Source organism: Rhinatrema bivittatum, chromosome 1, assembly GCF_901001135.1.
Source record: "Rhinatrema bivittatum chromosome 1, aRhiBiv1.1, whole genome shotgun sequence".
In the NCBI taxonomy this organism is placed as follows: domain Eukaryota; kingdom Metazoa; phylum Chordata; class Amphibia; order Gymnophiona; family Rhinatrematidae; genus Rhinatrema; species Rhinatrema bivittatum.
The window spans coordinates 105092846-105164934 of record NC_042615.1 but is presented as its reverse complement, the minus strand read 5'-3'; positions in this window follow the sequence as shown (position 1 = coordinate 105164934).

Genomic DNA, 72089 nt, shown 5'->3' with positions numbered 1-72089 from the left:
GAGACTGGCTTGATTATAGCAGAAGCACTCAACAAAGAGCAAAAGATGAAGTGATTTGTATAATGCTTCATATTAAAGTACTTCATATTACTGAGACATAATAAGCAAAGAAAAATGTTTTTGTAACCATTCATGGAGCACTCAAACATTAATTAAACAATTTAAAGAACTGCAATTACATTTCTCTGTGACATTTTATATATCAACCTGGATATGTTTCTTTTTGAAGTGAATGAGGTTTGTACAAATTAATTTATGGTACATCATTTTAGAAGAGCTAAAATTATACATACATTTTTAATTCAAAAGCAACTTTTGGACAATTTTTGTGAAACTAAAATATACTATCACACATTTATAGTGGGATATTTTAATTGACCTTTGGTTTTTTCTTTATGTTTTCAGGAATGTGCTATTGACAATAAATGAAGAGGAAACTAGAATTTTTTTTTTTTAAGAAAAAGACATTCTAAGCTCTCCTGTTCATTGGTTACATAGGGGAGATTCTAAGCTCATTGGTAACATAGGGGAGATTCTAAGCTCTCCTGGTCCTAAAACCTTCATTGCTTTTTATATAATAATCATTGGTCCAAAGTTCAAATGTATTTTTTTGGTATTTTTTTGCAAATAAAATGAAGAAGAGCAAGGACTTTCGAGGTAAAAACTTTGTATCAGGGATTATCTTAACTCACACCGATACTGAAATAAAAAGAGTGCATTAGAACTGACTACTAGCTTATAACATGACAAGTAAAGCAGCATACACACCATTCATATAAAGTTTTAACTGCTCCATGGATTCTGTTTCTCACGATCAACCTTTAATTGCCTATTTGAGAGAAAGAAACCTAAAGGATGATTTGGTAAAATCTATGTATTCTGTCCCAAATTATACACCACACTCAAACCTATTGGGATGTGCTCCATGTGGAAATTGATCAATGTGTGTTCTCACAACTTCATTATCCTCAAGGCAAGATCCCTCTTCTGGCTGTACCTTTCAACAGAAATGACAAACTAATTGCACATCAAAAAATGTGGTTTATGCCATTCACTGACCTTGTAACCTTTTATATATTGAACACACCAAACACATAGTTAAAACCCAACTTTCAGAACATAAAAGTTGCTGGTCTACAAAGAAATTATAAGCTGCAATAGTTGCTCACTGTATTGAAAAATCACATTTCTCAGATCTACAATCATGGATTATAGAACAGATAGGACCCTCTGATTGTGCTTTAAATATGGAAATAAAACTTAATTTTTGAGAACAATTCTGGATTTTCTTTATATATTCTGTTGTTCCTTATGTTCTGAATGAGGGGATTGATTGGTACTCTTTGACTTGAGCATTTACGATTGTTTGGATTACATTCTCGCTTTATTTATGGCAACTAATGACATCATGGATCCTTTTTAATCTAGCCAATTGGAAGTTTAATTTAAATAATTGATAAGCTTAAATTCCAGAGTGCTTCCTGGGTTTGGGCTAGAACCCATGAAGCAGTTGAAGCTTTATATGAATGGTAATCAAATTTGCAGATGATACAAAATTGTTCAGAGTAGTTAAATCACAAGCAGATTGTGATAAATTGCAGGAAGACCTTGTGAGACTGGAAAATTGGGCATCAAAATGGTAGATGAAATTTAATGTGGATAAGTACAAGGTGATGCATTTAGGGAAAAATAACCCATGCTATAGTTACACAATGTTAGGTTCCATATTAGGTGCTACCACCCAAGAAAAGATCTAGGTGTCACAGTGGATAACACATTTAAATTGCCAGTTCAGTGTGCTGCGGCAGTCAAAAAAGCAAACAGAATGTTGGGAATTATTAGAAAGGGAATAGTGAATAAAACGGAAAATGTCATAATGCCTCTGTATCGCTCCATGAATACTGTGTACAATTCTGGTTGCCGCATCTCAAAATAGATATAATTGCAATTGAGAAGGTATAGAGAAGGGCAACCAAAATGATAAGTGGAATGGAACAGCGCTCCTATGAGGAAAGATTAAAGAGGTTAGGACTTTTCAGCTTGGAGAAGAGATGGCTGAGGGGGGTTATGATAGAGGTGTTTAAAATCATGAGAGGTCTAGAATGGGTAGATGTGAATTGGTTATTTACTCTTTCAGAAAATAGAAAGACTAAGGGCACTCCATGAAGTTAGCATGTGACACATTTAAAACTAATCAGAGAAAGTTCTTTTTCACTCAACACACAATTAAACTCTGGAATGTGTTGCCAGAGGATGTGGTTAGTACAGTTTGTATAGCTGTGTTTAAAAAAGGATTGGATAAGTTCTTGGAGGAGAAGTCCATTACCTGCTATTAATTAAGTTAACTTAGAAAATAACCACTGCTATTTCTAGCAACGGTATCATGGAATAGTCTTAGTTTTTGGATATTTGCCAGGTTCTTATGGCCTGGATTGGCCACTATTGGAAACAGGATGCTGGGCTTGATGGACCCTTGGTCTGACCCAGTATGGCATGCTCTTATGTATGGGCTAGTATTCAGTTCTAATCCTTTTTTTTTATTTCTGTATTGGTGTGATTTAAGATAATCCCCTGATGCAGAGGTTTTACCTAGAAACATGATGCATTTCGGTATTGCTGGGATTTTCATACCAACAAAAAAAGGGACAAAGTTAAGTGCTTGCTCTTCTTTATTTTATTTGCAAAAGAATCCCTAAAAATACATTTGAGCTTTTGACCAATGATTATATAAAAAGCAATGAAGGTTTCAGGACAAGGAGTGCTTATTATGATGGTCCTTATGTATTTTTCTTAAATAAATAATTCTAGTTTCCTGTAGGGATGTGAATCGTTTTTCTGATGGATGAAAATATTGTACGATATTTTCTCATCCGTCAGGTAACTGGGGTCCCCTAAAGCGATAGGAAAACCCCACAAAAGTTTTGTGTGGTTTTCTTATCATTTTTTTTTTTTTGGGGGGGGGGGGGGGCGGGAAGAAAGGGCACACAGAAAAAAAACCCCAAACCTACCCTGACCCTTTAAATCAAATTATTTAGAATCTCCCACCCTCCCAACCCCCCCAAAAAAATGTTTCTAAAGTACCTGGTGGTCCAGCGGGGGTCCCGGGAGTGATCTCCCACTCTTGGGCCATCGGCTGCCACTAATCAATTGGCGCCGATGGCCCTTTGCCCTTACCATGTGACAGGGGCTATTGGTGCCATTGGCCGGCCCCCCATTTTTTAAGATGGTGCCGGCCATCCATTGCTCCTACCATGTGACAAGGGCTGGCCTATGGCACCGATAGCCCCTGTCACATGGTAAGGGCAATAGGCCATCGGCGCCATTTTGTTTACTGGCAGCCGATGGCCTGAGAATGGGAGATCACTCCCGGGACCCCCGCTGGACCACCAGGTACTTTAGAAAAGTTTTGGGGGGGGGTCGGGAGGGTGGGGGATTCTAAATAAATTTAAAGGGTCGGGTGGTTTTTTTTTTCTTCGGCTCGGGACAGCCAAACAAAAGCGCTCAGAACTGCAGGAATCGAAGGTTTCCTGTGCTGGTTCTAAGAACACGATACTGGAAACGAGTCCGGTACCGATTCACATCTCTAGTTTCCTGGGCATTTTAGCGGTAGGGTTTTTTTTTTTTGTTGGTTGACTTGTTTATTTACTATAAATGAAGAGGTCCCTATTCAGAAGCATTTAGCCAGATAGCTCAGAATTTGTCCTGCTAAATTAATTTTTGGACTCTTATCCAGCTAAATTCTAGCTGGATAACAGTATCCAGTTTAAAATTCAGCCATTTAACTAGGAAGAGCAGTTAACTAGATAAGTTATTCTCCTAACTCTAATATTCAGTTAATTTATCTGTCTAAGGGCTGTATTCATCAAACTAGCATGCAATAGGGGCATGTTTTATGGTAATAGCTTATTTATCACAAAGCATGCTATCTTAGCATAGATATTACCCCAGAGTATGATAACTTTTCATACTTTGTAGTAAATGCCACAATTGTTGTAATTCCTCCTTACCATCACACTGAGAGGGAGGGAGAACCTAGCTATAAGATGCTTACAGTAGTTAGGTATTTATACCTCTAGAGGAGGCCCACCGAGTTAATCGAGGTGAGGTTTAGGTATTAGTGTAGGGGTTAGGGGCCACTTTGACATTCAGAGTGAAATGTATGAACAGAACAGTGCACTCTTGTGAAGATTTGATGTCCTTCAGAGTGAGGAAACTCATCCAAAGATGAGATTTGTACAATATTCTCTCAACCTAGCTTGATGTTATCCAGGTGGAGAGTCCATCAATCTAGGTTGAGAGAACATTGTACAAATCTCATCAAGCTAGGTTGAGAGAATATTGTACAAATCTCATCTTTGGATGAGTTTCCTCACTCTGAAGGACATCAAATATTCACAAGAGTGCACTGTTCGGTCCGAACGTATCACGTTGAATGTCAAAGTGGCCCCTAACCCCTACACTAATACCTAAACCTCACCTCGAGTAACTAGGTGGGCCTCCTATAGAGGTATAAATACCTAACTACTATGAGGCTCTTATAGCTAGTCTCTCTCTCTCTCTCTCTCTCTCTCTCTCTCTCTCTCTCTCTCTCTCTCTCTCTCTCTCTCTCTCTCTCTCTCCCATTCCCATAATGGATCACCCTGAACTTCCATTGAGCCCAGTATCCTGTTTCCAACATTGGCCAATCCAGGTTACAGCTACTTGTCAGGATCCCACACTACATATATCCCATGAAACTAATACCTAGGGATAAATAATGGCTTTTCCAAATCTATCTGGTTAATAACAGCATATGAACTTATCTAAACCTAGCTATGCTAAGTGTCTTACTACATCCTCTAGCAATGAATTGCAGATTTTAGAAGAACATAAGAAAATGCCATACTGGGTCAGACCAAGGGTCCATCAAGCCCAGCATCCTGTTTCCAACAGTGGCAAATCCAGGCCATAAGAACCTGGCAAGTACCCAAAAACTAAATCTATTTCATGTTACCATTGCTAATGGCAGTGGCTATTCTCTAAATGAACTTAATAGCAGGTAATGGACTTCTCCTCCAAGAACTTATCCAATCCTTTTTTAAACACAGCTATACCAACTGCACTAACCACATTCTCTGGCAACAAATTCCAGAGTTTAATTGTGCGTTGAGTAAAAAAGAACTTTCTCTGATTAGTTTTAAATGTGCCCCATGCTAACTTCATGGAGTGCCCCCTAGTCTTTCTACTATCCGAAAGAGTAAATAACCGATTCATTATACATTATACATTATACATTGAGTAAAAAAGAATTTTCTCTGATTTGCTTTAACTGTGCTACTTAATACTCTCACAAGATGGCGCCAGCAATCCCTTGCTCCTACCATGTGACAGGTGCTGAACAATGGCACCGGTAGCCCCTGTGACATAGTAGGTCAAAGGCTATCAGCGCCATTTTGATGCGAGGCAGGCCCGATGGCACGGAGGGAGAAATTGCTCGCTGGACCACCAGGGATGTTAATAAGTCTTGGGGAGGGATTGGGATGGTGTGTGTGTGTGTGGGGGGGGGGGGGTGTTGTATTATAGTAAATTTTAATGCTTGGGTTAGTTTTTTATTTAAAAAAATAAAACGTGCCCCTTCCCCCGTACAAACCCAAAAAACAAATTTTCCCCAAAGTTTGGGGAAAATCCGTTTAACGGTTCGGGGCCTCCGACCCACGACGAATTAGGCAATTTCGAAAAACTTGCCTAATTCGTGATAAACGAATGCACATCTCTACTTGTATATAGTTTTTCCATTTCATGTCATGTTACTTGCATCATTTTATTCCTTTGATTAAGCTATCTAACTGCCCTCTGGACCCTTTTTTCTTCCTCTACATCCCCATCTTGTTCCTTTGCATCCTTGTTTCATGTAACTTAATTTTCACTTTCTAAATCATTTCGCATTATCCCCGTTAATTGTAAACCAATGTGATATGCAAATGAATGTCGGTATATAAAAGTTCTAAATAAATAAATAAATACATTATAAAACTGCTTTTCAATTATCTTGCTAAGTGAAACAAATTGTGCAGTGTCTCGACTATATTATTTTTAATAAACATCAGAGAGGCTAGGTAATTCCTGGAAAAGCTCCTTTAAATATTTGGGTTTTCAATGTCTTTTTAAATTCCTTAGGATGTTTGAGTGAACATATATGAAAGGAAGTGAATTGCATATATTTGGGCCTGTTGTAGAGAAAGTCCTGTCTCATAAGTAACCAAAAGCTGGGATGGTTTCACAAGTAAATGTTGACTGGAGGATCATGAGGCTCTTGATGGAGTGTAGAAATTCATGATCACATTTTTTTCCAAGATGAAGTTACATTATTAAGGAAGACTGTGTCTTGACCCACTCCTTTGGAGAGGCCCGGCACTTGTATTTGTACCGGGGTTTACACGCATGGCTGGGCCCTTTTTAAAATGCTTGCAGTGCGCGCAAGTCCAAGCTGTGCACATAAAACATCGGTTTTACATGGGTAGGCCTTTTAATATTCAGCCTTTAAGCTTAACAAATGATGTTCAAACTACTGTTTTAATCTGAGACTGCATGGATAAGGAAGTGTCAAAAATGGAACCAAGGTTCCACACTTCAGATGATATTTGCAGAGTTGGCCATGAAAAATGAATTCAGAGGGGATATAGTCTTGTGATGTCATCCTAAGACCATTCTATCTTTTTTTACAGTTTGAGGATAGTTTATTATAAGAAAATCAGCTTCTGATTGAGGTCAAACATAATGGGGTACATTTTAAAAGACAGTGCGAGTGTGTACTTTTGTTCGCGCATCAGGCGCAAACAAAAATACGCTGGATTTTATAAGATACGCGCGTAGCCGCACGTATCTTATAAAATCTGAGGTCGGCGCGCGCAAGGGGGTGCACATTTGTGCAACTTGCGTGCGCCGAGCCCTGTGCACACTGCCCATTCCCTTCGAGGCTGCACCGAAATCGGAACGGCCTCGGAGGGAACTTTCCTTCCACCCCCCCGCACCTTCCCCTCCCTTCCCCTACCTAACCCACACCCCCAGCCCTATCTAGACCCCCCCTATCTTTATCCAAAAAGTTACTACTGCCTCCAGGCAGGGTACCCATGCCATTGCCTCCAGGCAGTAGTAACTTACATGCGCCGGCGCAGCAGGCCCCGACACAGGCCACTGTGTTGGGGCACTCGGCCACATCCCTGGACTGCCCACATGCCCCCGAACATGCCCCCGATCTGACACCACGCCCCCTGGCCACGGCCCGACCGCCCCTTTTTGCAAGCCCCAGGACTTACAAGCGTCCTGGGGCTTGCAGTGCGCCATCGAGCCTATGCAAAATAGGCTTGGGGTGCGCAGGGGGGTTTTAAAAGGGTTATTCACGTACCTTATGCGCATAACCCTTTTAAAATCCAGCCCAATAAGCAAATCAGGTGGTAAAAGATCAAGATGATTTTAATGGAAAGAATACTTGTATATCATCTGCATACAGTCTGTATGACAGACCCAGAGTAGACAGTAGATTACAGAGGGGAGTCATGTAAACATTAAATGAGGTTGCAGATAATGCTGAACTCCTATAGCAATTGCATACCAAGATGATGTTGCAGTGGAGATTGTGATTTATTGTATTCAAAGGTATGATTTGAAGTACAATAGTGCTAAACCAGAGAACCTAGCTTCAGATAAATGGGTGAGGAGAATTTAATGGTTCAGAGTATCAAAAGAAGCTGTGATATTTATTTTATTTATCTATATTTTTAAAATGTATATTCTACATTTCTTCAATGTTCATGGCAGAAAACAAAAAGAATATACATAAATCATAAAACATACATTAAACAAATGGCCAGCGCCATACAAATGGCCATACAAATGGCCGGCGCCATACATTAAACAACGGCTCCTGTCACATGGTAGGAGCACTGGATGGCCGGTGCCATCTTTAAAGATGGCGACGGCCATCTTTACAATGGTAGCGGCCATCTTTAAAGATGGCGCCGGCCAGTCAGTGCTCATACCATGTGACAGGGGCCGGACAATGGCACGGATATCCTGTCATATGGTAAGGGCAAAGGGCCATCAGCGCCATCTTTATGATTGGCAGCCGACGGCTCGAGAACGGGAGATCGATCCCGGGACCACCACTAGACCACCAGGTAATTTTAAAATGTTTTGGGGGGATCGGGAGGGTGGGGGAAGCTAAGGGGTCATTTTTAAAGGGTCGGGTGGGTTTTTTTTTTATCGGGCCATCGGCGCCATTTTTGAGTGGCAGCCAAAATGGCGCCGATTGACCGAGAGCGGGAGATCGGACCCCGCGCCCCCACTGGACCACCAGGTACTCATAAAAAGTTTTGGGGGGGTTCGGGAGGGTGGAGGAAGGTAAGGGATTAGTTTTATAGGGTCGGGGTGGGTTTAGGGGTTGTTTTGGTGTGCCGGTTTTCCCCGCCCTCCCCCCTCCCCCGATTTACGATTTTTGATGATAAATCGGGGGAATTTCTATTGTATCGCGACTCTTAACGATTTTTGACGATTTTAAAAATATCTGACAATTTTTTTAAATCGTCAAAAAACGATTCACATCCCTACTCATAAGCGACTGCAAAAAGATGAGTTTTCAACTGTCTTCAAAATTGTTTAGAGCTATGGATTAGGCACTGGCAGAACTGTTCCAGGAGGGAGTTCCAAAAGATGGGACCAGCAATGGAAAAGACCCTGTGCTGAGTCTCACCAAGCTAGGTACAACACACAGCTGGAACTTCTAATAGTCCTTTGTTATCAGACTCCAAAGATTTACTTGGATGATAAATCCTTAACATGAAATAAAAAACAGTGACATCAAGTGTATTCACTATTTAAAATTTATGAATTAAAGCGGCAACTTTACATTTTATTCTCCACTGGACAGAGAGCCAGTTGAGTAACTTCAAGACTGGAGTAATATGTTGTCAAAGGCCAATACTAAATAGAACACATACTGCCAGATTATACACAATCTGCAAAGGTTTAAGAGAAGTGCCAGCTAGACCAAGGTACAAGGCATTACAATAAACTCGTCCTGAAGGGAATAAGGCCTGAAATACTGACTGAAAATCATCAACTGGAAGTAATGCATTCAAATGTCTTAGCATATGTATAATAAACAGGGCAGCATGTGTTACATTCTGAATATAGGCCTTCATGGAAAGATCACCTTCAACATGATTAATATATGATGTACTAGACTCAAAACCACAATGTAGACTATCAGTACTCGATAGGAGTGTTTCAGTGCTATGATGTTTTCTGGAACCAAACTGATATTGATCAAGAATTGAATTGCTGTTAAGAAACTGGGATAATTGATTCAGAACAGCTCATTCAATTACTTTAGCTAGGAAGAGGAGAGGTGAAATTGGGAGAAATTGGCAAAATCAGAAAGGTCTGCATTAACCTTTTTCAAAATAGGTGTCAGTTGATCACTTAAGCAAGGAAGGGAAATTCTCAGTAGACAGAGACAGATTAACAATTTTGGTGGCAGAGTCAACAATCTAATATCAGGAGAATTTAAGCAAAACAGTAGCATAAGGGTTCAACGTACATGATGATGAGTTTAGATTATTGATAAAATAGAGGATTTCAGGTTGTGAGATATCTTCCAATTTGTTGCATAGGTTTTGTAAAGAAGGAATTGGGGCTGGTGAATGGGAACCCTATCAGGAAATGTGGTGCAGAGATTAGCAACTTTTGATATAAAAATATTGTCAAAAATATCTGCTGTCTGCCCCGACTTCTGGCCTGGTATCTGTTCTCTGCTGCCTGTCCCTACCTCTGGCCTGGTTCCCACACTGCTGTTTGCTGCCTGCCTTGACATCTGCTTGGAATTAGACACTGAATCTAGATAGCCCAGGGATCCACCTAAGACCTGACTGTGCCAGAAACCAAGGGCTAAATCTGAAGGAGAGGAGGCTGTTATAGACTAAGCTCCAGCTGGTCTCACATACATGCTTCTCTGCCAGATGTCAGTGTGGGCCTTGCTGATTCACTCACTAGATTTTACCAATCACATCATAGCAACAAGGGTCCACTATTCCCACTGGTATTGCACCTTTTAAAGGTGGAAGTAGAAATATACAGGTATATGATTGCAAACAGAATGTTTATCTGGTTGTCACATGTAACCTGTATATTCATGGAATGATGATACTTTCTGCTGTTGAAGATCACTTCTACTTCACAGTGTAGCATCAGTATAACATAAATGTAATCAGTAGCACTTATCAAATTCAGGGTATGATTCATCAGGGTATTTTCCCATAGATGCAGAATGAGAGAAAAGCCTTAGTGAATCAGGCAGTCAGTACAGGATTATAGCAGGGAAATCACTTTTGGAGTCCTGACATTGTTTTCTTTGATTATGCATTTTAATATAATTCTTAATTCATCTTTGCATATCTTATAGAGATGTGCATAGTTTTGAAATTTCGTTTCGGGCTTCATTTTCGGTGAATCGTGGGAAACTTCATTTTTCCCACGGTTCATTTTTTTTTTGTGGGCCCACGATTTTCGAGTTAGTGTGCACTAAGGGCCGGATTTTAAAAGGACCCACGGGCGTACATTTGTGCGTGCAAACCGGCGTGCACAAATGTACGCCCGATTTTATAACATGTGTGCGCAGCCGCGTGCATGTTATAAAATCCAGGGTCGGCATATGCAAGGGGGTGCACAATTGTGCAACTTGCACGCAGCGAGCCGCGCAGCCTTCCTCCATTCCCTCTGAGGCCTCTCTGAAATCGAAGCGGCCTAGGAGGGAACTTTCCTTCTGCCCCCCCATCTTTCCCTTCCTTCCCCTACCTAACCGCCCCCCCCCCCCCCGTCCTACCTAACACCCCCCTTACCTTTATCCTATAAGTTGTGCCTGCCTCCAGGCAGGTGTAGATTGTGTGCGCTGGCTGATGGCCAGCCCGCGATCCCGGAAACAGTGGTTAATGTCCACTGTGGAGGCTCTGGCCCTGTTCCCACCCCACCCCAGACTGCCCCACCCCGCTCACTCCCCGCTCCTTTTTTCAAGCCCTGGGACATACGCATGACCCGGGGCTTGCATGCATCGCCGAGCCTATGCAAAATAGGCTCGGCATCCATAACCCCCCTGCGCACGTAAATCTAGCCAGAATTATGCACGCAGGGCTTTTAAAATCTGCCCCTAACGTTTTAGTGCTAGTGTGTGCTAACAGGAATTAGCATGCACTAACCCGAAATACCAATTTTTCCAAAATTTCAGAAAATTCTTTTCTGGTTTTGTTACCCCCGAACCATGCCAAATTAGACAATTTCATTGAAATTGTCTTATTCAGCAAAAACGAATGCACATTTCTAATATCTTATAGTACTAGGTGTATCTATCTGGAGAAGGTATTTTATAGGGGTGTGCATTCGGTCCCTACGTATTGGCAATCCTCAACGGATGTGGCCATATTCATTGTATTCGTGGGGAAGCTAAACGTATTGCGATTCCCCACGAATACAAAAATCTTCACCGAATTATTTGGCCGCCTAAAGAAACCAATTTAAACAAACCCACTACCCTCCTGACCCCCCCCCCCCAAGACTTGCCAAAACTCCCTGGTGGTCCAGCGAGGGGTCCGGGAGCCATCCCCTGCACTCACACCCTCGGAGCCGGTTTCAAAATGGCGCCAATAGCCTTTTTTTTTTGGGGGGGGGAGAGAAAGGGCACATTAAAAAAAAAAAAACCCACCCCAACCCTTCAAATTTAATAAATTGCACCCCCCACCCTGCCAAACACTCAAGACTTGCCCGACTCCCCCCCAAGACTTACCAAAAGTCCCTGGTGGTCCAGCATGTTCCTGGGAGTAATCTCCCCCTCTCGGGCCATCAGCTGCCACTAATCTAAATGACGCCGATGGCCCTTTGCCCTTTCCATGTGACAGGGGCTATCGGTGCCGTTGGTCGGCCCCTGTCACATGGTAGGAGCAGTGGATGGCCCGCACCATTTTTTAAGATGGCAACAGCCATCCATTTCTCCTACCATGTGACAGAGGTCAGCCAATGGCACCGATAGCCTGTCACATGGTAAGGAAAAAAGGGCCATCGGTGCCATTTTGATTGCTGGCAGCTGATGGCATGAGAGTGGGAGATCACTCCTAGTACCCCCTCTGGACTACCAGGGAATTTCAGCAAGTTTTGGGGGAGTCAGAAGGGTGGGGGGGGGGTTTGCAATTAATTAAATTTGAAGGGTTGGGGTGGGTTTGGGTTTTTATTTTTTACAACTCCATTCTATTTAATTAAATTGGAAGGGTCGAGGCAGGTTTTGGATATCGTTTCGGGGGCAGCCGAATTAAAATCAGCCCAAACTGCGGGAAAATGAAATTTCCTGCGGCAGGCAGATAACAAAGGCCGAACTGAAAGGTTTGGCCGAACTGAAAGGTTCGGCCGAATCACATTTCTAAAGTCAACTGGCTCACCCTTAACCACATATGTATTAGCACTTTCAAAAAATCTAGTAGAATTGTAAAGTAAGTCTTCTCTTTGCTAAATTCATGTTGGTTCTTTCCCATTAGGTCATGTTTATCCATATAGCCAATATTTTTGTTTTAAGAGTAATTTCTACCACTTTGCCAGGAACGACATCAGGATCACTGGTCTATAGTTTCAGGGTTCGCCCCTGGAGCCCTTTTAAAAAATTTACATTATACAGGTAGCCTTATATTCTTGGCTACTATGGTGTATTTAAATGATGTGAGAGATTGCTAGTAAGTGGTCTGCAATTTTATAGGTGTGTTCTTTTAGAACTATGGGTGAATACTATCCTATCATGGTGATTTACTACTCTCTAATTTGTCAATTAGATCAATTACATTTTCTACTTTTACAGTGATTATTTTCAAGTCCTCTGGATTAACACCATCAACAATTGTTTCTAATATAAGTATCTCCCTGATATCTTCCTCACAAATAAAAAATAAAGAATACAGTTAGTTTTTCTACTATGTCCTTTACTTTTCCAAGCATCTGTTTTCTCTTTTGGTCATGTGCTTTTTGCTTTGCATGTACTTGAAAAAGGTTGCATTATTAGTTTTTGCCAATATGGAAAACTTCATTTCAAATGCTCTTTTGGCCTGCCTTATTAATATTTTATATTTAAGTTGCCAGTGCTTGTACTCTTTCCTATTTTCTTTCTTTGGATCTGTTTATCATTTTTTTTAAATATCCTTTTAGCTTGAATTGTCTCTTTAATCTCACAGTTTAGCCATGCTGGCAGCATTTTAGTATTCGTTGGTCCATTTTAAATATCTGGAATACATTTTATCTGGGCTTCCAATATGATAATTTTAAACAATGTGCACTCCTCATGCAAACCTGTAACCATTCTTAACCATTACTTTTAGGTTATTTTACTCATTTTGTTGTAGTCTCTCTTTTAAAAATTAAATGTTTCTGCAGGTGTATTACTTAATGTCCTCCCTCTAATGATTATGTCAAATTTGATAGCATTTTGATCCTTATTGCTAAGCAGCTTAATCACCATTACCTTTTGCACCAGAACTATGAGCAGGCTGCAGCCTTCTCTTCTATAATTTTACATGCTGTTACTCAAATTCCCAATCCTTCAGCCACCATCTCCACACCACCTGCACATTCTGTACATTACAAGAAAACACCCATTTCCATGTATAAACTTTTCTCTATGCTTCCCTCCTATCTGTTAATATTCTCCCCCATAAATCCTCTAACCTTTCCATCCTTTCCTTTCCATCCACTCCTGCTTACTCAAATGTCTATAGACCACATTCCTTTCTTTTGTGTACCTGAAACTCCTTTACTTCTTTCCCTACTTGCCTCTGCTTTTCTACCTTCATTCTTCTCTCAATTCCACCTCCATTTTTCTCTCCATTCTCACATCCTGCTGCCCAATTCTCCAAAACCTGCCTCCAGAAACTTAATATATGCCACACCTTTGGTGACTACTTTTACAAATTATTAGAGATGCTAAATTTTAATTTGCATAATCTATTAAAAGTACTTCCCTATGAATATCAATTGTAAAAACCAACTTTTTAGAAACATATGCATAGTGTCTCATTCACTAAGATTTGTCCATAGAAAAAATGAGAGAAAAGACTTTGTGAATCAGATTCTATAGTCTTAAATAATACATATCTGCAAAGCAATATAGCTATATTAAATTAAACTAGAAAATCTCCTAATTATGCAGCAGAACATTGACAAATATGAATGTGTGGTTTCACCAACTGCATGCTTTAACAGGGATTTTAAATCCTGGCAGAATGCCTCATTTTAACTTTTATGGGAACTGCACTTATCAAAAGGCTGACTATACATTTCACATACATTCAAAATATAAGGGAAGCTTCCATCAGCTTTAAAGTACAGGAACCAGTTCTTTTCCTGGAACACTGATATTAGAGAGATTAATTGTTCACTATAGTCTTTAAATTCTGATAGCCCTAGTTCTACCACTGGATGCCATCAAATTTGCTGTATTCACATATTATGTACAAACACAAACTGATGGAAGATGGCATAAGGAACACATATTGACAAGGAAAGGATCAATCCATTGTTTAAATAATGGAACAACTGATGTAAAAAGTCAGTCAACAGTAGCAGCTAATCTATAGCACTAATACTACATTATAATCAAAAATTCTATCATGCAAATATTGCAGGTGTGGCATTCCATTTTACTGTGTTTATATATTCATCTGTGAGTGTTTAGGGTTTGACTCCATTATTATTATATTAGATCTGACAGCTGCTTTTGACTCTGTTAGCCATACTTGCTGTTGTATCGATTAAAATATCTGGGTGTTGTACCTTCCTGATAACTGTTTTTTCAAAGTTTATAGGGGGTCCAATAGATTAGCTTTGTATATATTGTATTGGGGCATTCCTCATGGATGAGTACAGTCCCCATTATTGTTCAATGTCTACATGTTCCCTCTACTTCATATGACTGATATTAATGTTGTAATTGTTATATGTATGCTTCTGAGGTCCAAATGGTTGTGCATGTTGAAGATGACCAGGAGAAGTACTGACATGACTTAATTATTGTCTTAAGGCAGTGACTAACAGGTTGGAAAAAGCCAGACAAGGGCAATACATCTAATACTGAAGCATTATGAATCTTGAGGGTTGGGAGACCTCATAAAAATTACCAAATCTGAATGAAGTGTTTATTATTCTGATAAACCATTTTTGTACCTTAGGGGTGTACACATTTGATGACAAATTGACAATGCAGCATCACATGTCTTTAGTGTTTAATTCATATTTTTATCACCTGTAATGTATCTGTCAGCTATTGCCAATTTTGTCTCAAAATTATGCCTGAACTAGTAATGAACCATGTGGCCTATTGTTCATCTTTGAACAGGTATCTCTGTAGCATACTTTCCCCTAGATTCATCATTCTGCTATTTTCTGCCCACTATCACCCAACCTCTTTTTTTCATGACTCAACATTCTGCACCGCACACTATCAACCCCATAGTGACATGGGAAAAGGTGTAGTTATTTCCCGCGGTGCTGCCGGTGATAATGTGAAAGAATTATCACCTACAGCACTACCGGGAAATAACTCCACCCAAACCCTGCCCATACTCAGCCCCTTCACCTAATTTTAATAATACCGCATGCAATACGAACACATCGAAAAATAGTTATCTATTTTCAATCAGTCTGAGGATCTTTAATTTTGGAATAAATATACTGTAGATGCCTACGTTTAACTTTAGGTGCCTTAAACTAAGATTCCTATATTTAATCCAGTTATTCCCTCCTCTAAATTAAGGCTTTTAAATTGGGTGCCAAGTGTTAGAAATCAGTTCTAGGTGCCTCATTTTGTTTCCCTGATCTTAGCCCATCTTTGGTTCCATCCACTTTAAAGATATGCAAATCTAGACACTGAGCAGGGGATAATTTTTATTTAGGAAGATCTAGGTATTTAATTCTCAAAATTAGGCATCTTAGATATTTTAAATATTAGGCTTATAGTAACATAATAAATGTTGGCAGAAAAGAAAAACAAATTGACCCATTTAGATTATTCAGAATATTCCTGTATATACTTCAAGGATATATCCTAACTGCCAGCCATACTGTAGACGTGTGATTGCTTGTAGGATATCCTATTTTAACCAGCTCAGTTCTTTATGACTTCCTCATTGGTTCTCCACAGTTCTGAGTAGGTGACCATACATAATCCAATACTTATCCAGCACTCTGCCTTGCCGCCACCCCATTCCCCACTGTGTCCCACCACCAAACCCTGCAACAATTCCAACATTTTCCAAAACTAGTGAAACAATTTGCAAACATTCAGTCTCTTGGGAATTCATGGCTTTCCTGAGCAGTACCTGGCTACCACAAACCTGCCACCAGCAATATTGATTGTTCTAGGGGAATTGTAGCTTGTTGGTACCAATCCCTTCTCTGCTCATTGTTTTGTTCTTATCACCTCTTCCTATGCTATTGAAGAAGTGAAGAGTGGATTGTTTGCAATATTGCAACCATTCGATCCTGTTCCTACCAATGTCAAAGAATTTGGTAAAAGAGAAGGACAACTAATCTCATATAATCTCACTCTAGTATAAAGCTAAAAACCCAGCTAATCCCTGTTTTTCCTTCATTTTTTCACCATTAGAAATTCTCTTTGCTTTATCCATACTTTTTTTTTTAAATTCACCTACCAGTTTTGTCACTGCCACCTCCACCTGGAGTCTAATTGATGCAACTATCATCTTTTCAATGTGAAGAACTGTTTTGTATTGTTCTTCGGGAGTCTGCTCTGAGGAAGTTCTAAACCTATCCAGATAAATAACAGGGTCATTTATTAAACTTTGTTGAGGGCCTAAAGTGAGTTAAACTGACCATTTGGCCATGCCATCTCTTTCCTGTCTCTTAACCAGATACCAATTCCCAATAATACACTGCCTACAACAAATGGTCTTCTATGTCATGACATTTTAATATTCTGAGTAGTTTTCCATGATGGAATTTGTCAAATGCCTTCTGACAATCCAAATGCACCACATCAATTGGATCACCTTTACTTAAGTGTTTATTTACTAGGGGTGTGCATTCGTTTCTAATGTATTTCTCATCCACAATGTATAGGGCCCTGTTCGTTGTATTCGTGCGGAAGCAAAACATATTGCAATTCCCAACGAATACATCAAATCCGCCGAATTATTCGGCTGTCTAAAGGACCCAATTTAAACAAACCCCCCGCCCTCCTGACCCCCCCCCCCCAAGACTTACCAAAACTCCCTGGTGGTCCAGCAGGGGGTCCGGTAGCTATCCCCTGCACTCACACCCTCGCTGACGGTTTCAAAATGGCGCTGATAGCCTTTGACCTACTATGTCACAGGGGGTACCAGTGCCATTGGTCAGCTCCTGTCACATGGCCATTGGCATCATCTTGTGCTCCTACCATGTGACAGGGTCTGACCAATGGCACTGGTAGCCCCTGTGACATAGTAAGGGCAAAGGCTATCAACACCATTTTGATTACTGGTAGCCGACGGCCCGAGTGCAGGAGATCACTCCCAGACCCCCGCTGGACCACCAGGGACTTTTGGAAAATCTTGGGGGACCCTCCTGACCCCCACAAGACTTGCCAAAAGTCCATCGGGGGTCCGGGAGTGACCTCCTGCACTCCGGCCGTCAGAGTGCAGGAGGTCGCTCCCGGACCCCCACTGGAATTTGGGGGTCATTTATCAAAGTGCTATATGGTGTTTTCACATGCAAAAAAATGCATTTAATGCATAGTGTGATGCAAATTAGAAAAAGGGGAGGAGTTAGGGCCAGCTTCATAATTTGTTAGCTAGCTATCAGGGCTCTCCTACAACCACTGAGAGAGAGAGACAGACAGACAGACAGACTAGCCATAATGCCTTCATACTAGATAGATAGGTATTTATATCTCTATGGGAGGCCCACCTAGTAACTCGAGGTGAGGTTTAGGTATTAGTGTAGGGGTTAGGGGCCACTCTGACATTCAAAGTGGCAATGTTCTCTCAACCTAGCTTGATGGACTCTCTACCTGGGTAACATCAAGCTAGGTTGAGAGAACATTGCACAAATCTCATCTTTGGGTGAGTTTCCTCACTCCAAAGGTCATCAAATCTTCACAAGAGAGCACTGTTCTGTTCGTACATCTCACTTTGAATGTCAAAGTGGCCCCTAACTCCTACACTAATACCTAAACCTCACCTCGAGGGACACTCATAAGTCCCGGGGCTTGCAAAAAGGGGCAGTCAGGGGCATGGCCAGGGGGGCCCAGTTTTCAATCGGGGGCGTCTTCGGGGGCGTGAGGGCGGTCCGGGGGCATGGCCGAGTGCCCCGACACAGCGGCCTGTGTCGGGGTGTGCCGCGCCAGCGTGTGTAAGTTACTACTGCATAGGGATGTGCAGACAAAAAGTTTGCGTTGATAAGTTGATAAGTTGAAGTTGAGGGTCAATTTCGTTCACAATGGACATATGGAGAATTCCATAAGTTGAGGGTCTGTCCATACGTTCACCGGTTCCCTAAATAAAAATTTAAACCCCTCACCCTCCTTAATCCCCCCCCAAGACTTACCAAAACTCCCTGGTGGTCCAGCGGGGAGTCAGGAAGCCATCCCTGTATTCCTTTGCGAGGAGCACATGACGTCGGCGTCATGTCGGAGTGACGCGGACGTCACGTGCTCCTCTGCGCCTCCGCGGTCAGGAGGCCCCCCCAAGCTGGCCAAAAGTTCCGGTTGGGTCCAACGGGGTCCGCGAGCGGAGGCGCGGAGGAGCACATGACGTCCGCGTCACTCCGACGTGACGCCGACGTCATGTGCTCCTCGCAAAGGAATACAGTGATGGCTTCCTGACTCCCCGCTGGACCACCAGGGAGTTTTGGTAAGTCTTGGGGGGGGGTCAGGAGGGTGGGGGGTTTAAGTGTTTATTTAGGTTCAACGTATTCAACATAGCTATGTTGAATAAGTTGAAAATTGCGATGCGTTGCGCATCATCACTTTTTTAAGTTTTAAAAAAAAATAAGTTGCGTTTTACATATGCGTTCAAAACGAATGCACACCCCTACTACTGCACAGAGGCAGTAGTAACTTTTCTGATAAAGGTAGGGGGAAGGGTTAGATAGGGCCAGGAGAGTGGGTTAGGTAGGGGAAGGGAGGGAACGGACAGTGCGCGCAGTGCTCGGTGCACGCAAGTTGCACAAATGTGCACCCCCTTGCACGCGCCAACCCCGGATTTTATAAGATACACGCGGCAACGCGCGTATCTTATAAAATCCAGTGTACTTTTGTTCATGCCTGATGTGCGAACAAAAATGCGTGCGCGCGCTCTCTTTTAAAATGTACCCCCATATATATATATGCTGCCATCTGCAGTTGTTTGAAAGCTATCCTCCCTGTCTGTGGCCAGTGATTCTCAACAATAGATATATTTTTATTCTTGAACTGCCACTTTCCATGTTTTCTATACAGATTTTATAGCAGCAAGAGCTATCATACCATGAAATGCTATAAAGGAATCTTGCCAGGCTTCTATAGCAGACTCTTTTGTTGTAGCAGCATATAGTCTGGAATTAAGTTCAAGCAAACAATCACTGCAAAGTTAAATTGTATCAACATGGCCTCATCTAGGTTGAACTGTAACAATATTTAGTTCTGTATAGATTTGCATACATAGATTTTCATTTGTGCATGAACTATAAGATGATCGAAACAGGAATCTCTGCAAGAGAGACTAACAGATCTATAAATGAGGAAAATAATGAAAGCCATTTCTGTAGGTAAAATGTTTTTCTTACTCATTTATTTATTTATTTGGCATTTTTTATATACCGATATCTGTTTGCACATCGTATCAGTTTACATAGAACTTGAGAACTTGGACAGGGGGTCTGTCACATAGGCATAGCCTTTACAGGGATCACAAAACTTATAAAAAAACTACATGAAAACATACAAGTCAATAAACTAGGTGAAGGTTAACTGGATGTTAGAAGTTGTAAATAGAGTCACTAAGTACAATATATAAAGAAAAGGTTAATTATGGTCAGAGATTGACTAGGTACAATATATACAGAAAAATTGATTAGGTACAGAGATCTTTTGGGTATAATAAGTCAAGTATAGTTTAATTAGGGATGGACATTTTTAAGGGGGAGAAGAAAAGGGAAGGAGAGGGCAGGGATTATAGGGAGCTTGGGTGTGGGTTAACAGTAAGTTAGGGGGTGAGGACAATGTTACTGCTTAAGAAGGGAGAAAATTACATTAATACACAAACATACACAAACACACACACACCCCTACACACAGGCTCACAGTCTTGCACACAGCCTCACAGTCTGTCTCTCACACACACACACACACCTCTATACACAGACTCACTCTCATTCACACCAGGGCCTGTTTCATCTTTGCTGTGAATGGGATGGGGTCCACTCATGGAACACTGGGGCCTGCTCCATTTTTGCTTTGAGTAGGATGGGCTCTGCTCACAGCTGCCAGGACCTGCACCATCTTCACCATGAGTGGGATGGGCTCTGCATGTGGCATGCTGAGACATGTATTATCTTCACCACAAATGGGAAGGGCTCCACTCATGGTTGCCAGGACCTTCACCGTCTTTGCTGTGAGTGGGATGGGCTCCACATGTGGTACACTGGGGCCTGCTCCAAATTCTGCACAGAAAATGGAAATTCTGCCAGGAGGGGAATTCTGGCAAATTCTGTACTTTGCAGTAGTGTAGAATTTCCCCCAGGAGTACATATCCTTCTGTGTCTCCAATGCAAGTGTTAATTACATACAAAATCTAATAATTATATCTGTATACTCAAGTTGAGTTCAAGATAATATACAAATTATAGGAGGACTTCATAAACCTATCCTGGTATTCCCACTGTCAGGTTGGGTTTTGAGGATGCCCACAATAAATACACATGAGATACATTTGCATACACTTGAAACCCTGTAAATGCAAATTTATGTTATGTATATTAACTTTGAATATCCTGCAAACCAAACTGGCTGTGGTATCACCAGGACAGGTTCCTTAAACCCTGACCTATAGAAATGTAGACAGGCAATATGACAGCGGATAATGAATAAAAGTCCCTTCTAATCTGTCCAGTTTACTTCCTGATGTATACCATAGATTCTGATTGATCTGTGGTTTTACCTTTACTTCATTGCAACTAAGGAACCTCCCTGTTTATCCCATGTTTACTTGAATGTTATTACTGTTAACCTTTAGGACTATACCTATTACATAATGTGCATTGGTGATAGGGCTCAGATTTAATAAGAATCTATTGAAAAACTTTTAATATATAAAACAATTTATCAAGAAGGATTTTGAGTAATCTGTTTATTTAGAGTCTTGGAACATGGCAATATTTTTAGGAAATTAAATTTATGTAGCTCATTCATCTCACTTCTATATATGTCAACTCTTGCAATCTACCCACCTCTAGAAATACATTACAAATACTTGCTAAAGTCACAAATTAACTGATTAAAAAAACAGCAACAAAAAAAGAATCTGTCCTAATGCAGGAAAATGTACTGGATTTAATATATTCTATTTTGAAATCAGATTTTGCTATGTAAAATAGACTGATTGTTATTGTTTTGTCCATTGCAATGTAACCACTAAAGTAAGTATGAGGCCAACCTGGTATTTCAGGTGCTAAGTGCTGTGTATTATCATGTGGAAGGTAATGCCAGAATTAGGTCTTCCACTCCTTGGAACAGCTGAGACTGGAGATGATATACAGGTAGTGTTCATAGGCCCTGGGAGGGGGTAGATTTACAGAATTGTGGAAGGAGCCATGGTGCATATTCCTGGGCCCAGAAATGCCATTGAAATGAATGGGAAATGGCACAAAAATGAGGGGTGGGGAGGCCAGAGTGTCCCCTAGATGTTTTTAATGAAGGTTCATGGTGCTAGATGCCAATCCTTGTTTTGATTGAGCTGGACATACAAACGAACTGCTATCTCAAAAAAAAAAAAAAAAATGATGACCATGAGTTACACAAGTGTTTATGTGAAAAGGAATGTGATGCAAAAGTATCATATAAATATGAAAGACTATATAATAATTACCAATGTGCAACAAATACAATATGTGTGCTCAACACATTCTGACCCATGTGAAATATCATTATCATAAGGTAGAGATGTGCATAGTTTAGAAATATCGTTTTGGGCTTCATGTTCGGTGAACCGCAGGAAATTTCATTTTTCCCGCAGTTCGGGGTTTTTTTTTTTTCGTAGGCTCTAGATTTTCGGGTTAGCACACACTAACCCAAAATACAAATTTTTCTGAAATTTCGAAAAATTATTTTTGGGTTTTGTTGCCCCCAAACCATGCTGAATTAGACAATTTTGTTGAAATTGTCTAATTTGGCAAAAACGAATGCACATCTCAGTAATAGAGACATGTGAATTCTGTCAATCAGGGGTTATTGGTATTACAGTTTCCAAAATGTGAAGGGGAGAAAGAACAATATTATTACCAAAGAAAAGTTTGTTAAGCTGAGGTTCAAGGTGGTTAGAGTGATTTGTAAAGGATAATACATAATCCTTGAAGCATGAGTTTTTAACTGTGAATTACAACATTTTCCTGATTGATTTCATTATTGTACTTGAAAATAATTCCTCCATTAAAGGCCTTATAGAGGAGACACTGAATTCCACATATAGGTATAGATTTTCAAAATATGTGTGGGTGTACATATGCGCGCGCTACCTGGCACGCACACATATATGCCCAATTCTATAACATGCATGTGCAGGCACGTGCATGTTATAAAATCGGGGGTCGACGCGCGCAAGGGGGTGCACACTTGTGCACCTTGCATACCCAACGCACGCAGCCTTCCCCCATTCCCTTCCCCCAGGCCTAACCTTCCCACCCCTTCCCCTAGCCTTTCCGCCCCCTAACCTTAACCTAACCGTGCTATCCGTGTGTCATCGGGGGGGCATGTCGGGGGGGGAGAGGTGTGACGCAGCCGGCGCATTATCCATGGGCGGCGCCGCGGACATGGTTTTGTCCTGGGGCTTTCTGGGGGTGTGGCCGCAGCCTCCGGACCAGCCCCCGGACCGGAACATGGCACACGGCAGCCGGCCCGGTGCGCACAAAGTTACGCCTGCGTCGAGCAGGCATAACTTTCACGACAGAGGGTTTCGGCACCACCCATCGGGGGGAGATGTGTATTGCCAAGCATCAGTGATAAGTGGCAACTGAGTATCGTTTACAATATCATTCGGGACCTTACATACTGGAATAAGACAAGACCCCAACATTGTATGTAGATCTAAACTAAACATCAAACAAAAAGAAGTAACATTGGTAATATTGGCTAAACGCAGCCACAGATTATGATTAAAACGTGTGGCCAGGGAATCAGACTCTATATCAGGAACAATTGATGCTGAAAAGTTCGATCCACCCCATAGTCCCAGACAAAGAATAACAGTCCAAAAGGATGTGGTCAAGTTGGGCATGGCGTTATGGAATGGGTCTGTATGATCGAATGTCTGACAAGTGTACCCAGGTGGAATGTTCTGTTAAACGAGCAGCAGTGTTGCTCAGCCCTGTAATAGTGAATGGACCAACGTAGATCGGATCCTTCCAAGTCTTGTGTGTATAATTCTTTCTCAGCACTTGATCACCTATGGAAAAAGAAGCACAAAACGTCTTTTTAGGGGCCTTCAATGATTCAGTCTGTGTCAGATCTGCCGCTATTGCCATTAGGGGTTGCACCTTTTTCCAATACTCCACTTAGGTATCAGTTTGTTTTACTTTCATTGGATTCATAATTCGTCCTGTCTGTAATTGGAATGGAGTGATTTCATGAATGGTACCTGGCGTATTTTGTATAGTCATTAAAGCCAACGGTAATACGTCCAACCATGTATATAATTTGTTTGTCTTCTTCTTCTCTCCCATTTTGGGGTCGAGTAACAAAACGCTTGCCTATAGATGCCTTGGAATTTCATACCCCGTATGTAGCAAAACCCCATAATAGTACCTGTACTCGTGTTGTAAATTGTACTAAACAGGGTGGCGGTAAATGCAGTGAACTCCCTGAGGGTAGGTGGAATTGCAGCTACTATACTAATGTTAGTTCTAATTATGCTCACATTATATTACCCATTGGGTGGTTTTTTACCTGTGGGGCTACTACATTTAACTATATTCCAGCTAATATTAGTGAGTGCATTTGTTGTCTCAGTAGACTTGTGCCTGTATTGCCCCAGAAACCCTGAACACTGGATCCCAGACATCGCCAGGCATGTGACTTGTCCTCCTTAGAACCCACATGTGATGGAAACGTTTCATTATTTAGTAAGCAGGAATCACTAGCATTAGCATTAACATTGATTAGTGTGCCTGCTTTGGCTATGCATGCTGACATAGAAGTCACAAAACTTGCTTGTACATTGGCAAAATCTATTAATACTACTTCTAAGGCTTTAGCATTATTAAACCAAGAGCAAGCTACCCTCCGCAATGCTATCATTAGCAATTGTGGTGCTATTGATTTGTTTTATTATTGCAGCATCGATTTGGTTGCGAGATTATGCCTGACATGTGTTGTTTTAATATTACTGATAACTCGTGGGCCATTGAAAATCAAATTGTGCAATTACATAAGTATGCCCAAGATATTAGAAGTCATTCTTGGTCCAATATGTGGGACAATATATGGTCCATATTCCCGATTGGATGGATTAGAACAGCTTGTCAAAATATCTTAACCTTTGTGATCATTCTGGTTAGCGTAGGCTGTTTTGTACAATGTATACCTAATTTGATTGTTTCTGTACAGAGATGGCTTCGACCAAAGTCCATCGAGAGAAATATGATAGCCTATAGCAATATTAATCTGAATACTGCTCGCATGATACATCCCACAACTCAGGTCGGAGATAGAAGGGCTGAGGAAAGTAAGGGTAGTTAAAAGGGAGGTGTTAAGGAAAGTTTCATCCCCAGACTGAGAAGAACGGCCCTCGTCTCTTTGCTAGTCCCCTGTGTGAAGAATTGAATACCAGTGTGAGCCAGAAGCCCTTCTGGCTCAAGGGAGGATTGCTGATTATGCCCGGGTTCAATCCCCGGCTTCTCCACCATTGCTGAACATACTGATGGTATGTCTGCTGATGGAAAAATACCAGAAACACAAACCTGAGACCTTGAATGCCAGACTCTGAAGAAGAAAGCTATAAACTGTCTGTGCAGGAATTCACAGACACCAGCAGAATCAACAAAGTAAGCCACAGGATGGGCAGGAGATAACTCTGAGGGTACGAAGCAAATAGTCTGTGGAAAGGAATGCGAAGGGGGAGATAAGATAAGGGGAGACAAATAACAGCTGCTTGTAAGCAGACAGCGTAAAAAAATTAGTGGTGTGAAGCATGCAAGCAGAAATCAGATGATTTGCTGACTTTGTTTTTTTAACCTATATAAGCAGAGCTGGTATGTAGTAGGGCTCTAAGCAAGGAATCTGTTCCAGAGCCAGCGCTGTGCTATTTACTATAATGTAAGTATATTTTTGCTTCCTGTGTATCGATCTGTTTGTTTATACACAGTATATAATTTACAATAAAGAATAATAACGAAAAGTAGAATCAGAGTTGTTCTTTTAAACAATTTTAACTTTGAGTTGGACCTTTTAAACAATTGTTAGATAGGGCTGGGGGGGTGGGTTAGATAGGGGAAGGTGGGGGGAGGTGGAAGGAAAGTTCCCTCCGAGGCCGCTCCGATTTCGGAGCGGCCTCGGAGGGAACGGAGGCAGGCTGCGCAGCTCGGCGTGCGCAGGCTGCCGATTTTGGGCAGCCTTGCACGCGCCGACCCCGGATTTTAATGGATATGTGCGGCTACGCGCGTATCTATTGAAATCCCGCGTACTCTTGTTCGCGCCTGGTGCGCAAACAAAAGTACACGTTTGCGCAAGTTTATGAAATCTACCCCACTGTGTGTACTCTTCTAAATTTAAAAGTATACGTGTAAATGCAAGCCTCTCCCCTCAGGAAAACCTCTTCTCATTGCAGGTAAATGACAAGTATAGCGGCAGTACATGTTATAAGTTTACCTGTACACAGGGGGGAGGGGAGGGGGAAGCAATTTACTAAAAGCCTTGAGTAAAGCACTGCTTTCCTCATGAAAATCACTTTGAAAATTGCCCTCCCTATGATTTACCCTGAGAAATGCATGGATTTTTCAGAGTATAGGTAAAGAATCATCAAACCTGATCATTTCTATGCAGAAATTCAATGACAAAAAGTTTGGCAAATTTCCCCAGCAACATGCAGCGCCCCCACAAAAAAAAAGAAGTGGATAAAATTAAGAGGCTGTAATCATTTTGTTCAATTGGATCTCAAATTGTTCAAATTTCTTGATTTATGTACTCACAAGAAACATGAATTAAAATACTGCTGAGAAATGCTGCATCCTCTGTGGCATACTGCTTTAATTTTTACTTATCAAGGGGACAATTGCCACAAAGCCAAATAGCAATAAACTGCATGGAGTATTTTTGTACTTCAAGAAAATTTTCAAAGGTAAACTACCTGGTTAGTTTTCCTTTGAAAATGTGCTAATACATACATGAGTACAAAAGTACCTGTTACTTTGCCCCAACTATTTTGGGTACTGTTTGGGTACTTGCCAGGTTCTTGTGGCCTAGTTTGGCCTCTGTTGGAAACAGGATGCTGGGCTTAATGACCCTTGGTCTGACCCAGCATGGCAATTTCTTATTTCTTATGTTCTTATTTCTGTGGATGGGGTTATTCTGGAAAAATTAGATTCATCTATTGAAATATTCAATTCGAGCATGCAATTTTCTTCATTGACCAAGTTACACCTCTGAGAATGCCTACATTAAGAGCAGCTAAAGCTAAGTGGAAGGATTTAGACAACCCTATGTAGAGTAATATTTAAAAGGTCTGGTTGACTAAACCATGGTTAGACAGCTAAACATTTTTGAAAATTACCCTCCACTTGTAGTAATTTTCATAGGCAATGATCTATCTAGTTTTGTTCTACCAACTCATGACAACTCTATAGCAATATTGCTTGTTGCAGAGTAATATTTTTTCAGAGTACTACTGCAGTTTTTCTAGGTTGTTTCAAATAATTAATTTATTACAATAATTTGACTAGCAGGAACTGATTAGGTATAGCAGGTGGAAAAAGAAAGTGAAAAGCAATGCATTTAAAGCACCCCAAAACAGAGCTCCCAGATAAGTCTCAGACTTTTTTCAAGTGATAGTGAGTCACTTGGGATAGCAATATAGATTTGCCATCAATACTTTTCTATTAGCATTCAACATTCTTTCATAGAAATGACAGTTATGTGGATGAAGAAAAGTTGCTCAGTTACAAAGAATTGTAGACATCTGTTTAACTTTACAAATCAAGGCTAAGAATACAGACATAACTTTCATTTCTAAACCACCTGAAACACATCTGCTCTACTTTCTGATTTTTAAGCTAACCCCTGCAATCAATAACAACTTTTCTGCGCTACAACTACTCAGCAGTACGACTACATCAGAGTTCCAAGAAAACATGGGAAGGCCAATACTGTAATGGTCTTTGGTCATGCTTGGGACAGATATAAGAGGAGGGTTGACAGATTGGGCGGAACATTTAAGTGAGGATGTGGCGTTGGGTTGCATATGGAAATTTTATATGCAAATCTACTATAAAGAAGATGAATTTGAATTGGGCAGACTGGATTGGCCATGTTGGTCCTTATTGGCCTTTATTATACTGTGCTACTTTGTTACTGAAAGGCTTTTCATACTCTTCCTCTAAACTGTTGCCTGAAAAAAAGACATTTTCAGCTTTTAAAAAGCCAGAGAAAATAGCTAAAGCAAATCTCTTTACTTATGGTTGAAAAACTATAAAGGTTGCAATCACTTGCCTGCAAATCATTCTTTCTAATTAACAGACCCATTATTATAAAGAAAAGAGCATCTCTTTTGTTCTATGTTCTTGATGACTCTCACTCTGTTTTTCAGACAATCGCTCTCAATTCACTGCAATCAAGGATCAATTGACAAGTGCCATTTTCATTCACAATTATTAAGTAACATCAATCACTGGACCTGGATCAATGAACCAATCTAAAAATGACTTAAAGTGGCATGTAGACAAACCAACTGTCCTTCAAACAGTATTTGCACAGTACTTTGACAAACATTTCAATGCAGAGACCTGCTGCAGAAAAAGAAAACTGTATTTCAACACTCAATGTAATTCCTTTGACATATATTTTTTTCTAAATGGGCTTCTTCATTTTAGTAAACAGTTTACGTGTTTTGGTACACAGAAAATTATCTAACAGAGATTATCCTGTTGTAACCCATAACCTGTTTGAATCTCCCTACTATTTGTATTTCAGGTGAGATTTAAGGATGTAAGGAAAACAAAATTCAGAACAATTTTCAAAAGCCATTTAGTGGGCTAGATGGTTATTTACCACTGTAAAAAGGCTTTTGAAAAATGGCCACCCTCCCAGTGGATACAAGTACATATGTTGTATGCACTAAAAGGTGAATTTTAAAAGCCTCATGCACTTATTAATAAGGGGATGCATAAATATGTAGGGTTTGCACATGCCGAGGGGATATTAAAAGCGGCCCAGATATGAGTATATATGCCACAGCATGCACATCTCAGGAATTTACAAAAAAGGGTGAGGCATGGGTGTGGTTTGGGGGGCATGAGTGTTTTGGTGCGTGATGCTGAGATGTGCATGTAAATAATTATGTGAGCCGGCATGAACTGTTACTCCCTGATGCCTAACTTTATTTCTCCCATCAATGACGTGTAGGTTATAAAATAAACATAAATAGGCAGATCGGCAGGATTTTAAAGGTCGGGGCTAACTAGGGGGAATGAAGGGATGTGAACTTGGTGAACTGGGGATGAACTGGCAAAACTTAGTGAACTGGCAAAACTGGAAATGGCATTTGTGTGTACCCCTTTTAAAATCCCCCGATTTATGCTGTAAAATTGGCATTTTCACACACTTGCACATGCCCACTTAAAATGTGGTGCACATGTGCACATGTCCAGGCTATTTTATAGCTTGGGCGCGGCTGATGAATGCATGATGATGTGCACCTGTGCACCATTTTGAAAGTTACCATCTACATGAATATCATATAAATTTATGAAAAGGTATTCCAATTTTTTAAACAATTTTTTTTTGGTGGGGGGATTTTATCAGATTTCAAATGTGCTGAGACTGTTAGTCCACAGGCTCTTGCCTGCAATAAACTTCAGCCTGTATCAAAAGCACTCTAATTAACCTCATTTACCTTTTCCACTTATCCTACACTCTTTGGGCCAGATTTTAAAAGCCCTGCACGCCGAGCCTATTTTGCATAGGCCCGGCGATGCTCACAAGCCCCGGGATGAGCATATGTCCCAGGGCTTGAAAAAAGGGGCGGGGCCATGGCCAGAGGCTTCCGTAGGGCCTGTAGGCCGGGGGATCATGCAACCTACACCTGCCCGGAGGCAGACTCAACTTCTTCAACAAAGTGAGGGGGGGGGGGGGGTTAGGAAGGACTGGGGGGCGGGTTAGGGAGGGGAAGGTGGGGGTGGGGTGGAAGGAAGGTTCCCTCTGAGGCCGCTCCAATTTCGGAGCAGCCTTGGAAGGAATGGGGAAAGCCATTGGGCCCCCCCCTAGGGCTCGGTGCACGCAAGGTGCACAGTGTGCACCCCCTTGCTCGCACCGACCCTCGGATTTTATAACATGCGCGCACAAATCTACGCCCGCGCGTAGCTACTAAAATCTGGCCCTGTATTTCTAAAACAATTTTTACTTTTATTTTTAACTTTTATTGCAACCAATTCATTTTGGGTGAATTGAGTGTTACTAATCTCAGTAAGCAGTTAAAATAAGTAAAGATTTTTTCTGAGGAAAAGTTATCTTGCTTGGAATAAATGTCTAAATCTAAGCACATTTGAAATCTGATACCAATCCTCCCCCCAAAAAAAATGTTTTAAATATTGGAATAACTTTTCATATTTTATATGATACTTTCAAAGGTTTAATACTTGTTTTTTTGTGTTTTGTTTGTTGAGATGCACTAAGTGAAGGCATTCCCAGGGTCAGCTCTAGGGCAAAGAATGCAACAATGCACATTGTTCTCATTTTTAAAACTACACATATTGTTTGGAAGGGAAAAAAATTATTCACTGAAAAAGCATGGGTAGACCTCTGTGGGTACATCGTACTTAGCTTTCAAAGGGAAAGTAAGTACATACTTTTCCTTTGAGAAATGTTTCAAAGTCCACAGAGAAAAGAACATATGGACTTTGAAACTACCTGCTGACATTTGAAAACTGCCCTCTTAATGTATTGAAGAGATCTAATGCTATGGGAAAGTGGGATAAATTCTACCATACAGTTAACCCTAAATGGATTCTAGACCCTCCATTTATCCAGAAATATGATAGCAAAGGTTTCAATCTGTGTTTAAAGCATTATCTCCAGCTTATTAACAAAACTGTTTTTTATTGAGGACATACATGTTTTGAGATTCTTGATTGGGATAAATGAAAATTTGCAAGGTCTAAGAGGTAGATTCTAATACAAGAAAAATCAACAATTTACTTTTGCATAATCTCAGGAATAATATCTTAAAAATTAAGCCTAGAATAATATCTAGAAAACATATTGGGCCAGATTTTAAAAACTACGCGCGGGGGCGCAACCCGGCATGCACAAATCTATGCCCAACTTTAAAACATGCGCATGCAGCCGCGAGCATGTTATAAAATCCAGGGTCGGCGCGCGCAAGGGGGTGCACAATTGTGCAATTTGCGCGCACCAAGCCGCACAGCCTTCCTCAATTCCCTCCGAGGCCGTTCCGAAATCAGAGCAGCTTCGGAGGGAACTTTCCTTCTGCCCCCCCCCACCTTCCCCTCCATTCCCCTACCTAACCCGCCCCCCATCCCTTCCTAAATCCCCCATTACCTTTAACTTTTAAGTTGCGCCTGCCTCCGGGCAGGTGTAGGTTGTGTGCGCCGGCGACGGCCTGCCCGCGATCCCGGGCACAGCGGGAAATGGCCGCTGTGCCTGGAGGCTCCGGCCCCGCCCATGCCCTGCCCTGGACCACCCCTCCCCGCCCATGCTCCGTCCCCTTTTTCAAGCCCCGGGACATACGCGTGTCCCGGGGCTTGCGTAAATGACCGAGCCTATGCAAAATAGGCTCGGTGTGCTCAGGAGCGTGTTTTCGGGGTTACGAGCGTAATATATGTGCATAACTCTTTGAAAATCCACCCCATTGCTTTTAGCCTGGAAGTTTCTTCCTGCTCCTTCTGGCTTTCAATTGACTTGGAATATGGCCTCTCTTGGGGTCCAGAGCCATAACTATTCATTCATAAATAGTCAAGGGATTTTCCCTATTCTATATTATCTCCCCACCCTCCCCAGCTCGGCCCAGACATTGAAACAACAGCCTTCAGCTGGGAGTCACAAACTGTGGAGCCTTCAAGAACTCAACTAATATGGACTTAAATCTGATTACTAGGGATGTGCAGACCAAAGGTTTATGTTCATAAGTCCATAAGTCGAAAGGGGGGGGTCAATTTTGGTCAATATGGACATATGGAGAATTCCATAAGTTGAGTCTATGTCCATACGTGCAAATAAAAATTTAAACCCCTCACCCTCCTTAATCCCCCCCCCAAGACTTACCAAAACTCCCTGGTGGTCCAGTAGGGAGTCAGGACGCCATTTCTGAACTCCTTTGCGAGAAGCACGTGACGTCGGCGTCACGTCGGAGTGACGCGGCGTCACGTGATTCCCCGCGCGTTCGCTCCGGGACCCTTGTTGCACCCAAAAGGAACTTTTGGCCAGCTTGGGGGGGTCAGGAGCTGGAGCGAACACGCGGGGAATCACATGACGCCGCGTCACTCCGACGTGACGCCGACGTCACGTGATTCCCCGTACGTTTGCTCCGGGACCCTCGTTGTACCCAAAAGGAACTTTTGGCCAGCTTGGGGGGGCCTCCTGACCCCGCCAAGGGGTCAGGAGGCCCCGCACGTGACGCCGCGTCACGTGCGGGGAATCACGTGACGCCGCGTCACGTGCTCCTCGCAAAGGAGTTCAGAAATGGCGTCCTGACTCCCTGCTGGACCACCAGGGAGTTTTGGTAAGTCTTGGGGGGGGGGGATTAAGGAGGGTGAGGGGTTTAAATTTTTATTTAGGATCAACAATCGCGATTTCCAACGTATTCAACATAGCTATGTTGAATACGTTGGAAATCCAATCGTTTTCGCCTCATCACTTTTTTAAGTTAAAAAAAAAAAAAAGTTGCGTTTTACATTTAAGTTCAAAACGAATGCACACCCCTACTGATTACTAGCTATTATCATTGCTTGATGAAACAGTTGATGCAGGGAGGAGAAGCCCAAGACCTTGAGTTGTTAGATAGATAGTGTAACTTCAGATAAAAGGTGCGGTACTATACATTCATGCAAGATTCTAAAATCTGTAAAATGAATGTCTATGTTCAATTGAATAATTTCAAACTTTTTTGAGAGAGAATTAATTAGGATCTTTAATGTAACAATACAATAGTAATGTAACAATACAATATGTACTGTACAAGTAACATAGAATTGAATTTAAAGATGAAACTGGTTTAGTGTAGATTTCCTGATATAGGCTGTTAATAATCAAAAATACTGAAGTCAATGCAACTATGAAAATAAGTGATGTCTTATATAATGGTTTGTAGCATGTATCTTTTCCCTAATGGTTGATATGCCTGTCATAACAAGCAGCTTTATATTTACATACTGCATTTCTCTTCCTACTGTGGAGGCTTCTCACATTTTTTTTTAATATGGTTTCAATAGCCAGTTTTGTCTCATTCTTATCCCTACCTACCTCACATGGGGGTCGATGCAAAAAACTCATGCTGAAAGCGGGCATTGTGATTTCAGCACCTGCTTACATAGCACGCTCCCCAGGCACCTCTCCTGGGGGTGCGATGCAATATTTAAATTAGGGCTCGCATTGTCGAGGAGGCGCTAGGGGTAATTGCATGCCCCTAGTGCCTCATTGACATTGCAAGCCGGAAAGAGGTCCGCTATGATGGCTGTCCGCTGGTTAAGGAAACGGATGCTGAATTTATCAGTGTCCCATTTTCTTAACCAGTGCACGTGCAGGGGTTAGTAAAATGGTTGTTGATTCAGCATCCATTCTCCCAACCTGACTACTGGCACCAGAAGGAGTGTATAAAATCAATATTAAAGTGTCAGGCACTTAACATAAATTTATTCACCCCTTCACTTACTGCGGATTGGTCCCTTTACTGTCACATGTCAGTGAAAGGATCAATCACCTTTCAGATGGCTGTCCCTCCAATGGGCAATAAGTGAAGTAGTGAATAAATTAATATTAAGTGCCCAACAGTTTAATATTGATTTTATACACTCCTTCTGGTGCCGTTAGTCAGGTTTGGAGAATGGATGCTGAATTGGAAGGCAAGTCTCAGTGGCCTTCCATCTGGGTGCATAGGTGCTGATGGCATCCATATATCCATGTGGGGGGAGTTGCACATTAATACAATAATGCTCCTAAATTCTACCCATTAATAGTCAACTTCTGTTAGACTGGCCAAATCCACAAAAGACTACATGTATCCTTGCAACTGACCCAATGGAACTCATCTGCTTATACCAAGATCTAGGATTATAACATTTCTTAATTTCTCTTTACATTGAGCTTATCACCTTAGCACAAATATAGTCACATTTTTTAGTACTAGATTTTATAATTATTTACTCTCAGATCTACACATATATGTTACCACTAAGATGTCATGGATACTACTAAAGATACTGATCCCATTTTATGCATGAGTAGATTCCTTTTTGTGAATGAGTGTTTTTATATATTGCATGCATTAAGGAAAATTATCAATCCATGACAGTGGGAATTATAATCCATTCTAAGAAAATGCATAAATATATCCTTTATATGATCTCAAACTGACCTAAAGACAGAAAATTATCTAGGCGTTTTTACGCCTCATGTCACTGATGAAAAAGGGGTGGATTTTCAAAGAGTTACGCGCGTATATTACGGGCGTAATCCCAAAAACCCGCTCCTGTGCACGCCGAGGCCAGGGACTCGCACATGTCCCGGGGCTTTGAAAAAGGGGCAGGGTGTGGCGGGGCATGGGCGGGGCAGTCCTGGGGCAGGGTGGGGCCGGAGCCTCCAGGCAAAGCGTCCATTTGTCACTGTGCCCGGGATCGCAGGCTGGCCCCCCGCTGGCACGCCCAATCTACGCCTGCCTGGAGGCAGGCGCAACTTATAGGACAAAGGTAAGGGGAGGTTTAGGTAGGTCTGGGGGGCGGGTTAGGTAGGGGAAGGGAAGGGAAGGTGGGGGGGCCGGAAGGAAAGTTCTCTCCAAGGCCGCTCAGATTTCGAAGCAGCCTTGGAGGGAACGGAGGAAGTCTGCGCAGCTTGGCATGCGCAGGTTGCACAATTTTGCACCCCCTTGTGCGTGCCAACCCTGGATTTTATAACATGCATGCATGTTATAAAATTGGGCGTAGATTTGTGCGCATTGGGTTGTGTGCACAAATCTACGCCCGCGCATAGTTTTTAAAATCTGGCCCAAAATGCTTAATTTGAGGTGAATTTTCAAATTATGAAGAAATGCCTATCTTTTGCATATAAAACTGTTTATTTTAATCTGTATACCACCAACACAACAGCCCTAAAATCACACATAATATTTGTAAATGCATAAAACACATAACAGATAAGCTATGTAAGGTAAGGTAAGGACTTACTACTATAATGAAGCCAGCTCATTTAGGGAAAAGCTTGACTTTAGTAAGCTCTTGAATGTCTTCATGCATCAGACTAGCCACAATTCTTGGGTCAGTGAGTTCTAGAGAACTGGTGTAGCAATAGAAAATGTGCATTCTCTCTTTTCAGAAAGTTTCTCTTGATGGCTGGAAGGCACAACTAGTTATTTTCTATGGAAAAATGGCTGTTATAACTTTGCCTGGGGCTCAGTGCCCAATGTTTTGAATATTTTTACACATTCTAGGGAAAGGTATTCTGGGGAGAGAGAGCTGGGAAGGCGAATTTTAAAAGCCAGGCACATGCCAAAATCGGGAAATATGTGTTGAGTATCTTGGGACATGGTGTGCAGTATGGATATTAAAAGCTACCCATGTATGCATGTATCTCCTGGTACACACACAAATGAAAAAGTCCAAAAAAGGGCTGGGGCATGGGCATGGTCTGGGAGGGTCATAGGCATATCAGGGAAGACTAAGAGATGTGCACATAAATATGTACACGCACTGGTGTGCTGGGGTCTCCTACCATGTAACTTTACTTCTGCTATGGATGGCATGTAAAACTTAAAACAAAAAATATATACATGTCAGAAGGGTTTTAATAGTTGGGGTTAAGAGGGGAAAAGGAAAGCTAAATAGGGGGTTAGGAAGTCCTCTCCCTTTCCTGGGCAAACTGGGAATGAAGTGGATTAACTGGTAATTGTGACGGCGCTCATTTCTAGAGATTTGCATCGGATGCCCGATCGTTTCAGCTGTCGTTTTCATGTAGCTGCATGAAAAGTTTGTATTCCCGCGGATCGGCATTTTTTTTTTTATATCAAATCATTTTCAGTTTAGCGCGCACTAACGGGAGTTAGCACATTAGTACGTGCCAGCCCCGTTAGTGCGCTAGCTCCCGTTAGTGCGCGCTAAACCAAAAAATTCATGGAAAATGTGATCATTTATCAGTTGTGCCGATACACGATGAATTAATAAATATCGTACAATATTTTAATTTGTCAAAAAAAAACAAAAAACGATTCACATCCCTACTCATTTCTATTAAATTCCTTCCATTTATGCGGTAGGGGTGGCATTTTTGCGCATATGCACACATGTACTTAAAATTGCAAACACATGTGTGCATGTATGGCCTATTTTATATCATGTAAGTCCACAAGCCACCAAGCACGACAGAGCACTCTAAATCAAATGCACACCAGGGGTGAGTGCTAAGTAAAGGTTCCACAGTCCAAAGATTCCAAAACAATTTGTAAATCCAAAAATGATTTTATTACTTCTAGCGGCAACTCCACTGTATAAATCAAAGTCCTATCTTTGACTTTCTGTTTACAGAATATATTTAAAGCCCTGTGTGCGTCCCCCCCGATGCAGCCCTTTGCGAAACACGGGTCCGTGTCGGGGGACCCCTTGGTTTAAAACCACTTTGATTTATACAGTGGAGTTGCCGCTAGAAGTAATAAAATCATTTTTGGATTTACAAATTGTTTTGGAATCTTTGGACTGTGGAACCTTTACTTAGCACTCACCCCTGGTGTGCATGCTGTGCGCTATTTTATATCATTACATGCATATATTATTAAAAAAAAAAAAAAACATGTCCCTGGGTGCAAGCCGGCAAACACATGCACATGTGTGCCTATGCGGCTACTTCAAAGTTACCGTCCCTTTTTTTATTTTAAAAAAGTTCATCTTTACAAATTGCACCCTAGATAAGGCAGGTACAACTTTGTGCAGAAGAGTTTGTGCATGTGGTAGGGAACTTAATTGGGTATTTGGAAAGCAAACTTATGCACATAAGTTGACTTTGAGAGGTAAAATCTGAATGCAGTTATAAAATTATCATTCTTATGTACATACATTTTTTTTTTTTTTGCAGTCAATACAATCTGAGATGTTATTCAACAATTTCTTTAGACTCTTGGAAAGTATTTGGTTTGTTCGTGGAAACACAGTGCACACAGTATATTTTTTTTTATAACATTATTGAAGTGATCAAATCTGTACTTTCTGTCAATAGGGTTTCAATAGGGTTTCAACTCTACTGTGAATTAAACAGCACTGTCAATTTGTTTTCTTGTGAAATGCATTGCTATTTATTTTATTTATTTTTTAATTTTTTATTTATTGCAATTTCACTTTTTCACAATCAAGTACAACCTTGAAAGAGCAGAAACATATGTCATTGTAAATCAAATATGTCATTGTAAATCAAAGTCCTCAATTGGGGATATCCATTACACATGGAAGGCTCTTTATCATATAGGCAATAGGCAAAAGAATTCTGGCTAACCCAAACTTATGGAGTTACAAATTTTTGTTTATAAAGAACATCACAACTTCTAAGGAGTCACAGATATTCTATCAACTATAAATTTAGTGAGTTGAGATGGCAGAACAAATATATATTTTACATCATGATACCTAATAAAACATTTACATGGGAACCTCAGAGTAAATGAGGCTCCCTGAAGTACTTTAGGTCTCATGATTAGAAACTGCTTTCTTCTCTTTTGGGTATCTCTGGTTACATCTGGAAATATCTGAACATTCAACTGCAGAAATGTTTCTGGTTTCTAAAATATAATTTTAGTACCCATTCCTTATCTGTATCAAGTACAAAAGAGACAAAGTAGCGGACTCCAATATTTCTGAGATATTCAGCGATCTTAATAATTGGAAGTCCTGTCCCTCCTTAGAATTTGTCTTCAATGAGGGTACGTAGAATATTCTCAATAAAGGTGGGAGTATTTGCTGGGGAATCTTCAAGATTTTCAAGGCGTACCTATTCTATATCTCCTTTGCAGATATTAATGGCACAGCATTGCTTATTTTAAAGTCTAAAAAGATAACCCTTTTAAGCATAGCTCTTGATACAGCCTCTTGTGCTTTAAAAATCTGAAGGTAAGTATTTTATAAAAAAATGAAATAAAAAATACAGCTATCCAGTCAGTGGCAGCATCTACCTAGGTGGCTTGAAATATCCTTGGAGCCGATGTAATACAGTGAACTGAGCCCAGCGCACTGTATAAACCTGCAGTTGGATGTGGGTTGTAGAGGTGCTAACTATTCCCCTTATGCAATTAGGGGCATATTTTAAAACATACGCGTGGGCGTGCATTTGTGTGCACAACCCGGGGTACACACTAGTGCAAATTGCACACGTTGAGCCCGTGGGGAGCCCCTATGTCTTTCCCCATTCCCTATGAGGCCACTCCGAGGCCCCCCACCTATCCTTCCCTTCCCATCCCTGACCCACTCCCCAGCCCTAAAGAACCCCCCCCCCCCCATACCTTTGTTTTGGAAGTTATGCCTGATCCCCTGGCACAGCAGCAAATGGCCGCTATGCCGGAGTCCTCGGCCATGCCTCCTCGGCCATGCCTCCTGGACCACCCCCAAACCACCCAACCATGCCCCCGGACCGCCCCACCATGCCCCTGGACCGTCTGCCCCACCCCCGTCCTGCCCCTGTCCACCCATTCAGAAAAGCCCCAGGACACATGCATGTCCCGGGGCTTTATGCACGCAGCCGGGCCTTTTGAAAATAGGCCTGGTGCCTGTAACCCCCCTACAATCGTAAATCTTTGAAAATATGCCCCTAAGGGGATTAGCACCTCTATAATGCACGTCCAATGCGGGGTGAAACTAATAGTGCCCATCACATGCAATTGCATGTGAATGAGGCTATTAGCTGTTCACTCCCTATGCAAAAAAAAAAAAAAAAGTGTGTCTAGGACGCACATTTTAGAGATCAGAAATTAACGCCTGCCCGGAGCAGGCGTTAATTACTGAGAGCTACTAAAACTAGTACAAAAAAGGAAAAAAAAACTGCTTTTCTCTACTGCCTCCTACTTAATGTTCTTGGGATATTAAGTGGGAAGAACAACTCTTTAAAAAAATAATAATAAAAAAAATGTTTAATAAAAGCACTGGCAGGGGTTTGGAAAATGGACGCTGTTTAATTCAGCATCCATTCTCCAAAACTGACTACCAGCACCAGAAGGAGTGTATACAATCAATATTAAACTTTTGGGCACTTAATATTAATTTATTCACTCCTTCACATTGCCCATTGGAGGGACAGCCTTCTGAAAGGTGATTGATCCTTTCACTGACATGTGACAGTAAAGGGACCAATCCGCAGTAAGTGAAGGAGTGAATAAATTTATATTAAGTGCCCAACACTTTAATATTGATTCTATACACTCCTTCTGGTGCCGGTAGTCAGGTTGGTAGAATGGATGCTGAATCAGCCACATCAAGAGGAAGTTCATGAGGGGGTTGGAACATGTCTCCCACTGTACTCCATGATGGTATAGGCTGAATGGCAGCATGGCTGGTGCATGTCTGGGTCCCTCTCTTGCTGCAGTACCCCATGATTAGCTCCTGAGGGGCATAGTGACATCACTGGTCAATGCCTACCTTATTGCCAGTCCTAGATTGGCTACCAGATCAAAGTGACGACATCACTGAGAGGGCAGGGCTGACAGGAGATTTAAATCCAACTGGCTCCTCTGCATCTCTCTCTTCACCACCTGCCCTAACACAGTAGAATCCAGTAGAGCGCCATCAGTATCTGGGTTGCTGTCTTCTGATGTCAAAGTACATGACAGCAGATTGGTGCTGATCATCTGGCAGTCTAACATAGACTAGGATGTAAAAGGCCAGGTCATCACTCTTTCTGCCATGTCTAGCCATGATATATGTGAAATACAGACTATTTTGGCATAATTGGCCATTTGCATTTGTGTGCCAGGCAGCTAATTAATTCTGGTGCAACAGGATACATCTCCTCTCACTGGATTTCAATTAAATGTAGTTTTCAAAATGACCCACGAGGCCACCAGTCTGAACAGCAGGCATTACAAAAACACATGTAATGCCTAACATAAAGGAGATAGGCCAGTGGTGCTCTGTGACCTACTCTACTTATATTAGACAAAGAAATCTTCTCATAAATGTTGTGTTTGTATGTGTGTATTTTGCTCATAGGTGTAAATTAGTGGGGATTTAGGGCAAAGTGATAGAAGGGACTAACGGGCGGATTTTAAAAGCCCTGCTCGCGTAAATCCGGGCGGATTTACGCGAGCAGGGCCTTGCGCGCTGGTGTGCCTATTTTCCATAGGCCACCGGCGCGTGCAGAACCCCGGGATGCGCATAGGTCCCGGGGTTTTTGGAAGGGGGTGTGTCGGGGGCGGGGCAGAACGATGTGGCGTTTTGGGGGCGGGGCGCGGTGTTTCTGGGGCGGGACTGGGGGGCATGGCGCTGGCCCGGGGGCGTGGTCCAGGCCGGACCAGCCCCCGGGTTGGAGCACGGCGCGCCAGCAGTCTGCTGGCGCGCCTAGATTTACGTCTGCTTCTCGCAGGCTTAAATCTACGGACAAAGGTAAGGGGAGGGTTTAGATAGGGCCGGGGGGGTGGGTTAGGTAGAGGAAGGGAGGGGAAGGTGAGGGGAGGGCGAAAGAGAGTTCCCTCCGAGGCCGCTCTGATTTCGGAGCGGCCTCGGAGGGAACGGTGACAGGCTGCGCGGCTCGGCGCACGCCGGCTGTCCAAAATCGGCAGCCTTGCACGCGCCGATCCAGGATTTTAGAAGATATGCGCGGCTACGCGAGTATCTTATAAAATCCAGAGTACTTTTGTTTGTGCCTGGTGCATAAACAAAAGTACGCGAACGCACTTTTTTTAAAAATCTACCCCTAAGTGAACAGGAGGACTGGGAGAAAAGGTGGAGGTATCAATGAACTGGTGATTCCAAGTAATTGTGCATATATTAAAATATGCCTGCCTCCATGTTTAATTCTGGGGTTTTATTTGCTCAGTGTTGTAATTATTTTGAGTATAAAATATATACATGCATGTTTATAAAATGGGTGTAGAAGAAATGAGTTTTCTTACATTGGAAATATCTGCACAGACTGAAACATACCTATATACTTTAGGAGTAAAAGCATGCAGTATTTTATATACTGTGCAGTTTCCTTACAGCCCTGCAGGCTGCTCTTGTCCCCACAGAACTCATGTCCCCAACAATGCAACGTGACTTATCCTCAGCATTGCCTGGAAGTGTGCCCTCTTCACAAAGGGGGGGAAGGGATACAGTTACATAAATGTTGAATCCTAGAAAATGCATGTTTAATACCATGACTGAAAGTTGTCCAGAGATTTACTAATGGGGTTTCTAATCAGGTCCTTCTAAGTCAAGGCTTCCCAAACCAGTCCTGGGGACCCCACAGCCAGTCAAGTTTTCAGGATATCCACAATGAATATACATGAATAAATTTGCATATCATGGAGACTGAGTATATGCAAATTTATCTCATGCATATTCACTGGGGATATTCTGAAAACCCGACTGGCTCTGGGGTCCCCAGGACTGGTTTGGGAAGCCATGTTCTGCATCTCTGATGTTCAGTAATTCCAGGTTTACTGGCAGGATAGTCTCTCCTATATATAGAAAGAAGGGATAAATGTGTTCACAGAAGGGAGGAGGAAATTAAGTGAAGTTAGAAGAAGTAACAGGGTTTTGTATCTTCTGTTTTCTTTTAATTGACTTTCTTAGATACTTTTGAATGAAATGAAGCACTGATATTTCTTTGTGATTTTAATTTCATTTAAAAATGAATGCATATCCCTAATTAGGATATTTTTTCCTATGTACATCACTTTGCACTTGTTCACACTAAATTTCAATCTGCTATTTAGATACCCAGTCCCTCAGCCTTGCAGTTCCTCACAATCAGCCCATATTTTAAAAACTTTAAATACTTTCCTATCATTTCTAAAGGTATTCATGTCACTTAGTTCTTCTTTTTCCAGATCATTTATGAATATGTTAAATTGCACCAGACCCAGTATAGATCCTTGGTGTACACCATTATTTACCTTTCTCCATTAGGAAAACATAATTTATTCCTACTCTCCATTTTCTGGCATTTAAACAGTTACTGATTCACAATAGGACATTGCCTCCTATCCCAAGGTTTTTTTTTTAAATTTACTGAGGAGTGTCTCATGGAGAACTTTGTAAAATGACTTCTGAAAATCCAGATACACAATACTGGCACCCTCCTACCTCTCTGTTCTTGGAAAATATGTCTGAGAGGTAGAACTTGGGGGGGATAGAAGAGCTACTTCATTTTGAGAGGACTGCCCAGGGAGCTGTGTCAGTCAGAGATGGCAAAAGGATCAAGGTCCCAACTAGGCTACCACACAAAAGTTTAATTACATCTCACAGAGATGTAGTTGAGTTTTTTCATTATCGACATGTTAATGCAAAATGTATTACTATACACCATTTGTGCTGGCACAGATACATTATTCATGAATTCTAAGCACACATTTGCTTCCTCCTGACTCAATCCTCTTGGAAAAAATGGCAGAAAAGGTAGACTTTGGTTTGGTTGGGGGCTGCTCAGGTGGCTTTTCAAGGGGTAGCAGAGAATTGAGGCTCCCGCTAAGCCAATGTAGAATCTTAACTACACCTCCCAGAGGCATAGTTGAAAATTTGCACTAACAGCCTGCGTTTACAGCATGCATTAATATCACATCATGTTATTATATAATAATTGTGCTAGCCTATATTAATTATTCATGAGCTGCTTAGCATGCATTTACATTCTAATCAGCTAATTTCTTTATTGTTTTCATTAAGCCACATTAAAGCCGTGTCAGTATTAATGCAGTGTAACATGTTACTTTGCACAGATCAGCACTAAGACCTTCGTTAGATATAACGGAGGTAATATTCAATAAAGCAGTCAGTGGACAAGATGTCTGGGTAAAGTTAGCTGGATAACGTGTTCCAGACATTCAGCGGGTTAACAATTCTGCTGAATATCTCAGATTAAAGTTAGCCATATCATTTAGAACCTAACTGGCCAGCTTTTGAATATGTCCAGTTAAATGTAAAGTTATCCGGCCTAGTATGACTGGATAACTTGTCATTTAACTGGATATCTTCAAAAGGTATTCATTAAGTGGCATTCTTTTTTAAAAAAAAAAAGTTTAAAAAGCTTGCTGGCTCAACCCCCACCCAACCCCTCTGAAATGAAACAGAAAAAAAATATTTTTGGTGCCAATCCTCCACCTACTGCCCCCACCCTCCCCTGTAAATAGAAGAAAAATGGCTTCTTTACCCCCCCCCCCCCCCAATCCTTCTCTCACACTCAGTACCTGATTGTAACCCTGTTTTCTGCCCCAGGATCCCAGTATGCTGCAATCCCAGGCATGTCCAGCAGTGCTGGAAGTGTAAGCTGTCATTGTAACTATCCAGCCAGACACTGGGAGGATTAAATTAGCCAGCTAATTTAGACAATTGTTTTACCTTAGTAGCTAAGAGGGTCATTCATCAAAATGCATTAAGGTGTTAATGCGGGCATTAGGATCCTAATGCCCATGATTACACTGTAACTCATGCAATAAACACTGCATTACAAAATGCTTATGCAAATTTTATTCAAATTTGGGTGGAGTAAATGGAAGTGAGGGCTGCTTAATGTTGTGTGTGATAATGTAATACACACTATTGTGGGATTTAATGCTGGAAATAACTAAACCCTTTTTATGGGTGTTATGCCTGTGGTAGCTGTGCCTTACTGCTGAAATGGGATTTATTGTAAATGTTGATTTGAGGGGAGAGAGGGAAGAGGGAAGGAGAGAGCGAGCCTCTGAACAGGCCCAGTGATTTTTGAACTATTTGTGCCACTGTAAGAGGGGGCACTTGTAACTCGGGGTGAGGTTTGTGAGGTGAGTTAAGTTTTAGGGGGCAGTTTAACAAGCACAGTCATACGTATGAACAGAACAATTACCATCAGTGAAGATTTAACGTGATTTGGAGGAATGAAAGGTGAAAGAAGAGTAGATTTGTTCCATGTACTCTCTACCTTGATTGATTGCAGCTAGGAAGATATTTGCTCTGGAAACAAGTTGTCGGCAAAACTGTTGAGACCAGCTGCTGGAAGCTACAGGGATCATAGCATACTGTGATCCCAGAGTTGCAAACAAAAGCAGGATTAGGTACTGAGTGAGTGAGTGAGTGAGTGGGTGGGTGGGTGGTATGGGGAGTGAGGGTTAGGAGGCCATATATTTATCAATTTACCGTATACAATATTTTTAGGATGAGTATATATATAGGATAAGCATGTATGTGAGGTTCATGACAGGGCTAGTTGAGTGATATTGTTTATATGATGTGTACATTGTTTTATGTATTTTACTTAGAAGATAAACATATTGTAAAGTTTATATAATTAAGTTTATATGAATAAAAGTTGTTGAAAAATTACATAAACATTGTGTTCATTATCTGGCCACACAGTGCCAGATAGATTTAGACCTGCAGGATAACTCCTCTCATAAACTTCAGCCCTAAGGCCACTACATTATCTGGCTAAATTTTAGACAGATAAGTGGAGGAAGTATTGAAAAGTTGGCATCTAGCCAAATACCTTCTGAGTTATCTGGCTCAATGCTTTTGAATGCCAGCTTCAACAATATTTAGAATATAGGGCTCTTAGAACGAAATGGAAAATGAAAGAATAGCAATAAGATATTTCCAATCAAAACAAGAGATAAAATAAAAAAGTTTAGTAGATTGTGATATTCTTGGTTGAGTGTAAAAATAAAACATTAAAGACATGATTAAATAGCCAAGAAAAAGAAAGGATGTTGGATGAACCGTGGAGAAAGGGATGTTTAGTATGAACCTTTTAAATAAATGCTGCCTGCCTGTTTCAGAATAAGAAGAAAAAGGGAAAGCATGCACAAGCAGCTTGGAGGAAAGTGCCGTATCTGTAATTGTAGGAAATGAAGGATATTTTCTTTGTACATCACTTTAAGAAAAAAAGGCAATGTATGTGTTTTTCAAGATAGACATTTTTAGAGATACTCTTTTACACATTACAAATCAGAGCATACAGAAAGAGAAATCCTGTTTTTTTTAATATCTACGCTATATATGTAGCTTAGATTAGGTAATCCTTTGAATCATGATGAGAACCTCCTAAGCAGCATGGAATGAATCAGGTAGTTTCTTATATATGGGAACTATAATATTTAAAGAACTTATCAAAAGCTTAAAAAATGACCTATTCTAGTGGTATCCATACCAACCAAGGCATTTTATAGTCTTTTACCCTACAAATTAAACATCACTTGTATGGAAAGGTTTCCTTTTAAAATATATGGTAAATTTTACTGTGAAACTGTAATTTTCCTTGAAAACGAGTGCCATCAAGAATTGAATCAAATAAAGAAATGTGCTTTTGATAGACTGGCAAACAGTATATTCACTTGTAAGACAACTGTACATTATGTCCACTTAACTGTAAAATCTCATGAGACTTCACTACTAAATTCTGTTATGAACTGGAAAAATCATGATTGCTAAGCTTACAGACAAAAGTGTATCTTCAATAGCACTAAGAAGAAAAACAGCCCTAGTTTGATAGATTTTACAGCTCTCTGCTGGGACAGGATTCAATTTATGTGTCACTCAGTGCACATAAATAGAAAGTATGACCATGTTTAATATCTCAACTCCTGAAACAAAGCAGGTTAGTCACAAAGCTGAACAATACCTAAACCACTCTGTGATTCACACAGCTCTCAAGTATTCTTAATAGAATCATAAATTGCCATCCTTGGCCTAAGAAACACAAATATTATGTAGTTGTTTGTGAAATATTGAGCTTCCATCAAGAAGAAATACAAAAACATGGTCTGCGTCTTCTCTTGATATCTTATCATTCATCATTCAAAAGCATCCTTCCCACATCTCCTACTCTGTCCACTGATTCTCTGTCTCCACGCCTGGACCCTCTTGTTCTTCATTCTCTGTATGGAGCACTAGCAGTGAGAGCAAGTACTTTTTCTTTTTTTTAAATTAGTAGCACAAATAAATTAATTTTTATTTTATTTTTCAATTAATTTTAGGATTTAAGACAGTATAACTACAATATGTCAAATATCAAAATTCAGATTTCAAATATAACAAAATTTCCATCAAACAAGACATTTACAATACCAATTACGTTCCAGTAACAGGTCAGTACAAGAAAAGATCTTCAATTTTGTGCACATAAATCATATTTTTTGCATAGAAAATGTAACTTTAGTGCACAAAACATGTTTTCTGTATATAAAGCCAGAGTATCTTAAGGGCAAAAGATTGTGCTCCTAACTCAGGCTATGTGCAATAGGGCCGGATTTTAAAAAGGTTACGCGCGTAAATCCGAAGGCAAGCGCAAAAGGTAAAATAAAAATGTGTGGGGGGGTTAGAGTACGTGTAGGGGGAGGAAATGTTAGGGGAAGGGGTGGGAAGGTCAGGTTCAGGGGGGAGAGAATGGGGGAAGGCAGCGCAGCTCACCGCACGCAAGTTATAAAATTGGATGTACATGTGCACCGCCGGGTAGCGTGCGCACCTTTTTAAAATCTACCCCTTAAGTTTTTAGGGGCACAACCTTTATATACATAAGTCATGTTCTAAGCACAATAATGTATATAAACTCTATTTTATACACAGAAAATGTTTTGTTTTCTAAGCAGGAAACATTTTTTCTATACATATAAACCATATTGTGATGGGCAAAATCTAGAACTTTTAAATAAATACATAATCAGTTAATACAGAAACATGATATGTGAAGAAATTATGTTTTACACGTATAAATCACCAAGTACAGGTGTCCCCCCCGTCCCCCCCACCACCAACTGCAGGTGCATCCCATTATATTTACACTGTTCCCAGGAACTTTACTGCATCTCTGACCAGGAGTATTTTGAACGTTAACAAAAGGTAGAGTTGGCCTACATATCTGCATTGGGGGCTAATAGCAATTCTGTTCATTAGCATCAGTTCTCCATTTGAAGCTGCTAATAAACTTTTTTTATTTACATACAACTTCTTGCTGCATTGAGTGTAAAGTATGAACACAAAAGGATATATGGACAACTGCTTTACAGACCTTGTTTGTATCTGAGGCAAGGAAGGGTGAAATTACTTGCCTATAGTAACAAAGAATGTTGGCAGAACTTGAACCCTGGCTTCCCTGGTTCTCAGCCTGCCCTCTAACTACAAAGTTACTTCTCCACTACCTCCTTTTGACATGGCTGGGACAGAAGGCATATACTCTCCCTCCTGTTTCTGGCCTTTCCACTGAAAACTGTGATTGTGGCATCGACATTTCAATACTTAAAAAGGCACAGTTATGCATTTGGGGGTTCAGAAATCTGAGGGAGTGGTATATGATGGTAGTGAGACACTGATGCTTACAAAGCAGGAAGGAGACCTACAGACATTACAAAGTAGCAAAATAGTGTGACAAGACAGTGGTCAGAGCTAGAGGGTTGAAAGGGTGCACAGGGAGATGCATAATTGGTAGGGATGTGCATTTGTTTAAAACAAATGAGGTTTTTTTGGAATGATAAAGCTAATTTTGGGCTTTTTTCATATGGAATGACCAAATCAGCAGTGCTTCTGAAAAGAACAAACATTTGTATTTGCATTTGTTTTTGGAAGTTTGTGCATACCATGCAGTACATAGTTGTACATACATTGGAAGTTGTGCACACAAATTATTAATTTGTAAAGATGTGAATAGTGTGCCCGATCATCTTAACGATCGGGTTCGGCTGGAGGGAGAAAAAAATCTGATCACTGGAGATGTGAATCGGAATCGGTTCCAATTCACATCATAAATTTTATTTTAGTGAGGCCCGACCCTTTAAAATTGACCCCTTACCTTCCCCCACCCCCCGAACCCCCCCAAAACTTTTTACGAGTACCTGGTGGTCCAGTGGGGGCGCGGGGACCGATGGCTCGATTAAAAAAAAACCCACCCGACCCTTTAAAGCTGACCCCTTAACTTCTCCCACCCTCCCAATCCCCCCAAAACATTTTTAAATTACCTGGTGCTCTAGTGGTGGTCCCAGGAGCAATCTCCCGTTCTCGGGCCGTCGGCTGTCACTCATAAAGATGGCGCCAATGGCCCTTTGCCCTTACCATGTGACAGGGTATCCATGCCATTGGCTGGCCCCTGTCACATGGTAGGAGCACTGGATGGCCGGCGCCATCTTTAAAGATGGCGCCGGCCAGCCATTGACTCTGATTTAGTCCTTTTTATTGTCAATTTCTTTTCTTGACTTGCATTCTGATAACAATTCTCTGTATGAAACCCATGCAGTGTGAACCTTTATTGTTCTTTCCTTTTTTTTATTTGTGTATTTACTAATCACATGCATGGCCATTAGCTGGCAATGGGGTTTTTATCCTTGGTTGCATGCTTTTATAAATTGACAGTCGACCGCTGTAAGGCTGATTATAACCTAGTAAGTGATGGGTCCATTTATTTTTTGCTTGGGTTGTTTTCCACTGTAGGTGTGTGGAAAATTAACTTGATGTGCCTTATACAAAACCAAATTCAATGAACAATTGCCTGCCCTAGAAAAAGAAAAGCTCTTCTTACAAAGTTTACTACCTTGTGCTCGCTCTGCTTCCTGCTTCTTGAGCCCTTTCTCTGTCTTGCTCTCCATGAGCTTGTTTCCTTCACCTGCTCCCTAGATCTGAGCCTAGCATCTGTCTGCTTGATTTATGCCTGAGTTTCTATGCTCCTTGTATGGATAGCATTACTGACCCTGTTACAGTAGCCAATAATCCCCCGCTACACACTTTGATTCACACCCTGCTAACCACCAAAAGTCCTGAGAAAGATACAGATGTCTCTGCGGGTCTCCTGACCCTACGTACTGTTTCTGGACATTTCCATTTCTATGGTGCCGTCTTCTCTCATTCTCCCTGATTAAAGTCTGGTTTAGCCTCAGCTATTGGTTGTTTTGTTTTCCTTGCAGTCTATTTTTTCCTGGGGTGGATGTGGATCTGATCTGCCCCAGCTCTTACTGGTCTGATCCTTATTCCCAAGGATATCTCCTGCCTTGCTTTCAGAATGTTCCTGGGTATTCTGCCCCCCAGGGACTGAATTCCTGCACCTGGGAGGGTGTTTCCTCAGTTAAGCCCTATGAAGATTTTAAGGTCTCCTCCTTTTGGATAACCCTCATAATTTGTTCCACAGGAAAGAATGGTTCTATATGGTAAAGGGTGCGCACTCCTGTTGGCCAAGTCATTTCTCCAGGATAGACCCTAGTAATTGAAATACATTTTACAGAGCCATGCCAGTTATTAGGGATGTGAATCGTTTTTTGACGATTTAAAATATTGTCTGATATTTTTTAAATCATCATTAATAGTTAAAGAGTGCGATACAATAGACATTCCACCGATTTATCGTGAAAAAATTGTTAATCGGGTTAGTGCACAATAACGGGAGTTAGGACACAACCTAAAAACCCACCCCGACCCTTTAAAACTGCTCCATTAGCCTCCACCACCCTCCCAACCCCCCAAAAAATGTTTTAAAATTACCTGGTGGTCCAGCGGGGGTCCCGGGAGCGTTCTCTCGCACTCGGACTGTCGGCCGATAAACAAAAAACCCACCCAACCCTATAAAACCGCTCCCTTAGCCTCCACCACCCTCCCGACCCCCCCCCAAAAAAAAACATTTTAAAATTACCTGGTGGACCAGTGGGCCCCAGGAGCGATCTCCCACTCTCGGGCCGTCGGCTGCCACTAATAAAAATGGCGCCAATGACCCTTTGCCCTTACCATGTGACAGGGTAACCGTGCCATTGGCCGGCCCCTGTCACATGGTATGAGCACTGGATGGCCGGCTACCCGGCCGTCCGCCGTCCAGTGCTCCTACCAGTGGAGTGCCTCAGGGATCTGTACTTGGATCGGTGCTTTTCAATATATATATATAAATGATCTGGAAAGGAATACGACGAGTGAGGTTATCAAATTTGCATAGATGACACAAAATTATTCAGAGTAGTTAAATCACAAGCAGACTGTGATACATTATAGGAGGACCTTGCAAGACTGGAACATTGGGCATCCAAATGGCAGATGAAATTTAATATGGACAAGTGCAAGGTGTTGCATATAGGGAAAAATAACCCTTGCTGTAGTTACACGATGTTAGGTTCCATATTAGGAGCTACCACCCAGGAAAAAGATCTAGGCATCATAGTGGATAATACTTTAAAATACTTTAAAATTGTTGGCTTGGTGCAGCAGTCAAAAAAGCAAAAAGAATGTTAGGAATTATTAGGAAGGGAATGGTTAATAGAACAGAAAATGTCATAATGCCTCTATATTGCTCCATGGTGAGACCGCACCTTGAATACTGTGTACAATTCTGGTCACCACATATCAAAAAAGATATAGTTGCGATGGAGAAGGTACAGAGAAGGGCAACCAAAATGTTAAACGGGATGGAACAGCTCCCCTATGAGTAAAGGCTGAAGAGGTTAGGGTTGTTCAGCTTGGAGAAGAGGCGGCTGAGGGGGGATATGATTTAGGTCTTTAAGATCATGAGAGGTCTTGAACGAGTAGATGTGACTCGGTTATTTACACTTTCAAATAATAGAAGGATTAGGGGGCATTTCATGAAGTTAGCAAGTAGCACATTTAAGACTAATCGGAGAAAATTCCTTTTCACTCAACGCACAATAAAGCTCTGGAGTTTGTTGCCAGAGGATGTAGTTAGTGCAGTTAGTGTAGCTGGGTTCAAAAAAGATTTGGATAAGTTCTTGGAGGAGAAGTCCATTAACGGCTATTAATCAAGTTTATTTAGGGAATAGCCACTGCTATTTATTGCATCAGTAGCATGGGATCTTCTTAATGTTTGGGTAATTGCCAGGTTCTTGTGGCCTGGTTTAACCTCTGATGGAAACAGGATGCTGGGCTTGATGGTCCTTGGTCTGACCCAGCATGACAAGTTCTTATGTTCTTATGTTCTTTACTCTCTCAGACAATAAAAGGACTAGGGGGCACTCCATGAAGTTAGCAAGTACCTCATTTAAAACAAATTGATGAAAATTATTTTTCACTCAGCGCATGGTTAAGCTCTGGAATTCACTGCCAGACGATGTGGTTAAAGCAGTTAGTGTAACTGGGTATAAGAAAGATTTGGATAAATTCCTAGAAGAAAAATCCATAAACTGCTATTAATTAATAAGCAATAGTAGCTTGAGGTCTATTTAATGGTTGGGAATTTGCCAGGTACTTGTGACTTGGATTGGCCACTGTTGGAAACAGGATACTGGGCTTGATGGACCCTTTGTCCGATCTGGTATGGCATATCTTATTTTCTTTTGTTATGTTCTAGACAATTTATATGACTAAAGTTAGCCTGATAACTTATCCCATATATTCAGCCAGATAAATATCTCACTGAATATATCAGCCTAAATTTATCTGGCTATGAATCCTATCCAGAATAAAAAGATTTCACCGTTCCCAACAAAATAGACCACCTTGCGTCTACTATCTGTTCCTCATACTGAGGATTCATATTTTGTTTTCCACCTCCTCACACTGAGGAACCATATTTTGTTATCCTCTCCCCTCCTCAATCCGAGGATCCACGTTAATGTTAATTGCTACTGTTACTTCTCTCTCTATTCTATCTTTATTACCCCCTCCCAGTTCTGACTCCCCTGTTAAAATGTAATTTCCAAACTTAACCAGTTTTTGATGTAAACCGGCATGATGTCCACAACTGATGCCAGTATATAAATGTTTTAAATAAATAAATAAATAAATATCCGGATAACTAAAAATTGTAACTAGTGATATTTGAATATGGCTGGTAAGATTTTGAAGTTATATCCTTTTGTGGCCAGATGGCTAGCTACTTATCTGGATATCTTCAAAGATATCCGGTTAAGTAAAGATTGGTAAGAGGAAAAAAAAATCCTGTTACCAATTAAAAGAAATTCTAAATCTTCAGATTCAGCACTGGAAGCCTTAAGTTACATACTACTTACACTTCCAGTGCTGAATCTGAAGAAACATTGCTGATGTGCCATGAGCTGGTAAGGAAATACCTCACTTCTGGCACAGATGGCGGAGGATTGAGGATGGGTCTGGGGGGAGGGCGTCCGGGATGGGTGGGAATGTGTACTGGCTAGATCAAAAACATTGGTAGGCATGTCCATATATCTTTGAAGATATCTGGTTAAGTAGCTAGATATCCAGCCACACAAAGGAACATGACTTTAGACCTGCGAGAAGGAGATCTGAAGCTTTCCAGCTAATCTAGGTAGATATACCTGATATTGAGCTACTTTAGCCAGATAGCTCAGCTCCTCCCTAGAATGTCCTCAGAACTCGTAATTTTTATTCAGCTAAATTATGGCTTTTCAATATTGACTGCATAGCTTTTTAGTAAGGTGTATCTGCTTATACCTGATTTTATGCTATTTCATTCATCTTTATTTTTTGAGGCTAGTTTAGATGTGTCTAGTTCAGATTATTTGAATATTTTATTATATATGAATTTATGGTACAGCAGTTATCATGCTATTGTTATTATCTACTGGGAGCTGTTTGTTCATTTCAATAGGATAAATGTGAAAAGAAAAAAGAAAGAAAGGAAAAAGAAAAAATTCTTAATTGATTTGGAGAAATTTCTTTTGAGTTAGTAAACTATAGTGATTTACATTTTTTTATTTACTTTAGTTGCTTTTGTATAATGTTTTGTATTGTAGTATTATAGAAAAAGTAAAAAATGAAAACAAATTGTAATGACCAGTATAACTAATTTAAGAACATCAAATGTAATAGATATATTACATAAATTGAGATACTGAAGACCCAGTTACAAACTCTACTTTATTTACCTATGAGAATTCCAATTATAATTCTTTTATTAATGATTATCCAAACTCGTATAACTATTTTATCTTCAGTATCTCAGAACAATAAAATCAATCTTAAATATAATGTACTTTTTTTCCTGAGGCATGCAAAGTTACGAAGTTACAAAGCACAGTATGGTGCATTATACTAAGCTACTAAGAATTGGCTTTCCCATATTACCTAAAAAGGTCAAGTGAACTAAATGGAAGACACTTGTATCAGAAGTTTTGTCTATAATAAATTATATTAGGTACAAAAGAAAGGGAATTGAAAATAAACAGAATAATTACAGTGTTTTGGATCCAAAAGATAATTTAAATGAAATAGGTCAATGGTTTCCAATTATTACATAAAAAAAATCTAAGGTAACATCAAGGAATTTATAGAAATAAAGCATTCCATCTTGGCTGAGTCTTGCTTTGCATTTATATAATTTCTGTTATACCAATTCATGATACAAATGGAAAAATAATGGGACTGATGTAATAAGGTGCGCTGAATAGGGATGTGCAGAGGGATGCCATACATTGCATTTGGGATTCAGATTCGTTGGGGGGCAGATTTGCTGCATTCGGCTGTATGCACCCCGATACGTTAATACGTCAATTTCTATTCGTTTCCCCACTAAAATTAAATTAACTACAACCCCACACCCTCCTGACCCACCCAAGACTTACAAAAACTCCCTGGTGGTCCAGCCCCCCCGCTGGACCACAAGGGGTCTGAAAGCCATCCCCTGCACTCACACCCTGGGCTGCTGGTTTCAAAATGGTGCAGATAGCCTTTAACCTACCATGTCACGGGGGCTGCCGTGCCATTGGTCAGCCCCGTCACATGGCCATCAGCACCATCTTGTGCTCCTACCATGTGACAGGGGCTGACCAATGGCACCAGTAGCCCCTGTGACATAGTAAGGGCAAAGGCTATCGGTGCCATTTTGATTACTGCAGCCGACGGCCCAAGTGCAGGAGATCACTCCCAGAACCCCGCTGGACCACCAGGGAATTTTGGCAAGTCTTGGGGGATCCTGCTGACCCCCACAAGGCTTGCCAAAAGTTCAGCGGGGGTTCAGGAGTGACCTCCTGCACTCGGGCCATCACCTGCCATTATTCAAAATGGCACCAATCGCCTTTGCCATAGGGCCGTCCATCGGCCCCTGTGACAAAGTGAGGGCAAAGGCTTTTGGCGCCATTTTGAATACTGGCAATCGATAGCCTTTGCCCTCACTATGTCACAGGGGCCAATGGTCGGCCCTGTGATAAGGTGTGGGCAAAGGTTATCGGCGCCATTTTGAATAATGGCAGGCGACGGCCCGGGTGCAGGAGGTCACTCCTGGACCCCCGCTGGACTTTTGGCAAGTCTTGTGGGGGTCAGCAGGGTTCCCCAAGACTTGCCAAAAGTCCCTGGTGGTCCAGCGGGGGTCCAGGAGCGATCTCCTGCACTCGGGCCTTCGGCCTCCATGTTTACTAATGAGGATGTTGGGGAGATACCAGTTCTGAAGATGATTTTCAGGGGTGATGAGTCAGACGAACTCAACAAAATCACTGTGAACCTGGAAGATGTAGTAGGCCAGATTGAAAAACTAAAGAGTAGCAAATCACCTGCACCAGATGGTATGCATCCTAGGGTTCTGAAGGAACTAAAAAATGAAATTTCTGATCTATTAGTTAAAATGTGTAACCTATCATTAAAATCATCCATTCTACCTGAAGACTAGAGGGGGCCAATGTAACCCCAATATTTAAAAAAGGCTCCAGGGGTGATCCGGGTAACTATAGTCCAGTGAGCCTGACTTCAGTGCCAGGAAAAATAGTGGAAACTATTCTCAAGATCAAAATCGTAGAGCATATAAAAAGACATGATTTAATGGGACACAGTCAACATGGATTTACCCAAGGGAAGTCTTGCCTAACAAATCTGATTCATTTATTTGAAGGGGTTAATTAAACATGTGGATAAAGGTGAACCGGTAGATGTAGTGTATTTGGATTTTCAGAAGGCGTTTGACAAAGTCTCTCATGAGAGGCTTCTACGAAAACTAAAAAGTCATGGGATAGGAGGCGATGTCCTTTCATGGATTACAAACTGGTTAAAAGACAGGAAACAGAGAGTAGGATTAAATGGTCAATTTTCTCAGTGGAAAAGTGTAAATAGTGGAGTGCCTCAGGGATCTGTACTTGGACCGGTGCTTTTCAATATATATAAATGATCTGGAAAGGAATACGACGAGTGAGGTTATCAAATTTGTGGATGATACAAAATTATTCAGAGTAGTTAAATCACAAGCAGACTGTGATACATTACAGGAGGACCTTGCAAGCCTGGAAGATTGGGCATCCAAATGGCAGATGAAATTTAATGTGGACAAGTGCAAGGTGTTGCATATAGGGAAAAATAACCCTTGTTGTAGTTACACGATGTTAGGTTCCATATTAGGAGCTACCACCCAGGAAAAAGATCTAGGCATCATAGTGGATAATACTTTAAATTTGTTGGCTCAGTGTGCTGCAGCAGTCAAAAAAGCAATAGAATGTTAGGAATTATTAGGAAGGGATTGGTTAATGGAATGGAAAATGTCATAATGCCTCTATATCGCTCCATGGTGAGACCGCACCTTGAATACTGTGTACAATTCTGGTAGCCGCATCTCAAAAAAGATATAGTTGTGATGGACAAGGTACAGAGAAGGGCAACCAAAATGATAAAGGGGATGTAACAGCTCCCCTATGAGGAAAGGCTGAAGTGGTTAGGGCTGTTCAGCTTGGAGAAGAGACGGCTAAGGGGGGATATGATAGAGGTCTTTAAGATCATGAGAGGTCTTGAAGAGTAGATGTGACTCGGTTATTTACATTTCGAATAATAGAAGGACTAGGGGGCATTCCATGAAGTTAGCAAGTAGCACATTTTAAGACTAATCGGAGAAAATTATTTTTCACTCAACGCACAATAAAGCGCTGGAATCTGTTGCCAGAGGATGTGGTTAGTGCAGTTAATGTATCTGGGTTCAAAAAAGGTTTGGATAAGTTCTTGGAGGAGAAGTCCATTAATGGCTATTAATCAATTATACTTAGGGAATAGCCACTGCTATTAATTGCATCAGTAGCATGGGTTCTTCTTAGTGTTTGTGTAATTGCCAGGTTCTTGTGGCCTGGTTTTGGCCTCTGTTGGAAACAGGATGCTGGGCTTGATGGACCCTTGGTCTGACCCAGGATGGCAATTTCTATGTTCTTATGTAATCAAAATGGTGCTGATAGCCTTTGCCCTTACTTTGTCACAGGGGCTACTGGTGCCATTGGTCAGCCCCTGTCACATGGTAAGAGCACAAGATGTCACCGATGGCCATGTGACAGGGGCTGACCAATGGCACCGGTAGCCCCTGTGACATGGTAGGTCAAAGGCTATCGGCGCCATTTTGAAACTGGCAGCCCAGGGTGTGAGTGCAGGAGATGGCTCCCGGACGCCCCGCTGGACCACCAGGGAGTTTGGTAAGTCTTGGGGGGGTCAGGAGGGTGGGGGATTGTTTAAATTGGCTTCTTTAGGCGGTCGAATAATTCAGCGAAGATTTGTGTATTCGTGGGAAATCGCGATACGTTTCACTTCCCCATGAATACAATGAATATGGCCACATCTGTTGCGGATTGCCAATACGTAGGGCCGAATGCACACCCCTAGCGCTGAAGCTGCCATGGGTTTGTGTGCACCTGTATGCATGTTTGTACGTGCGTTTTCCTGCACAAAGCCCTTTATGGGGAAGTAATAAGGGTTTTGTGCATGGGAAAAAAGTGCATATTAGGATGCTTACAGACCGTGGTTTTTCCTGCACAAATGCATACTAATGGCATGTAAAGGAGGCAATTAGCTAATCATAGGCAATGCACGGAGCCACACTAATGCTAGTGCAGGTTTTTATGTGGGTTTTTTACAGCCAAAGTCAGGGCACGAATCAAGTGTCAGCACCGACTCAGGGGGCCTACATCTGTGTCCGGGCATCCTGAAATCCACCTTGCTGAGTGCCTATCTCTGTGTCTGAGTGGCCAGCATTGCTAGACACTTTTCATGGCATCGGAATGGCCAACTTAAGGGGTTATTTTCCAAGCTGTGTTATGGGCTTTTCGCATGTGTTAAGGCATTTTTTCGCATGCGAAAAGCACCGTAACGCATGATGTGATGCTAATTTAGAAAAGGGGGTGGAATTTCTGCCCAAGTGGGCTTTTGCATGTTGCAAAGCTATATCGCAAAGTTTTAACATGCTAATAACTACACATTTTTCATTTGCATTAAGCTGTGTGATATGGTTTTATCACACTTTGCAATGTTTTCATACATAACATTGTTAGTCTTTTAAGGAGAGAGAGAGTGAGAGTGAGTGAGAGAGTGAGAGATGGAGAGAGAGAGTAGCTATAAGGCACTTCTAGTTAGGTATTTAACTATTTATACCTCTATACGAGGCCCACCTAGTTACTTGAGGTGAGGTTTAGGTATTAGTGTAGGGGTTAGGGGCCACTTTGACATTCAGAGTGAGATGTTTGAACAGAACAGTGCATTCTTGTGAAGATTTGATGTCCTTTGGAATGAGGAAACTGGCCCAAAGATTAAATTTGTACAATGTTCTCTCAACCTAGCTTGATGTTACCCAGGTAGAGAGTCCATATTCATTCCTGGCTGAGTTCATATTCACTCCTGACTGAGTCCATAATCACTCCTGGCTGAGCATCCAGATTGGTGCCCAACTGAGCACCTATCTCGCTGCTATGCCAGTGTGAATAAGCATATATGAAAATACTTGACATATTTTCTGCATCACAGTTATTAAAAATACTTTCCAGGGTCATACTTTCACTTAATAAGGAGACCCATTCTCTCACGCACTTTTATACGTGGATTTTGAGCTCGGATTCAGCTACTTATTACATAGGCCCTTACCGCGCTTAGTTGTGCACATTTCTCCATATGTGCGCAGATTCCTGTGTGCAAATTATTTGCATAATTTATTTTTTACATTCCACAGAAGCACCAGCTTTAGCCGTGTACGTGATCAAAATCCACGCTAATAATTACTAATTAGCGCCTGATATGGCACAGGTCTTATTTATTTATTTATTTATTTATTTAGGTCTCTTATATACCGATATTCTTGTAACAAGTTACAAATCACGGTTTACATTATAACAAAAAGCCTGTGCAAGAGAATGCATTACATTAAAACAAGGATGAGCTAACTTGGAACAAGTAACATGGTTTAAACATGGGGGATTAACATGTTTATTACATCGCCTCCAATGTACGGCACAATAAACATTCCAAAAATACTGTTATAATTTCATTGAAATAATATATTCTGTCTGGGTCAGAACACAATAAAACCATGATCAGTTACAAATGGTTTTCAGACATATTTTTATAGAATGTATTTTGAATAATGAACATTACTAGAAATAACTGGTCATCATTTTTAAACCATCAGCACTTTGCTATTTATTTTTCTTAAATGTTTGCAATACTCGCATAAAACAGCTGTTTTTGTTATGGGTCAGTAAACTAGCAATGAGACTTGCTGATGATTTAACATAATACTGAAATGTAGTACATTGCATTCTGCAAAACTATTTGTATAAAATATCTTGTCAGCTTAAATGCAGAAGTAGAAAAGATAATCTTGCAGCCATGTCTAATACCAGTTATTTTATTCAAAGTTCAGCCACACACTTTGATCACAATAGGACACAGTTGGTAGTGATTAATGAAAATTAATTTCACTTTATGTAATATTCTCCCTTAAAATTAAATAACAGTTCTTTACCTATCCATTTTTCTATTCATTTAAAAACAAAACAATTCCCATTAATTATATGAATAATATTCATAATTTACAAATTTGTTGACCTTATAATATTTGTCATTTTGTGAAAAGAATTGAAAATCAAAATGAACTACTTATTTTAATCTGAAGTATTAGACAAGTTGTTTATAGGATTAGACAAATGTTTATGATGTGAGCCCATAGAATTAAAAGGAGATAGAATTATATATACATCCAGAAAGCCTAAGGATTGATTGAGACTCTATAAAGAAATGCAACCGAAGACTCTGAAATACTCATACTCAGAAACTGAGGAATGTCCTATGGATGAGCAAAGGCTGGGATCTGTGTTTTTTGGGCCTATATCTTTTTTTAGAGCTGGTAAATGATCGTATCCCCCAGTTCATCAGTGACCTTCAAAATTCAGAGACACGAGCAAATGGGAAGTGAGTCTCTTGATAGTGATAATTACATGAGAACAAATAAAGCACTAAATTATTGTATTATTATGAAGTCAAGGGAAAGAAATTAGGGGATGTAGTTTTTCAGCCACTGTGCAGCTCAGCTAGTTAGCTGGTTAACTTTATCCGGCTAACTAGCAGGATATATTAAGGATAGCCAAATAACTTTATCCAGCTAACTTTAGGGTAGGTCCGTGGCTCAATCAGTGTTAGCTGGGTAAGTGATCCATCTAATGCTCAATATAACTTATCCGGCTAATGCTGCTCCTTCCCAGAAAACCTCCCACCAGTCTCTGGAACACTTCCCATATATCAGGCTAAATTCTAGTTGGATAACTAGCTATCTGACTACAATTTAGCCAGATAAAATGAATTCATATGCCAATTTTGCCATTTGAATATCAACTTCAGGGAGTATAGGCAAAGATATATAAAAGTAGAAATTAAAAAATATCTTTGTTTTATGTTATCACGCAGCCTTGTTATTTTTTTTTTTTAGTAACATTAGACATTGAATCCCTTTATTTTCATATACCGGTGATCTCAGTTTGGTCATTTTTTGATAGATGTCACTCTGATTCATGGGTTCCCTTGGTGCTTTTAGTGGATCTCATCCAAACTGCTTTGACAAGAAACTTGTTCTTGTTTTAGAGAACACTTCTTTTAATATATGAAGGTAACTGCCATGGGGCCACTGTGGCCCCCGATATCAATTGCTTGTATGTCTCACATTTTGAATTGACTTGGCTGTATTGTTTTCCTTTCTGGTCCTTTATCTCTTTGGTTCTGATATACTGATGATGTCTTCTTTTTATGGACAGGTACTGATATACAGTTTTTTATTATCTTTTATGGGTTGAATACATGGGAATCTATTTTACATTTTGAATATTTTTTACATTCAGAACAGGTATCATTTTTAGATATATTGATTAATAAAGGTAATGGTTCATTTATTAAGTCAATTATTTTTCATACCATCTGACTACAATACGGTATGTGAGTCATTCTGTAACAAAATCCCTGTTGGACAGTTCTTTAGATTACATCATTTATATTCTTCATAAGAGAATTTTATAGTGCAAGCTAACAGATATCAGCTAGATTTCTGTCCAGGGACTATCCACCCACATCACTAAGAATGTGTTTAGTTGTTAAGCATGATTTGTTATTTGCTCACAGACAGAATCACTTTTATTCTGACGTATTCTGAATGGGTTGGCCAAGAATGAGCTATTATTAAGTGTTATTGGTCCAATCCAGCTCCCCATATATATTTTTAATGATTTGCTCAGATTCTTGTTTCATCAATAACCTAAAAAACTTTCCGGTAACTTTGAAATTAGGTCCAAGCAAGTGCTTTTGAATTCTAGCTTTCAGACATTCACTATGTGGCTGATGCCAAGTTTGTCCAATGTCTTGTTCCCTTTCTGAATTCATGCACCTGGCTCAGGTAAGGTGCATAAACTTAGTTGTTCTTCAGATTGCTCCTCTACATCTGTGGTCTATTTTATTATGTGCCCATCTTCTTTGCTTTATGTGATCAAGAAGTTGTATCTGTCAATCCCACATTGAAGTTCCATTGGTCACACACTATTTGGAAATGTATCACATTGTCCTGAGATTTTTTTGCTATTGAAATAGTACCTCATAGGGGTGTGCATTCGTTTTGAACTTATATGTAAAACGCAACTTATTTTTTTTTTTAACCTAAAAAGTGATGAGGCGAAAACGATCGGATTTCCAACTTATTCAACATAGCTATGTTGAATACGATGGAAATCGCGATTGTTGATCCTAAATAAAAATTTAAACCCCTCACCCTCCTTAATCCCCCCCCCCAAGACTTACCAAAACTCCCTGGTGGTCCAGCAGGGAGTCAGGACGCCATTTCTGAACTCCTTTGCGAGGAGCACGTGACGCAGCGTCACGTGATTCCCCGCACGTGACGCGGCGTCACGTGCGGGGCCTCCTGACCCCTTGGTGGGGTCAGGAGGCCCCCCCAAGCTGGCCAAAAGTTCCTTTTGGGTACAACGAGGGTCCCGGAGCGAACGCGCGGAGAATCACGTGACGTCCGTGTCACTCCGACGTGACGCCGACGTCACGTGCTCCTCGCAAAGGAGTTCAGAAATGGCGTCCTGACTCCCCGCTGGACCACCAGGGAGTTTTGGTAAGTCTTGGGGGGGGGGGGGATTAAGGAGGGTGAGGGGTTTAAATTTTTATTTGCACGTATGGACATAGACTCAACATGGAATTCTCCATATGTCCATATTGACCGAAATTGACCCCCCCCCCCCCTTTCGACTTATGGACTTATGAACATAAACGTTTGGTCTGCACATCCCTAGTACCTCACATACAAGGAGGATGTTTTGTAATTTTGATTGGTCCAGTATGAACAACACTGGCTCTATAATTTATAATCTCTATACCCAAGTGCCCTTGACTGAATAGTAAGTATTTTACTGATATCTAATGATTATGTTTGTGAGTATTTTTTTTATCTTTTTAGATTTATGGTATGTGCTTACCAATTTTTATCTTGCATATTTGTGCCACATTTGACAATTCATAGTGACATCTTCCTATTGGACTGCCCCATAGCACCTTCTTTGACTTGATTGTAGCAGACCATGTGAGTTTCATTCATAAGAATTGTCCATTTTTTTGAGTGGCAACTTCTACAATGCGATCTGTTTGCTGTAGTTTTTGAGGATCTTCTGTTTTAAAAAGTAAATTGGGCTGAACATTTCCTGACTCTGCAAAATTAAGCTTCATTGTTATCATGGATGCATGAAAAAAACTGTCATATGACTGGTAAGGTCTCTGTCTTAAACCTTTTGCTATATGTGGTCTTGATTCATCCTCTAAGCTAGTAATACAAATTTTTTGTTTTATAGATTATGTTGTGCATCTTGTTGAAGATTTAGTGCAAAACATAGACTGTATCGGGGGCTTACCATTTATGTTCTTGATGGAAATATTAGAATGTTAAAGCTTCTTTTAAGACTTTTTTGAATTATGTTTGTTGTATATAAGAACTGCTGTGAAGATAGTACTAGACATTTTTTCTTTCTGGTTTTTCATATAGGGGTAGATTTTTTTTAAAAAGCGCGTTCGCGTACTTTTGTTTGCGCACCAGGCGCAAACAAAAGTACGCTGGATTTTATAAGATACGTGCGTAGCCGCGCGTATCTTCTAAAATCCTGGATCGGCGCGCGCCGGCTGCCCAAAATCGGCAGCCTTGCGCGCGCCGAGCCGCGCAGCCTGTCTTCGTTCCCTCCGAGGCCGCTCCGAAATCGGAGCGGCCTCGGAGGGAACTTTCTTTCACCCTCCCCTCACCTTCCCCTACCTAACCCACCCCCCCGGCCCTATCTAAACCCCCCACACCTTTATCCACGGATTTACGCCTCCCGGAGGGAGACGTAAATCCACGCGCGCCAGCGAGCTGCTGGCACGCCGAGACTCAACCCGGGGGTGGTTCCGGAGGGCGCGGCCATGCCCCTGAAACGCCCTGTGCTGAAACCACGCCCCCGGTCCCGCCCCCGAAACGCTGCGTCATCGGGTCCCGCCCCCAACACGCCCCCTTCCAAAAACCCCGGGACCTACGCGCGTCCCGGGGCTCTGAGCGCGCCGGCGGCCTATGGAAAATAGGCGCGCCGGCGCGCAAGGCCCTGCTCGCGTAAATCCGGGCGGATTTACGCGAGCAGGGCTTTTAAAATCCGCTCGATAGTGTAGTCTTATTGCTGCTTATTTTTGCTTTCTCTAGACTAGTTACATCTTTAAGGATTAGACTTCTGCAAGCTTGCATCCACTGGATGGCACTACAGAATAGATAATTCTGGGATGATTATAACAATGTCTAATTAATATTAGCTCAATGTACTGATGTCACCTGATAAAGGTGCAGTCAATATGCTAGATTATTACCATGTAAGGAAACTTACAATAATGAACAAACAAATAATATGAAAGTTTGTGAGTTATCTCCTACATAATATGTAGCTTCAGAACTCTTTCTCATTTTCTTACTGTGCTTTTCTTGTAATTATCTATCATATTTGCTGTATCTGACAAGCTCCTAAAATTAAACTATACATGATGGGGTAAATATTCAGCCATTAAGTGGCTAGATTTATCAAAATATTGCATGTGAAAGGTAGTAGTGTAGGGGTTAGGGGCCACTTTGACATGCAGAGTGAGACGTACGAACAGAACAGTACACTCTTATGAAGATTTGATGTCTTTCAGAGTGAGGAAACTCACACAACGATGAGATTTGCACAACCTAGCTTGATGTTACCCAGGTTGAGAGTCCATCAAGCTAGGTTGAGAGAACATGTACAAATCTCATCGTTGTGTGAGTTTCCACACTCCGAAAGACATCAAATCTTCAGAAAAGTGCACTATTCTGTTTGTACGTCTCATTATGAAAGTCAAAGTGGCCCCTAATCCCTACACTACTACCTAAACCTCACCTCAAGTTACCAGGTGGGCCTCCTATAGTAGCATAAATAGCTGCTTACTATGGTGCCATCCCCAGAGGCACTGTCTCTCTCTCTCTTTCTCTCCCTCCCTTTCCCCCCCTCTCTCTCTCTCTCTCCTCTTCTCTCCCCCCAAATCTCAGGCCCTTCCCTCAATCCTCTTCCACATCTCAGGCCCTTCCCCCAATCTCCTCCCATATCCCAGGCCCTTCCCCAGCCTAAAAATGGCAAAAACAGAATTTACATAAAAATCACAATTTGCATTATGGGCATATCACATTACATCACACAGCTTAACACTAATGAAAAAGATGCAGTTATTTTTGGCATTAAGACTGTGTGATATGCGTTATGGCTTTGCCCTTTGTGAAGCCAGCCCACTTTTACAAAATTCCCACCCCTGACACTGCCCCAATCCCTCCATTTTTAAAAATTAGCATCGCACCATGAGTTATGGTGCTTTTCGCATGCATTAAGACGATTTTGAATGTGAAAACTCCTTAACGCATGCAAAAACTCCTTAACGTGTGTTGGAAAATGATACTATAAATTAGCTGGATACACATATCTGACTAATTTAACCAACCAGTATATTCAGCGGCACATCCGCGCCACTGAATATAACCGGATAAGTTACAGTTAACTGGATATGTGGTATCTGGCTAACTTTAGACATGCCCAATGGCATATCTAGAGTTAGCTGGTTAAGTGGCTATATGTAATCCAAATGCTGCCTAAATATGTAACCAACAAAATGTGGTTAAGTTGGAAAATCTTATTTGTCAATTCCTTTGGCATTGAAAGAAACCTCATATTGCCCTCTGTACCTTGATGAGGCCATGGAAAAAAGAAGGCATGAGTCTTTCCAACTTAAAACCATATAATATAGGCCTGGATTTATCAAAACACAGTATATATCACATGTGATGGGAAAAGGGGCATGTGTTATGGTAATAGGGAGTTTATTGCAATAATACCTATGTGAAGAGCTAAGTTACTGCAAATTGTGATTTTACTTTGAGATAAGTGCAAGAATGTGGTATTTCCTACATACAACCACTGGGGGAACCATGTTGATGAGAGAGAGAGAGAGAGAGAGAGAGAGAGACTAGCCATAATGCCCTCACACTGGATAGTGCAATGTTCTCTCAACCAAGCTTGATCTTACCCAGGTAGAGAGTCCATCAAGCTAGGTTGAGAGAACATTGCACAAATCTCATCTTTGGGTGAGTTTCCTCACTCCGAGGGTCATCAAATGTTCACAAGAGAGCACTGTTCTGTTCATACGTCTCATATTGAATGTCAAACTGGCCCCTAACCCCCTCATCTTTTCACAGAATGGAGAGAGAAGGGTCTCCAAATGACATATCATTTACTTAATGAATAAAGTAGAATATCTTTTCAGAAACTTTAAGAACAATTTAATATTATACAAAAACATTTATTTGCTTATATACAAGTTAAGCATTATATCATTTCATTAAATATAACAAAATAATAGCCCGCACTGATTCAAAATTCAAAATGGATCTATAAGAAAAGAGAATTTCAAACAACAGCAACTAGAATAACTTTAAAGAACCCAAAGCAACCAATATAAAATTATATTAAGCATGGGCATTGTGAATGGTCTTCTCACTTATCCCTCAATTTTTCTGTACTATTCTAGTTGCTATTGATCGAAATTCTCTTTTTTAGAGATCTATTTTGAAGTTTGAATTAGAGTGTGCTATTACTTTGTTTAATTTTGTTGCACCACATCTTTTGACTCACTGCTGTTGATTAAGCCTTTCATTAGATATACTAGAGTTATGTCATAAAAATAGAGAATTCATGTCACATCTTTTTGATTTAGGCGACCTGGCTAGAAATACTATCTCATCTTATATAGAGCACTTAGGGGGTTATTTTTAAAATGTTTATCGCGTGCGTTATGGCCTTATCACATGCAATAAGGCCCTAACTCATGTGATAAACCCCTATCGCACGAGAAAAGGGCCTTTTCGCGTACGATAGGATGCAAATAAGCTGGAGGGGAGGAGTTGGGGTGGGAAGGGGAGGAGTCGGGATGGATAGGGGAGGGGCTGGGATGGGGAGGCGGAGGAGTTGGCTGCGGCATTGCTGCCGGCAATAATGTGAGAGATATTATCACTGACAGTAGCGCAGAGAATAGCACCACCTTTTATGGTGGCGCTATCCGTGCGAAAGGCTGCAGCCAGTCGAAGGCCTGCCCCCCCCCCCCCTTCGCCCCCCTGCCCCCTTTTTCATGGGATTCAAAGAATGATGAATCCAGCCCTTAAGGAGAAAAAAGAGCTCCCTTGATTCACTAATATATTAGAAGGATGGTGACAGGAGCTGGGTATTGAACTGACTTCTTGTCAATACCTCAAAGGTTTGTTTAGGATTTGTTCTCTGAGAAACGCTATTTAAATTTCTTATGAGGTTCTACTATGCTCAAAAACATGTACATTTAGACTGTAACATTCAAACAGATGACCATATACACATGTGTCAGAGTAAGCCCAGAGATGCATCAATTTTATGACATATAACATTTTACAACATGCATATTGTAAAATAGCCTAGGTGCATGTATCTGTGCAATTAATTTGAAGCTTGTGCATGCCCAGCAGGGTAACTTGACTTACAGACGTGTAACTGAGGCTATTTAATAACAGACACAAGTCCAGCTGATGACCAGTTTCACCAGTTCATCCACCAATTAGTCCAGCTAGGTCCTCCAAATCACCCTGATTCTTTAGTCTGCACTCTCCCCAGTTACCTCAAACACCTCAAACATTTCATAGATGCCTGGAAATATTTTTGTGTAGACTTACACCTCCTCCGTAGCAGAAGTCATTTTATGCAGTACTGGATCTGGGTACATGCCCAGATGCACAGGTATTTGTGCTCAAATCTCTTGGTCCTGCCCCAGAATACCTACACCACACCCACACTCCATCCCTTTTATCTCCAATGCAAAATCTTCATGCATTGGGGTTTATGCACACATGTGGGTGGTTTTTAAAATTGGGTAGACATATGCATGTCCTACATGTGCACCCATCGCCCAGTTTTGGTACACACTCCGCTTTTAAAATTCATCTTTTATTGATGATCGTTCAATCTAACCTATGTATTAAATGTCTAAATGGGGTGGATATTGTAGGCCTCCCATTTTGATCATGTCATGTCATTCAGGAACTTGGACTGAAGATATAGCGGTATATTTTCAAGGTAACAAAAATATTTGTACCAATGGAAATTGCCATTTTCTCTTTGATAATTTACATGGCATAATTATTCATGAGAAGTTCACAAAGTCATGGAGATTGAAAGCATTATTTTTAGCAAAACAGGTTACATTACAGAATTGGCTAGTGCCAGACACCCCCCCCCCCCCTTCTTTGCTACAGCTGAGAAATAACCTACACCACATATGTTTTGTGGAAAAATGCACTGAGAAATTAGAAGTATCTAGGAAACAAAAAATCTTTTTAAAAAATGTGGGATTCATATTTGTAGTGTTTGCCACACAGAGCACATAGTCTGATAGTAAATGATGTAGTAAAAGCTACTCAGCCCACTGTTGGTGGAACTTTTGCTCTTTTGAGCAAAATGTTCATGTGGTAGTATGAAGAAACTACTCACCACTGTCGACCCGATTTTAAATGCCCGGCATGTGTAAAAAATGGGGGTTATGCGCATGGCTGTGCCTTGCGCGCACTGCACGCATTTTAAAAGGAGCCTGGCCGTGCATGTAACGGGCCAAAGAAAAGGGGAGGTCCGGGGGTGGGGCAGATCTGGAGACCACGGGTACAGTAGCCATTTGCCGCTGTGCCAGGGGATTGCACGCTGGCGGCCTGCCTGCACACGCAACTTACGCAAGCTCTGGAACTGCATAAGTTCGAAAACAAGAAAAAAACAAAAAGGTAAAGCATTCAAAGGGGTCAGAGAGGAGAGGGGAAGAGGAAGAGAGGTTAGGTAGAGGGGTAGAAAAGTTTCCTCCTAGTCCACTCCTTAATTGGAGTGGATGGGAGGGCTTCTAGAGGAGGGTATATACCAAGGGGGGGGGGGGGAGGTTATATGTGGGGGGATAAGGTTCAATTTATTGAATTCTTAACAGGGTGAGAGGGAGGGAGAGGTCTGGAGGCCCATTCCTGGTGGCAATATTATTTTTGGAGTTTAAATTAATTTCTTGATGTTGGGAGTGGGGATTGCAACTTGTGGTGGGGAAATGGACATTTTGCCGAGAGACCTGCAAATTATTATTTTTTTTTTTAAGTGCACTAAGTAAGGGATATCTCTGAACATATTGAGAGTTAACCTGAAGCAGAGCTAAAGTTATCTGGCTAACCTTGAAAGTTATACCTTATATTCAGCTAAGTTAAGGGGTCATTTATCAAAGTGCTATATGGTGTTTTCACATGTGTTAAAGCGTTTTTGCATGCAAAAATTGCCTTTAATGCATGCGAAAATGCCATTAACACATGCAAAGGCACCATAACATTTGGTGTGATGCAAATGAGAAAAAGGGGAGGATATTGGTCAAGTGGGCTGGGCTTACAGTTTTGCACAGCTTTAATGTGAATTTTACCTATGCCTTTTTCATTTGTGTAATAGGGTTTTATTGTGGTTGCAATGTTTTTTGCACATGCTGTTCTAAGCTCCTGGAGAGCCAGCCTCTGAGAGAGAGAGAGAGAGACTGGCCATAATGCCTTCACACTAGATTGGTATTTATATCTCTATGAGAGGTTTACCTTGTCACTCGAGCTGAGGTTTAGGTATTAGTGTAGGGGTTAGGGGCCACTTTGACATTCAAAGTGAGACATATGAACAGAACAGTGCTGTCTTGTGAAGATTTGATGACCTTCGGAGTCAGGAAACTCACCCAAAGATGAGATTTGTACAATGTTCTCTCAATCTAGCTTGATGTTACCCAGGTAGAGAGTCTGCGACCTTAGAGAATCCAGGCCTTGGTCAGATAAGGGGCCACACGGATATGCCAAAGTTGCCATTTAGACAGATGATTTTTGCGTTATCTGTCTAAATGCATTTGAATTTGGACCTCTAGGAGTCTTTTTCAGTTGTGGCATCTTTTATTGTATCAACCAAAATGATTTCTTGATTATCTGAGGGAATGCTGTAGGTAAATCAGAATAAGTCCAAGAATGCAATAGGGTAAAACCAGGACTATATCAATCTGTCCTGAAAATTGGGAGCCAGTTGGCAACCCTAAGAAGATGATTTTATGAAAAGGTGAAGGATTATATTTTAAATGTGACTTTAAAGCTGAAGAAAAGAAGCATTTTCTACTGAGTTTCTTTGATTACCACAAACAGGTCTGGTGTTCAAGATAGCCACAATGAATATTCATGAGATATATTTTCATAGAATGGAGGCAATACATGCAATAATATCTGATAATTATTCATTGTAGATATCCTGAAATCCAAACCTGTTTGTATTACTTTGGGACCAGAGTTGCCTACCCTTGTTTTAGAACAATAAAAATATGCACATTTATTTAAGAGATCCCTTAATAGTTAAACTAACCCATGAAGTCTACATGTTATTTAAGATGTTTCAACAAATCAATTCAAGAAATAGCTGCATTTATGTCAAAATCTCCTTTGATTCCTTAGGAAATCTAAAGCAGATCTGAGAAAAATCCATTATGCATTTCTTCAGTTTAGCCATTTCATTATGGATTTTTCTGTGGAGATTCTGTGAAAAGGGTTAGAAAATTCTGTAGCATCATTTTAAATATTCTACAGCGATTCTGATGTACATTTGCATAAATATGTGTATAGTTGTTTATTTAAAGATAATGTTTTAGTTTTAAATGTCATAAAAAATAACAAAATGTTTTCCAAAACTTCATGTTCATCTGAAATTTTATTTTCAATATTATGAATTACTGTTTTCTCGCTGTTATCACTATCTTTCTCCTAGTTTCTCTCCTTTACTCTTATCTCACCTCAAGAAATCTCTTCACCTAAAGCATGTCTCTTCTGGTTATCTGATTCTGTTCCTCCAGTTTATCTTGTCCCCTTCCTCCCAGATTTTCCTTTCCATGTTCACCTTCAATATCTGATTTTCTTCCCATTTCACCAATGCTGCTCCTCAATATCCTATTCCTTTCACTTCTCCCTTCCCTTCAATAGTGGTACAAACCCAGCTGTAGAAAGTCAGTGATAACCTGGAGCAGCAATGAGAAAGATAGCAGGTTGATAAAGGGCTAGCTGCCTGGACTATGGAGCAGAGAGGCACCAATAGCCCAGGATCAGAAGAGAGAGAGAGCGAGACAATGGTAGTATGGAGCCCCAAATCATGAGGATAAGAAGCAATGATTGCATGAAATACTGATTGCGCGAACTTTAAGAGAAGGAGACAGAGACAACATGAAGCAATAGTGCCTGTATCTTTATTTCTCTTTTGCCAAATAGCAGCTAACTTTGTAACCAGGAAAAAAAAAAATCAAGATACAGACTGTATAGTTGAAGTGGAACTGCCAATAAACAATTAACAAATGTAAACTCTAAGATTGACTTTGTCTTTACAGCTTTAGACAATCGAGAAAGTCACCGTGAAAGAAATGAATAAAGTTATTGTAAGTGACTCCTGATTGTTTTTTACCACCTAAACATTCAGCAAATATTGCTGCTGCTAAATGGATGTTTTAGTTTCAGGACTTTGTCATACCTTAGAAAATGAGTAATGTGGTTGCTATTTTAGTTCAAACCTGATGAATTAAAGTGCAGTCTTCCATGATCTTTTTGATACTTTCAGTTTTCTTGCCTCACAAAAAAAGTCTCAGCTTTTCAACAATTTATAACAAGCTTTTAATCGATTGCTTTCCGATAGGATTCAAGTATGCTCTTTATTTTCATAGGAATGACAGTTTTCATTCCAGGTAACTCCTTTCTTCAGCATTTCCTTCATATCTGCTATAAAGAGAAGAAAACTTCAGCCTTGGAAGAGTGCTGAACCATGTGGATAAGTGACCAGCATGTGCTTCCTCTCTGGGCACCTGGCTCCGCAACATCTAGGGTTTGAGATGGCACCAGTGGAACAGAGGCAAGCCTTGTAAGACCATCAGAAGACAGTCACAAAATGGGCCCAACAGAATCTCACCTGGGACATGTGTAGGCCATGGGGAGGCTTGAACACCCATATTAGATTCCTTTGTCTGGTATCTAACAAAAGGCTGCCCCAGTTACTGGAGGTGCCAAAATATGCAGGCACTTTATACTTATTTATTTATAAATTTATGTATGGCTTATCAACATTTCTTAAGAGATTTATAAAGTAAATTAATTAATTAATAAACACACATTGTAAATCAGAAAAATCAATCAAACCACAAAATAATAAAACATAATAGAAACATAATAAAATAGTTCAACTGGCTCTTATTTATACTGAGAAATATGTGACCAACTATGGGCTTTCTGATAAATGTATGAACTAAAAACCTAGTCAAATAGGAATGCCTTCACTATTTTCCTATAATTTGTTATTGCTACTTCACTCTTTACATGTAGCAGAGGAGTGTAAAAAGAGATGTATGTAAAACAGACATTCTCTTGGCACATTGAAGTGGACTTGCTTAAATGATGGAATGTCTAGAAACATTAGAGAGATTGAGCGCAGGGTTTGTACCAGGTAATATAGCTTCATAGCTGCATTTACATTATGAGGGGCAAGACCTTTGATTCCGTTAAAAACTAGTGTCAGTATCTTTAATTTTATTCTTGAGGAAATAGGTATCCAGTGATGTTTAGCCAGATAGGGTGTGATGTGGTGGAAGGTTGGAATAACTCAATGATTTTCTTTGCTGAGTTCTGAATATATTGCAGAGCTCTCATGGGCCTGTGATAGAAAAAGGGGTGTGTTTTATGGTAATAGGTAGCTTATTGCAATAATACCTATCTGAAAAGCTAAGTTACAGCAACTTGTGATAACCTTTTGAGAGAGAAAGAGAGAGAGAGAGCACATAGCCGTAAAGCCCTCACCATAGATAGATATTTATATCTCTAAGGGGGGCCCACATAGTAACTTGAGGTGAGTTTTAGGTATTAGTGTAGGGGTTAGGGGCCACTTTGACATTCAAAGTGAGATGTATGAATAGAACAGTGCTCTCTTCTGAATATTTGATGACCCTCGGAGTGAGGATACTCACCCAAAGATGAGATTTGTGCAATGTTCTCTCAACCAAGCTTGATCTTACCCAGGTAGAGAGCCCATCAAGCTTCTATGTAAAGCCCCCTTATCTAAGTTGGGCAGTTTATCGTTATATGTAAACCGGAGTGATTTATAGTCTCTATAAGAACCTCGGTATATAAAAATTAAAAATAAATAAATAAATAAATCAAGCTAGGTTGAGAGAACATTGCAGAAATCTCATCTTTGGATGAGTTTCCTCACTCCGAGGGTCATCAAATCTTCACAAGAGAGCACTGTTCTGTTCGTACGTCTCACTTTGCATGTCAAAGTGGCCCCAACCCCTAAACAAATACCTAAACCTCACCTCAAGTTACTAGGTGGGCCTCCCATACAGATCGATTCAGTAAAGTCCGCGGGAGAAATGGGTAAAATGAGGCCCGGCGGTAGAAACGGGCAAAAGGAGTGGCGGCTGTCAACGGGTTTGACAGCCAACGCTCAATTTTGCCGGCGTCAGTTCTCGAGTCCGCTAATAGCCACGGGCTCGGAAACTGGACG